The sequence below is a fragment of the Lemur catta genome, chromosome 8 (assembly GCF_020740605.2).
Source record: "Lemur catta isolate mLemCat1 chromosome 8, mLemCat1.pri, whole genome shotgun sequence".
Classification (NCBI taxonomy): domain Eukaryota; kingdom Metazoa; phylum Chordata; class Mammalia; order Primates; family Lemuridae; genus Lemur; species Lemur catta.
In genome coordinates this window covers 12619948-12692036 of record NC_059135.1, presented here as the reverse complement: position 1 = coordinate 12692036, position 72089 = coordinate 12619948, and the positions used below count along the sequence as shown (strand labels likewise).

The 72089-nt window shown below is 41.5% G+C and overlaps 2 protein-coding genes and 1 non-coding gene across 4 annotated transcripts; 1 reads left to right on the top strand and 2 right to left on the bottom strand.

The window, feature by feature from the left end:
• Positions 1 to 2662: 2662 nt before the first annotated feature.
• LOC123643534 (thymus-specific serine protease-like) lies at positions 2663 to 13987 on the bottom strand. 2 transcript variants are annotated; one of them, XM_045559100.1, is made up of 5 exons: positions 13898 to 13987; positions 10538 to 10739; positions 6519 to 6609; positions 3905 to 4113; positions 2663 to 2876 (listed from the first exon to the last, which is right to left on the bottom strand). In XM_045559100.1, the coding sequence occupies exons 2-5, from the start codon at positions 10698 to 10700 to the stop codon at positions 2758 to 2760; spliced, it is 582 nt and encodes a 193-aa protein (XP_045415056.1). In that variant the 5' UTR covers positions 10701 to 10739; positions 13898 to 13987; the 3' UTR covers positions 2663 to 2757. The 2 variants fall into 2 exon arrangements, with proteins under 2 accessions (XP_045415056.1, XP_045415057.1); XM_045559101.1 differs by lacking the exon at positions 13898 to 13987 and adding an exon at positions 11881 to 11951.
• Positions 13988 to 44597: 30610 nt separating this feature from the next.
• LOC123644229 lies at positions 44598 to 44659 on the top strand. Its single transcript, XR_006737048.1, has one exon. It is a non-coding gene; the product is annotated as a U7 small nuclear RNA (small nuclear RNA).
• A 2615-nt stretch (positions 44660 to 47274) lies between these two features.
• On the bottom strand, positions 47275 to 69218 carry FAM124B (family with sequence similarity 124 member B). The gene is made up of 2 exons (XM_045559099.1): positions 68111 to 69218; positions 47275 to 48419 (listed from the first exon to the last, which is right to left on the bottom strand). Exons 1-2 carry the CDS (start codon positions 68840 to 68842, stop codon positions 47766 to 47768), a joined length of 1386 nt encoding a protein of 461 aa, XP_045415055.1. The 5' UTR covers positions 68843 to 69218; the 3' UTR covers positions 47275 to 47765.
• Positions 69219 to 72089: the final 2871 nt, after the last annotated feature.

Sequence of the window (72089 nt, the reverse complement as noted above, 5' to 3'; positions counted from 1 at the left end):
ATCATGACCCAGGATATCGACGGAAGAAATGCTTCCTTCCTTTTGACCTTAAAGTGGCTACTATTTAATCCACTAAGTGACAGGCTGGTGGATACTATCATTTACTTTTGTCCATTGCAGAACATTGATGAGCTGTTGAACATTAGCGGTGACCTCCACTGACTACCATGAGTTGATACTAAGTGCCTCTTTATTACCTGCAACTTTCACTAAAATACCACTTAGAAAAAATGTGCTTATCCAACAAATCTTGCTTAAGCACCTCGTACATTCAAAGATTCTTCAGGAGAAACATTGAGGAATAAAAGCTCCAGGTTCTTTGGAATGGAGCAGTGGGCAAAAGGCACTTAACCTTGAGAACATGATGAGTCCTAAGAGAGGTAGGAAATCAGTGCCCTGGGAGTCCAGCTGGGGTAGCATCCCTGTTATCGGAGGTTTAGTGGAGAGAGGGCCTGTGAGCTAAGCCGAGCATAGGTAAATGTCAAAGACTGCATTAATATTAGCCCCCCCAAAATCTTATAGATACTAAAAAGCATCAGTATCTTGTGTATCACAAGTTTTCCAAGTTCTTTCTTAGCTCATTTGAAGTTTATCAAAGCATTTTTAAAAATGAGATTTCAACTGGGCTCATTTATTTTACCAAACTTCTCCATGAATCAATTTGCAGAAAGGGTGAGACCAAAACAGAAGTCACAGAGATGTTCCACAGTTTTAAGGTTCTAGCTCTCAGAAACAATGTAGTTTAAAACTCTCAAGGTGCCTCAATCACTACCTTTATAAAGTCTTATGGTTTGATATAGACTTCAACATATTTTATAGAATACCTAATTCCATCCTGACATTTTAGAAATAATAAAGCCTGTGTCCAAAGAGTCAATTAGCTTATGTAGAGTTACATCTGTCCCTCTCACTGTCCTTCTAAGATTTTTTTCTCAGAAGACATGTTGGTATATAATAAATGAGGCAGGTTTGTAAGCAGTCTGTTGTCAAGCATGGCAATAAAGTGAAATGGGGGTGACATCTATCTCTCCAGGAGTAGAAAAGACCCTGCTTAAGTTTCCTCTGAGGGCAGAAGCCCACACTTTCTAGGAACCTGTGGCAAAATAACCTTCTCCTTTGAAGATGTCCCCGTCCTAATCCATGGATCTGTGAATACTGAGGTCACATGGCAAAAGGGAATTAAGACTATACACGGAATTAAGGACCCTGGTTTATCTAAGTAAAGATTTTATCTAGTGAGATAAGTCAGGCAAGGCTTCCCTGAGCAGGAGATATTTGAGCTGACATCTCCAAGGTGAAGAGGAGATAATGAGGCCACAAAAGCCAGGAGAAACCGTCCATATGGTTAAAATAGCACAGTCAAGAGTTCTGAGGCCAGCGAAGCTTGAAGAGTATGAGGGATTGAAGAAGACAGTGTGTCTGGAAGGGAGAGACAGAGAGAAACCAGTTTGAAACAAGGTAGAGAAGCTGGTAGTGGGTTGACTACGCAAAACCCTGCAAAGAGAAGAACAAGTCCACTTTCACCTTGAAAGCAGCGGCAGGCTATTGAACGACTGCCTTAGCTCTAATGGAGGTTAAAAGTGATTCATTTTTAGGATACAAATTTACCTGAACAAAATGCATCTTTAAGGAATGCTGCAAAATGCTCCCATAATGTGTTTCAGCATATTGTTTTAGAAGGCTTGCTCTTGAATCTTGAATAAATATGGTTTAACAATAATAGTATTGCTCCCTGTAGAAAAAGATGTGCTATATACATCCAACTTTTTCAAAAAAATTTTAAAATTCATAGAATTTTAACTGAGTATATTTTCAGAACTGAAAATAAACTGATCTGGACAGAATTTTAATGAAATGTTCCCACTGGTATTATTGTGAGTAGATGACAGACATGCTATACCATTCTCCAAGCTCCAAGAGGACTGGGATCCAGTGTTTCCCAGGCATTCTATTTTGTTTTATGAATTCATTTTGATTAGCTGATGTGGTCACAAGAGATCTATCTCCAAATTCCCTGGAGTAAGAAAGGTACAAAGGGGCACTTAGGCCCAAATTGTTTTCCTAACCAAACACACATATACACACACAAATACACACACACAGATGGCTAACCAAATGACAACCAAATCACATATGTACATTTTATGAATGGACTTTATTAAAAACATGAAACTGACATTGTCTTAGGAAATCCAGTCTACATGCTGTCTACTTCTGTAGCAACCAATAATTCTCCAATATAATTAACTGCTATGTTGGAATGGTTCAATGCTTCTAAACATCACAAAGAAAGAACTTGATGAAGTCTCTTTAAAATACAATGCACACATACAATTTAAATCTAAAAGTACTGTCCTGGGCTGGGTGCAGGGTCTTATGCCTGTAATCCTAGCACTTTGTGAGGCTGGAGTGGGAGGATTGCTTGAGGCCAGGAGTTTGAGACCAGCCTGAGCAACAGCAAGGCCCTGTCTCTACAAAAAAATAGAAAAATTAGCCAGGGGTGTGGTACACACCTGTAGTCCTGGCTACTTGGGAGGCTGAGACAGGAGAATTGCTGGAGTCCAGGAGATTGAGGTTGCTGTGAGCTATGATGACGGCACTGTACTCTAGCCTGGGAGACAGAGCAAGACCCTGTTTCAAAAAAAAAAGAAAAAGGACTGTCCTTTCATTTGCTCTAATTTCATTCTTTCAGTGGTTTTGTATTTTAGTAAGAAAATGGAGGGCAGATTTTGAATTCCATTGAGCTCTTCTTTCTCATCAATTACTCGTGTTAGTTAGCCACTTTTGCAGAAACTCAAAGACTTTTTCTCGTGCATGAGTTAGTTCAGCTGAATCATTATTTTGGGCTGGATAGATATTTGCACAGTGGGCTTCACCTAAAATGTGAAAAGGAAAGATCAGAATACCTCTTCAGCAAGTATTCTTAACCCTGGCTGTACATTAATACATCTAGGAGGTTTTAAAAATATCTATGTCCTGGACAATTCTCAGAAATCTTATTTAATTGGTCTAATATTTATTAAAAACACTTATTGCTTGTTATTAATCACCAAATGGTACAAATAAATGCAAGCGATAGGAAAATGCCTAATCTTATCAATTTAGAGATTAATGTTTTTAATAGTCTCATTCTTCAACTCAGGCTATGAGTTTATTCCCTGGAAGTTACAAATACAAAGTTATTAGCTACTGGAAATAGGAGTAAAAGCTGATTTATAGTTTTGTTGAATTTTAAGATACATTTAATTAAATATGTTTACTTCCTTTATTTTATTTGTTTTACAGGTTAAACAAAACAAAACTGAGGCTCAGGTAGTTCACATGACTTCTAGAGATGATTGTTGATGAAGCCAGTTCACCAGGGCATGTATTTTATTTGCTTTGATCTAATAGTGTTCTAGAAATATATGGGAGCCTCTCCCACACACACACACCTGACTTTTATTTTGATTTGCAAAGATTTGGCGGGACTTTAGGCTTAAACTTAAGGTGATAGCTTTGCAAATACCATGTTAACATAATAAACAGAAGGTTTTTATTTTGCAAAGGGATAACACTTGAACATCTCAAATACTAAAAATGGATTATTCAGATCCTTTTAAAGCTTACTTTAGCAATTTCCAACAAACAAAAGTTAATTTTTAGTCCAGGGAATCTTTGCATTCACCATAAATTTATTGTGCTAAGAACTAGGCAGATAGATCATGGACACATCTTTTGCTTAGAATTCAAACTTATCTAGACAAAATAGCTCATTTTAATGAGTAACAAGAGTCCTGAAATAATGTGACCTCATGTCACATTATCTGAAACTTTCTAAACTGCTTGTAGGAAAATCTCTAAGTCCAACAGTTAACAAAGTGATTCATTTTGAATCCCTATGAATATTAACAACTATGTTTACCTTCAATGTAAACAGCAGGCAAATCTTTGCTGATATCTTTTATTACTCCCAGAGCATGCCAAGGGTCAATAGAACCATTGGCAAAGACAATTTTGCTTCCTGTCACATTCAGGCCACTATAGAACTCATTGGTGACCTGAACAGCCTGAGCCACTGAAAGGGCATTGATCTCAGGGCCCAAGATATCTGAACACTGCTGAAGAAAAAACCTGCAAAAATAAATAAATAAATAATAATAATAATCAATTGCACTTCTGATCCTGAGAAGCAAGAAAGAGGAGTTCAAGAGAGGTATAAAAAGGAAGATTGTGGAGATCAATTTTTGTGCTTTGTTTTCTCCTAATAATCTGGATTTGTTGAAATGGCTAAAGAAACATCTGCAATTTAAAAAAGGAATCATTTAAAACCCAATTATCTCAGATTGGTTATTTCTCATGGAGACATTTCTTCAATGTGCTAAATTATCAGTTCCTTGCCAAACACGTAAAGATGCTATAATACAGCAAAATAGCTTCTCATTTGACCTGTGTATTATATTTACATGATAATGTTTACATACACAATATTATTTCTTACTCAGATGAAAGCATGTGCTGAGACCCTAATTCTCTAGACTCCAACTTCCTATGTACATAACAACTATTGGATTCAGACTAAGTAGAGAAAGTTATGCATTCTTCATCAAAGAAGTCATATTCAAGTCAAGATAAATACTGAATATTGAACGAGCTAGCATTTGAGAAATGTAGTACTACTTTCTAAATGAAGTTGTGTTAGTAACGCTCCTGTTAAAAAAAAAAAAAAACAAAGGAAGGAGGGGGCTATTCTTATACAGTATACCTCTCAGTTGAAAGTGAACTTTTGGCTTCTTGGACTTGTTTTATAAAGATATATGTAGCCAGAGTTTGCATATTTCAGCTAAGTTGTATTCCCAAAAAGTCGCAAGAAATGGAAAAGAGCTAAAAGAAAATAAGGTCTAAAAGCAAGATAGCAATCGTGAGTTGCAAGAATATGTCATAATAATGAGAAATTGAAGGAGGAAACAAAGGAGGAGAGAAGCTTCGTCTCCTGAATCCCGGGGTGGGGCTGGGTGGGCAGTAAATCCAAAGGAAACAAAGGAGAAACAGGTGCCTGGGCTTTCTGACATCCAGCAGGTCAGAACGAAGAGACACATGAAGGGTGTCTGCCCCAACACAGGTTGTGCTGTCTGTGCCTCCTTGAAGGCACCACTCTAAAACATGTGACCTGGACTGTGTCTTTGACTTTGCTAACCCAGGGCTACATTCCTCCTCACTGGAGAGCTGAGAGGTTTCAATGTAGGGAAAAGGCAGAAAAGGAAGGTCGAGAGAGCCTGAGAGCAGCCATTTTGACCTATACCAGACCCTAACCACCCTGAGCAAGGAAGTCACTAGCAAGTTGCTAGCCAGGGACCACCTGAATTACTAACCTGGATGCCTTACAAAGTGTTGGCACTTACCTTTCTGTGACAGCAGTTTATGATTAACCTTTACGGCCTGACCACAAGACAATGCTGGCCATGTACAGCTGTTTCCTAATGGGGTTGTTGAGCATTTAAAAACATTACCATTGCCCCATAAGGGGAGCCCCTCCTGCCCGGGAGAGGACCCCTACTCTGTGGAGTAGGACCTGTGGTGTGTATCTCTCAATAAACTTTCCTGTTGCTAGTTGGCTCACTCTTGAATTCTTTCCTGCACGAAGCCAAGAACCCACTCGGTGAGTTCAGGGGGCTTTTCTTCCTTCCCTGCAACACCCCCTGCATCTGTCTGGGGAGCTGGAGAGGAGAAACTACGAGCTTCACCTGGACAACATTTGGTAATTTTGTGTTGTTTCTACCCTCAAAATTAGACAGGGTAGGTAGGTAGATAGAGATACATACATACAATGTACCCCCTCCCACATACATACCCCCAATATCCCTCTGCTCCTCGTACCAAAAAAAAAGGTAATAGGAAATGGTTCCAAATGGCTCTAAACTCCTCCATATCCAACAACTTCAGTTTCTAATGGGAACTTCCTTGAAGGCAGGGACTACACTTGGCTGAACCAAACCAATAAATAAGAACAAAAGAACACTAATAGACCAGGTTAAAGTTAGAGGCCTGGTGTCATCTCTCCAGCAAATCTTGCCTAATCTAAAAGGTAAAATATATGGACATCTTGCATTCCTTGATAAGAATGTGTATTTTATTTGCATCTTTGATATAGCTTATGTTTCTGAACTCTTATGTTTCTGTGTTTTTTAATTGATACCTCAAGAACAATTTTAGTAAACCAATATTAAGGGAAGTATTTCAGCAATGCTAGCAATTGGGAGAGGGAATGCTAGTGTATACCCTGGCTTAGATCACACAGAACCATTAATGTTTCTGACCCTCTGAAGTTTGACATCAAAATAGAGAAAGTTTAAGAAACTGAGTTTTAATTTTGTATATCTTATTGTCACTTGTCAAACTTCCATCTGGAAGATTTCTCCCTTAAGTTTTCACTGACTTAGGCTTGGCTGATCTGGTCAATATAATCCTTCCTGGAAACATAGACATGACCTGCAGTCACGGATTCTAGCAGCAAACAGAACTTCAGGCAGATCCTTTACCTCACAGGGAATCCAGAGAAGGGCTGGTTCTTCGAAGTCGAGCTCGGATAGAAGCCAAATTCAGTGCACGTCTGATACAACCACTGCCTGGCTACAAAGCAAAGCATCAATTATCTCAAGAGTAACGACATTTCACTAGTGACCTGAAAAAGACCCGAAATCTTTAAAGGATTCTATTTTACAACATTCTCACACCTTAGGAGAACAATTTGGAGCTCACATTTTTGTAGATGTTTTTTCAGTCGTGTCCAAACATGACCACACCAACAAGCTGCAGTTGAGTCCAATGGCCAGGCACGCTGCCAAGGCCCCACACTCTTGAAGGGGCCCCCTCCCCTTGCTCTCAGCACCTGGGGTCTGTCCACTCTCCTCGCTCTACTCCCAGCCTCTGCCGGAGCGTGTTCCATGCTCTCTGCCTCCCTCCCCAGTTGACTTCTCCCCAGGATCTCTGTTTCTTCACCGCCAACTTTCTTGAGTGAGTGATGTGCACTTGATACATTCGTTTGTCACCTTCTCTGTACCCTCAGGTCTCCAATGGATACCTTTATATCCTCCTGCTTCTGCGGCATTTGACGCTGTGCGCCAAGACCTCCTCCTGAGCTTCCCCCTGGCTTGTGACATGCCTCTCTCAGATCTCCTCCTGCCTCGCTCAGGCTCAGCCCCTTTCTCGGTCCCTCTGTCACATGTTGGTGTTCTCTCGGGCCTCTTCTCCCCAAGACCCAAATCCTAGCTGCTAACTCCCAAATCTCTCCTCTAGCCCAACCTTTCTCTTGCCTGCAAACCATACCCTCTAGACATCTTCATTGGAACCTCAAAAATTACACATTGAAAATAGAATGATAGATCACCCTGACTAGACTCCTTACTCGTAGACGTCTTTTCCACTGTGTACCCCTTTTCACCCGTCTACCTAGGCCAGAAAGAAATGAGATGCAGCCGGGGTCCTCGTTACCTCTCACCCTCTTACAGCCACCGAGTCCTGCCAAGATCATGTCCCAGCTCTCTGGTCTCCACAGGCATCGCCCTTGCTGAATGCGACGCTGTCATCATTTCATGCATGAACCGTCACAACAGCCTCTAAACTGGGTTCCTTGCCTCGTTATCTCCTGTTGTCTCTAGCCTCTCAAGGCCTTTGGAAAAATATTCTAAACCTCATGCATGAACTTCCCTTCCCCAGTCACTGATCTCCACAGACTGTATGATCAAGTCCAGACTTCCTACGGGCATATGAAGGCTCTTCAGGACGTGGCCCTGCCCACTGGTCTAACCTTGTCTCCTGCCATCGCAAGGTGCCACCCCCTACACTAGGCTCTGCAGCTATACCACACCCCATGGTCTAGCCCCAGGGCGGCTCCACATCTCTGTGCCTTTTCTACATCTGCTTTATCAGCCTAGAACAACATGCGTCTCCTTGTCTGATTTGCAAACTTCTGCACACCCTGCCACCTGAACTCAAAGATTGCTTCTTCTGAAGTCTTCTTCCCTTACTATTTCCCCTTACTATCTTTCTGTTTCATTTTCAGAGCTGCTCCGACCTTCTTACACATGTTCCTATGAAAGCCCCCCTCTCTGGCAGCTATCACGGTGCCTGGCTGGAAACTAAACCAAAGAATCGGAGTCATGAACAACAGTTTGGAAACGTGATTCATCTAAAGGCTAGCCACTATATCAAGAACCTAGGCATCTGCATAATAGTTTACAGCTCTTAGCAAGCAGGTGAAAAATGTAGTAAAAAGTGATCCAGAATGCCTGGAAGTGGGGAGAAGGACAGATTACAATTTGAGATGGGAAGGACAGGGTGAGCATCATTCAGAAGGGAGTGTAAGCAAAGATGTGAAGGAGGTGAGGGAGTAAGGAAGACCACGTCCTGGAACATCACTGGACCAGGATGCCTGCCCCAGAGCGAGTGGGAAGGAGGTCAGACTGGATGGGACTTTGTCTACATTATAAAGACAGTGGCTTTTCCTCTGAGGGGAAAAGTCATTGTTGCACTGTTTTGAGCAGAGGCAGGAGGGATCTGCTTGGTTCATTAGGAATCACTACAGGTGCTGAGTTAGAGTAAGTGCAAGGGTCAGTGCAGAGGCAGAGGGGTCAGGCAGCCATTCTAATAATCCCACCAAGAGCAGGTAGCAACCATGGAAGAGGAGCAGAGAAGGAGTTAGATTCTGGGAAAATCCAGGTCCCAAAAATTAAAAACATGTCTTGGGAATCAATTTGGGATTTTCCAAGTCCATACATTCTGGAGCCATAATCTGAGGAAACTTTCTAGCTCTGACCTATGCAAGACATTTATTTGGAAGGTTTGTTGGGCATCAAATATAATAGGAAGGCTAAAGTGTCTCTTCTTTTCCTGTCAATTTCATTCTCCATAATTATCTTTTTATATTTACATTTGTACATTTGATAAGGATGTGCAATCAAACTACTCCATGATGCAAGTTTAAAAAAAGACTATTGCTCATCCCACGAGCTGGGTTTTGTGTATATATATACACATACACCTATAAAATATGTATATGTGTACACAAAACCCTAACCATGCATGTATTACTCATAATTATATTCTTGCAGGTGTATCTAACTCCATAAAAATATGAGTTATGTTCTAATGGTGTCTACCACATTTGAATTATTAAATTGCCCTTCACTATGAGAAACTAGTGCTAAACACCAATGGACAAATAAAGGAAAGAGTAATCAGATATTGAAGCTTATTTTTAATAGGCAATGAAATCTATCAATCCTTCAATATCTCCACCAACGTTTGTGAGCCCCTATTTGCACCAGGCATTATCTCAAACACTAGAGATATAAAAATGAACAGGCCACAGTCTTTGGCTTCAGATTGCTGACAGTCTAACAGGAGAGGCAAACAGACTTTACAGCTTAAACTTCACCTTCGGTAAGACTTCTCTTACTTGAGCCTATTCCTTCCGCACACTGGCAGCAGCCGTAGCCTTCACACTCTTTCCTGGCTGAACACCCTCTCAGGTCCCGCCTCACATAGTTCCTGGGAGTGAATTAAAAATTTGTAGCCGGAGGCCAGGTGTGGTGGCTCACACCTGTAATTCCAGCACTCTGGGAGGCCGAGGTGAGTGGATCATTTGAGCTCAGGAGTTTGAGACCAGCCTGAGCAAGAGCGAGACCTCGTCTCTACTAAAAAAAAAAAAAAAAAGAAAGAAAGAAATTATATAGACAACTAAAAATATATATAGAAAAAATTAGCCGGGCATGGTGGCACATGCCTATAGTCCCAGCTACTCAGGAGGCTGAGGCAGGAGGAATGCTTGAGCCCAGGAGTTTGAGGTTGCTGTGAGCTAGGCTGTTGCCACACCACTCTAGCTTGGGCAACAGAGTGAGACTCTGTCTCAAAAAAAAAAAGAAAAAAGAAAAAGAAAAGAAAAATTCGTAGCAGGAGTCCTTACCTACACTTTTGCTACAGGGCTTCCTTCACTTTCAGGAAAGGCACGGAATTCTTGCAGCCTGTCTTGGCTCTAATTCACCCCACGGAGTATTGGGTAAAAAAAAATAACATAGGAGAAAACATAAATAACTCCTTCTAGGGGGATTTTAAATTCTGATAAATACTAACCCTCTGGCGTGGTGCAAGGCATTGGTGGTGTTAAAAAGCTCTCTGGGCGATTACCAGGTCTACCCAAGAATGAGAAACCCTACAAGGAACTGCAGCTAGAGTACTTTCTTGCTTTTGATAGCTCTTGTTTTAGTATGTCGTTTCAGTGTTTTGTTAAAAGATAACAGCACACTTCTGAGAAGCACTGTGAGGCATCTTTCTTGACCCTGCAGAGTTTCTGTCATTTCTGTGTGAGGAGAGTTACTAGTGATGTCCTGCACCCCTTTGCCACTTGTTAAAGGGCATTTACCTCCTCCTTGCTAATTCCTCCCCGTGCGGAATTCCGTGTTCGGAATCTGTGTTCCAAGAATGTTTAAGGCTGGTGGCCTATGCTCACATTTTTCAACCCTCAAATCCAAATTCCAAATGTCACCAGGCAACACTTTACCTCCTTCTGCAGCGGGGCCCTCCCAGGAGGGGTCAGCCAGGACCTCCACGTATTTCTGGTAACTAGAGTCCTGGCACGGCACGCTGTGCTGGTCAGCCACTAGCTGCACAGCCACTGCGTATCTGTTGTAGGGCGAACCCAGGGAGGCATCGGTCATGATCATACACAGGTCATCAATAGTGACCCTAGATCCCGGCAGATCCTGTAAAACCAAGACTCCAATCACCCTTTAAAGAATATGCATTCTGAGCAATAAAAAAGAATAAACTTCCAATGCATGCAACAACATGGATGAATCTAAATGCAACATGCTAAGCGAACGGAGACAGACTCAAAAAGCTACATGCTGCACGATTCCATTTAGAACATTCTGGAAAAGGCAAAACTATAGGGGCAGAACTCTGATTACTGGTTGCTTCGGGGTGGGAGAAGGGATTGACTGTAAAAGGCTGGGAGAAGTTGGTGGGGTGGTGATGGAAATGTTCTATATCTCAGTTGCGGTGGTGTTACGTGACTGCCTCTGTCTGTCAAACTCAAAACTATACACTAAATTCACTGTATGTAAATTATACCTCAATTAAAAAAAATTTTAAAGAATATGCATGGATAAAAAATACTAAAATTTTAAAAAATAATAGACATAGAACTAGCTTTCAAATCTAAATGAAATTTAAATTTGAAACTTATTTTAAATGTCTAAAGTGGTTGCTTTTATTTAAAGAAGATACAAATAAAACAAATACAAATTTCCACAGTACGGGACTCCAGGTTACTTAGCCTGGAAGAGGATTATACAAGGCTATTTCGTGTTTGATTTTTCCCTTGAAAAAGATGGGGGAAAAAAAAAAAACTCAACTCACCTAACTGGGTTTCAGGGATATTTAAAAAAAAAAAGGAAGATAATCTCCCTGTGTGAGATACATTTCTTACAACTACTAATTTGTTTTAGCAAAGGCACAGGATCTCTGGGATTCTTGGCCTATGAGTGAATACTATATTTTTGCAACTTTCTAAAGTTATAAAACTTTGTACATTTGCCATATTCTCAGGACTGTGGTACATAGAAGTATAAGGCGGCATGCCTGTCTCTGGGAAAGCCAATCTAGATGAAAAGGCAAGACATAAGGCAAAAAATAATGCATGAAAATTAGCTGCTGGTGGCACTTTGTGAGTAGGAGAGCCACGTGGGGTTAAGGAATTACAGGAGGCTTCTGGAGGAGCTAAACCACAAGGTTGTGCAGATACAATAAAAAAGTGCATTCTGGTGGCAGAAATGATCAGCCGCTAAGAACAGCCCAAAGAGGGAAACAGAGAAATGACCTGGCGCCAAAATCATCCTTCACCTTAAAAGCAGGGTAGTGGCTTTTCAGCTAAGCAGTAAGTCTGGGCTTTGCTGGGTCTGGCAAACCCTGAAGCCTGAAGCTCAGCATCCCTGTCGTCAGGAGGATTCAGCTGCCAAACCCAACCTGAGCCAGGTCAACGTTCGCCATATATATCAAGGGGCCTCCAGAGAGTTTGTTGACAACGTATGGCTGAAGCTCCATTATCCCAAGGCATGGATTAGATGTTTTTGATTGAACCAGGGGAAGAAGCCTTCAATAACGCATTTGCTGAGTGCACAGTGTATGAGTGGCACTGTATTAGGTGTCATGGAATAAATGGTTTTTCCTCACTTCTCTGAGGCTCTCCAGAAACAAACATCAGTCTTCACAGTAGATCTGTACATTCAGGTCAGGATTTTAAAAAGCCACAAGATTTTCAAGCCACTGACTACTCCTTAATGTGAAAGGAACCTCTACGTTGAATTTTAGTGTGTTCTCAAAATGTAAGATTGATTTTCTTTTAAAATGGCAAGACAGAAGATTTGAAATTTGCAGTTAGCAACCCACACATGTCCAAAACTATTCTGAGATTCTCTGACCTAAAAGAACAGTACAGTCCCTTAAAAAAACACACACAACGACAATAACAACAAAACACAAGTATACTTAGCAAACTTTAAATGAAGGATCAAAGAGAAAAGTCAAGTCTTTCCATGTATGTCTTTTAGTCACTTCCCATGAAACTCCACCCAGAATTATTGGGTGTGGTTTGTTTTTTAAAAAAACTAAGCCAACATGTGCTGAAGGAAGGAATCTGGTTGGCTGTTCAAGAGCAAAGTGTGAGTGTGAATTAGGACACTGGTTTTCATCAAATAACACCATTGGCTCCACGGAGACCTTGCTGTGGCATCAGCAGGGTGGGCTGACTTAGTTATTATGTAGCTGTCCAGTTAGCCAGGTGATTGCCTCCTGTACATCAGTGTTCTTAACTAGGTCATGGAGATTAAAATGCTCGCCTCCAGAGCTATTATTTCAAATAAATGAGATAAAGTTTATGAAACTGACCAGCAGAGTGGCTGGCACAGAATCAGTATTTGGTAAATTGATGCTGTACTCATGACAGTGTAAACATTTAATGTAGGAAAAAAACAGGAGAATGGAATCATTGGATTGATAGAGTCTTGGGAATTAGACTCTTTGCTCTAATTTGATTACATGTGGAATTGATCAACAGGCCACATGTTCAGGTGTGAACAGGGACTACAATGGCAGGGCAAGTAAGCCAGAGCCTTGGGAGTCAGAAAGGTTCTCAATGAACCTGGCCCATTGTTCATGTCACTTTGGACAAGCCACTGAAACTGCTCAAGTCTCAGTTCCTCACCTGTAAGATGAAACTAACATGGGGATGTTGTGAGGATTACAGAAGACAAAGAGCAGAGACTACTTAGCATAGGGCTGAGGCCAGCTAAGTCCTTGGTTTATGGAAGGTGTTATCGGGATTGTGCATTACTAACTAAATGGAATGATTCAGAGAGCTTCAGTGTTCATTTCTGGGCAAATTTACTATTTTTACAAGTCCAATTAATTGGCCAAAGATCAAAATGCATGCTTTTGGCCTTCTGGTAGAACAATTCTATCTGCATTGGAAATTAATCTCTGAAAATTTTCCAAATCACTGGAGGCCAGCCAGCAAGTTCTGGACTGATTGTCACCTTTGCAGAGAGTTCCTCCCCAAGAAACAGGACACCTAATGCCCCCGCGATAAAGCAAGCAACCACCTTCCTTTTAGTCAGAGGCGAGATTGGCAGGCATAAAATTAGTGATACACGGATAAAAGAAGCCAAGAACCCCTCCGTGTATAAATTACAGGGGAGGGCATTGGTGCTAAAATGTGGATCTTGTATATCCATAAAAACATAAAAATGCATATTCAGTCAACTCAGTTATTTAAAGTGATAGAAAGACTTATGCCAAGCATGCAAACTAAATGAAGAATATGCGAATTACACAGCAGATGCCAAATCTATCTTTGAATTACCCTGGGGGAAAATATGAAGGCTACTTCCAAAAGGAAGAAAAGGGAAATTGTGACCTTCGTCACTTAAACAAAATTATCCAGGTGTATTTTGTTGGGAAGGAAAGTAGTAGTAGATGACTTCAGACATTTCAGATCACTTGAAACTGTGTTTTTGGAGTGAAGTTGTTGAGGGGTTCTGCTACACAGTGCTAGCCTCAGGATGGCAACTCTTGTCCTCTGGCTAGGTCTAATTATTCCTATAAACGTCCTTCTGAAAAGAACCATGCACAGGAGTTATTAAAAGTACAGCATAAGAGAGAGGCTTATAGGGCTAAACATATATGTTATATATATATAGTTATATGTACATATTTACATATATTATATATATTTATATATACATATTTAAACACATATATGTGTGTGTGTGTTAAGTTTGTGGTTTTACATTTAGTAGGGACCACTGTCTAAGTTTAGACCACTGCCTAAAGTTTTTTCTTTAAAGTGAGATTTTATTTTGTCTCATAAATGTTTTCCACATAATCATTCTTTGTAGAAAATTTTAAGATTACAACCCAGCAAAAAGAAGGAAATAAATTATACCATATTAGTTTAAATCAAAGATTACAAGAAGTGGCTACGTTTTGGCACACAGTAATCATTATTTTAGTTTTGAAATAGCTGCTAAATATTTTAATACCAAAGATGAGTAAAATGTAGAATTTTGAAATAATGTAGTAAAAGGTGTGCTCATCACTGAACCTGTGCCAACTCCATACTAAATGATTCATGGTCCTGAAGACTGGAGATGTATGTTTATTTGTTCATGTCTAAAGAGAAGCTCATAGCCTATGTATCTGGAAAAGCAGACTCTTCAGTCTAATTTCTCTAACCTATGCCTGACTTTGACAGCTCTCAGTACGAGAACACCCACTTATTTTCTGTCCTTTCTCCCTCTCTCAGCCCTTTTCTTCCTTTCGCCATTTTGCTTACCCCAAAAGATGTGTCCTGTCTGTTAAACTGAACAGCCTCCATAAAAGGGCTCGTCAGACGTTCCAGGAAATAGGCTGAATCCATTTCCGAGTTAATTTGCAGAGTTTCACACACTCTGAGGGAAAGAAAAGCGTGAATATAATTTTGATTTCCATTCCACTGAAGTTGCACATCCCAAATGTAGAAACATAAGGAACCAATGCTAGAATCAACCCTAGACTTTAAATAGTTTACATTGTTTCTAGCAGGTTTATATTGGTCAGGTTACCAGTTCTAGCCAACATTTTTATTTTTCAAAGAGAATGGTTTGTAAAAATAATTCCAGTTTACTTTATGTACCATGGAAGTTTTTAAAGTAATTTTATGTAAAGTATTTTAAACTAAGATTAAACTTTTAAAGTTTTATAACAAAGTTTGTAAAAGCGTTTTTATATCATTGTGCATGAAACACCACACTAAGAATGAGTTGATAAAAACATAAATTTGTTTTGTTATAATCAATATGAATGAAATGACATCTGTAAGCTATTATCACTGATTTAGTTATATATTTATTACTGAACAGACCATGTTTACACAATTCATGACAACTGGCCTTAAAATGCTCTGCACATGCCAATCATCATGGTCTCTTTCTTGGACTCTTTGACACTGTTAACTACTTACTCTGTCAATACTCTCAAATTGCTATAAATGCCTATTAACTCTCTAGATTTCCTGATCACTAATTAAATTAACTATTTCCTGCCGGGCACAGTGGCATACACCTGTGGTCCCAGCCATGAGGTCGGCTGGGGTAGGAGGATTGCTTGAGCCCAGGTGTTTGAGGAGGATGCAGTGAGCTGTGATCGTGCCACAGCACTCCAGCCTCGGCAATAGAGACCCTGTCTCAAAAAAAAAAAAAAAAAATTAACTAATTCTTATAAATTGCTCAAAATGGGGTCTAACACAAAATAAAAGTAAAATAAACTTACTGTTATCATTTATTATTAATGAAACCCATTTGCCCTCCTCCTGAAGGTTTTGTAAAAATGTGATTTTTTTTTACTAGGCTTATTCGAGAGTTAGAACTTTAATTTTCATTTTTAACCACCTTTAATATTTTACTTTGTTTCCATTAAAAGAAATGTGAAAAGAAAACATACCAAAGAAAATAAACTCCTGTTTTTATTTTAGGTATTCAGGCCTATTGTTTGGAAATTATGGAGCAATATTATATCCTTGTCTAATTCCTACATAAAATGATAAGTGCATTTGTGTGCATATACATTCATTTTATATTAGCAGATATAGTGGAAAAATATTCTGGAAAAAAGAATAGACACCAGATTGTTAACAATGATTACCTCTGGGAATGGGATTAGAGTAGATCTATCTTTATTTCTCAAGCAATATAGTTCTGTTAAAATTTTAATGTTTCAGCAGTTTAGACTTTCTTATAACCATGAAAACAATGAAAACGTTAAAAGATAATTATCTTTCCAGTTATATTGGTCAATACAATCCAAATTTTCTGTAGACACCAGCACTACTGTGTGCATGTGTATGTGTACACACTTGTGTACAAATATTAAAAAGCCCAAATACCATGTAATAATGATGCAGAATTTTTTAAGAAGAAGTAAAAGTTCTATCTCTTTTGCCCATAGCCCTTTATATCTTTCTGACCCTGTGCCCCTTAAGGCTTATTCTACATCTGCTTCCATAAGATTCCCACCCAGCCTGGCCTAGAACACTTGGTTTCACCATTTTGACCCAGATCCTACCTTTACGCCAATGGACTTTGGGTTTGGAAGTGAACTGTGGTGTTGGATCCTTGATGCTTTCCCACAGGTCAAAATGTGAACTGCCTGACGCTGCCCCACCCTCCCTGAGCTGGAATCTGATTCAGTGTTTAAATGTATTTCACACTAGGAGATTCCAGATTTCCCCAGAATAGAATTTATTCCTAGAAATCAGAAGTACTTTTCAAAAGCTATATTCCCTACCATGTGTTTCTAAATTCACTATGGATTTGCCATAGGCAGGTTTGGTCATGGTACATACGACATAGTCACAGCTGCTTTGACACTGTGTCTTTCATATGGTGGAACAAACTGTTTCTTGGGGCCAAGAGCAGCAGGTCATGCCTGTAATCCCAGCAGTTTGGGAGGCTGAGGCAGTAGGATCACATGAGCCCAGGAATTCAAGCCTGCACCACTGCACTCCAGCCTGGGCAACAGAGTGAGACCCTGTCTCTAAAAAAGGAAGGAAGGAAGGAAAGAAGGAAGGAAGGAAAGAAGGAAGGGAGGGAGGGAGGGGAAACTGTCTCCTGGTTGCAGATTGCATTCTTAACCTCAATTAGTCATCTTGAAACCTGATGGCCAAATATCTCTGGGCTCCAGTTTTCTTAGCTTTGAACCAGACAATATGTTCTCTAAGATCCCTGTGAGGTCCGGCTTCTAGGATCCCATGGGGCATACCCAGCCCACTAGCTAGTCCAGAAGAGACAAGGAGGGTAGAGGGTTTGTTATAACCTTCAGGGCTCAACAATCAGGACTCAAGATAGTGCCTGAAAGATGTGGTGCAGCTTCTACAAAAAGCCTTCATCCCCACATCGTTTACTAGAGGTATGCCACTGACTCACCATTGGCTGTCTGTGTATTTAAGCTAGTTTCCATTAGAGGTGCTAGATTTACATCAGTGCCTTCATAGTTGATGGGACTAGATGTTCTTTCATGGCACAAAACAGAGCATATGGGGATAAAACCTATATTCTGGATCTCATTAGAATGAGCCTCTAAGGAAAGGATCAATAAGACCCTGGTTGGCAATACGTCAAGGTGTTAAGGAATTTCAAAAGAAGTAGCCAAAAACTACGGTTTTTTTTTTTTTTTTTTTTTTTTTTTTTTTTTTTTTTGAGACAGAGTCTCACTTTGTTACCCGGGCTAGAGTGAGTGCCGTGGCATCAGCCTAGCTCACAGCAACCTCAAACTCCTGGGTTTAAGCGATCCTACTGCCTCAGCCTCCCCAGTAGCTGGGACTACAGGCATGAGCCACCATGCCCGGCTAATTTTTTTGTATATATATTTTCAGTTGGCCAGATAATTTCTTTCTATTTTTAGTAGAGACGAGGTCTCACTCTTGCTCAGGCTGGTCTCGAACTCCTGACCTCGAGCGATCCACTCGCCTCGGCCTCCCAGAGCTAGGATTACAGGCGTGAGCCACCGCGCCCGGCCTAAAACTACGGTTTAAATGTTAGCATAAATTAAAAACTGCTTTCACCTGGAGAGGTTCAATTGGTCATGATACTATTTTAAAAGATTGCAAAACTTTCATTTCATCTGACTAAAAGAAAAGGCTGCTCATAATGATTCTGCTGTGTTAGGTGCTAGAGTGATTCCTGAGAACAGCCGTGATGTGCTTTGGAAATGATCAAATGCACTGGAATTTTTTCTTTTTCCTGCTGTAGAGTTTCTTTACCTAAATGTTGTGAGTTTTTAAGTGACCTTTAAGTTGATGTACAATCCAAGTGATCACAACAACCAGGGTATTTGATGAGCCTCCCCCAAAATAACAACTCCCTTTCCTGCCACGATATAGAACCTTTGATTTGACCTTTGGTAACTATCAGGGGACCTTTGGCATCTAGAAAGGGTAATTTAAGGACATGACCTCCCCTGGTCCCTCCTCCTGTCTTCCACCACACTGATGAATTTTATTATGAAAATTAATTTTTGGGAAACCAAGGAGGGACAAAATGTGAGCAATGGTTGACAAAGTCTGAACATGAGCTTTCTGTCTTAGGTCGCTTCATAGCTAGCAAAATTCTCCCTTTACAAAGCATATCCTCAGACAGTTTCAGAAGTGTCCCCTTGACCTTTCTGTAGCCTTTGGCCTACAAGGAAACTGTTTCTTAAGCCCTCCTTTTTTTCTTGATCTAAGACCCATTAAAGTATTCAACTGTGACTGGCCTTTGAGGGACTACCTTCCAAGACAACAGTATGTGATCACTCTTCAAGCAGACAGTGAGAACCATTCCTATATATCCTTTAATGATATCTTACTTTCCTCTACATTCTTCTCTTCAACAGAACTCTCCTATTTTCTGATAACAGCCCCTTTTACTGTCATTTAAACTACACTCAAAGCAATCAGCCGAACACAAGACCTTCACGTACAAGAGTAAAAACAAATCTCCGGTGTAAAACATACTTGTGTTTGGTGTAAAAGAGACTCCTTGACCCATCTCATGGTTTTGAGAGCCCAAAGTCCTCAAATCAGTAGGTTTTAACTTAAGGGGGTGTTAGTAATGGTCAAAAATCCAGAGTCCAAGTCAGGTTTTCAGGGCCTGCGATCCCATCCGCATTCCCACGCGGAAACCTTCACTCACCTGAAATCTCTTTTCAGCTTATCGTAGTTTTCTGGGCTTTTCAGCATCTCCACCAGCACGTCAGAAGCCTGTCTCACCATTTCTGGGCATTCACGGTTATGTGCAGCCAGAGAATTTTGAATGACTTCAAGGTATTCTAGAACATAGAAAAAAAAATTAAACAAGGTCATTTAACATGATTTGATTTTGATAATTCAAGCACCAGAACAATTTAATTCTTTTAAAGTTCTCTTTGACCTCCTTTTTAATATAGAGATCTAGAAATCGAAAAATTAAATGATTTTGTCACGATGAAACAAAAAGTCAGTAAGAGAGCAAAGAAGTACAGCCATATTCCACAAGTCCTGGTGGATTAATGAACCGGGACACAGTTCTGCTTTCTAAAAGAGGTAGGAGAAGAAAGATCCAATCTGGGGCCTTTAGAGACTTAGACAAGAATGAGCTTATAGTGAGGCCACAGAAACTGGAAATAGTATGCTATTTAATACTTGTTCACACTGAAACGTTTAAATATTAAAGCAAATTCTACCTAAAGTGCATCTGAAATGACTTGTTTCAGAAGTATCTATCTGATCAGAAATTTTACGCCTTTCCCAGTTTAACGTGAACCATGAGTGTCTAATCACATACACCCCAAATCCCAAGATATTAATTGTATGTAATTTGCCATAAAATAGTTAATTATGACAGGTTATAGAAAGGAGAAGAATTAAAAGACAACTCTGAAATTAGAAATCTGTATCAAATATAAGAGCTTTTCTTTCATTTCATTAGAAATTCTAGATTATGATGTCCTTCACTCTTCAAGTCACAACAGAGATAACCCATTTTAAAGCCAACCCAATCTGTTACCTTTAGAAATAAACAACTGTCAACTGTGTGTGGCCTGTGTACCTCTCGTGGAGCTATTATCACACAGTTCGGATTGGAGGTAGACACAGGTCAAGTTGGATGACCCTGAGGGTGATCAGTCAACTTATTACATGATTCACCTGCTTACAGAAATCTGTTTCTACAGTAAATGTAAACTCACCATAAAAATCAACTTTTGCTAGGAGCGGCGCGCTGCTGCCCACAGCCGCAGCAAACAGGTTGGGGTATTTCATTCTCAACCACACTGCGAGGGCTCCTGCATAAGAGCCACCAAATGTGACCCACATGTTGTTGGTCAGCCCCGTCTTCCTGGCCATGACGTTTCGGAAGTTGGCAAGATCGGCCAAGGCTTGCCTGCTGCTGAGGTAGCGAAGGCTGGAGGTGCTCAGGTCTCTGCAATGAAAACGTAAACATGCTTACGACGATGGTCAGAGGGGACTGACAGGCTACTTAGCACATGCTTGACTACGAGGCCAAAATGCCAAGGTGGAAAGCATATTGAGGTTTTCCTCCCCTTACACTTCGAACATTTTCACACAGACGTGAACAACAGTCTGGTTAACAGTGACACGTAAATACAGGCAGCAGAAAGCAAAAGGAGCTGCCATTTCTCAAGTCTCATTTCGAGTACGATTCCCATCCTCAGCCCCGGGTAGGAATTCCAGAGGTTCTCCAATCACAAGACACTCTTTCCTCCTGCCCTGTGCAGGAGGAAACAGGGCAATCAACTTGTCAGCCTCCTTCCAAGGGTAGCTCATATTGGAAAGAGATAAGCTGGCATTGCTTCGCTGTTTTCCAAGAATTTAGAGAATCCATGGGTAATTGTGTGGAGGGTGTTTCCTGGTCTTTCTGGTTTGCCTGCTAACATCCAGACAAAGCCAATGGGTTTCCTAAGGAATAACAATTTACCACTGAGCTGTTGTTCAGCGGGGTTTCCTATAAGCCCAAGGAAGTCTGTTGTTTTTAATCCTCAGCACCAAAAGAAAGGATTCACCTCCCCTCTCCTTGCTACTCATTCCAAGCAGCATAGTTCTCCAAGGGGCTGAATGCATATCTCAAAAAATGGGCTAAGGACATAAAAACACAATTCACAAAGAAGAAATACAGACAGCCAGTGAACATAGGAAAAAATGGTAGTCCTACTAACAATCATAAATATGCAAATGTAATGATGATGTATTTTTTCTCCTATTAATCTGTCAAATATTTTGCTTTGATGATAATATTAAATGTTGGCCAGTACTGGATGACACAGACAATCTTGTGCACTACTGGAGAGAGAATAAAGTGGGAAAACATTTCTGGGGAACACTTTGGTCCCCTACATCAAGGGCCTTGCAGAAGGTAAGGGAGCATTTGACCCAGTAATTTCACTACTGGAACTCTGTGCCAGAGACTGCGAGGTGGACCCAAATATTCATTCTCCCCTTCTTTTCTTACGGGAAAAATAAATTCAGCTAGGCGCATAGAATCAGTACCACATTTCTCAGCCCCTACGTGGTCCATGTGACCAAGTTCTGGGCCCTAGAGTATAAGTGACCTCTTTTTCAGCAGCTTCCAGGAAATCTCCTGAAATACATCTGGCATGTGCCCTTCTCCCTTCCTTCTACATCTTCCTCACCAAGCTGATTGCAGCATAGACATGATGGCTGCTCCTTCTCAGACCACGAGAACAGGAAGCTATCAAGGGATGGTGTAGCAGATGGAACCAGCCTGGGGTCTGTACGTGCCTGAATTGCCTATTTCTGGACTTTTATATGAGAAGGAGAAAAATTCTATCTGCTATTTAGGGTCTTGTGAGTGCCAGACTTTATCCTAAAGAAAACAAATTATACCCTTTAAAAAAACAAACAAACAGAAATGCACAAAAAGATGTATGTGCTAGGACGTTCTCTGCAGGGTTATTCATGATTGTGAAAAGAAGAAAGAACACAAATAATAAGAATGGTTATATGAATTTAACTTATTCATCAAATAGAATATAATTTCTCTGCTGTCTTTGTAAACCATTTTGAAAACCATTTAATGTTATGGGAAAATGCTTACAACGATGTTATGAGGAAAAAAAGGATATAAAACCTTACACAGTTTGACTCTGTTTTGGAAAAACAATTCTATATATTTAACCACAGAAAAAGAGCAAACAAATATGTATCAAGATTTTAGCAACAATTATCTCTAATAGGTCAGATTATGAGTAACATCTTTCTTTTTTTATAATCTACATGTTCCCCCCAAATGCATATTTTTCAATCAGAAAAAGAAATTATGGAAAAATACCACCAAAAAAGGGACCGTATTATATGATTGACAAATTTTATTCAAGGGTTAATATAGTAAGAGTCCCTATCATATTACACGACAATCACCTAGCATGACAAATAGCAGTCTGGGCAGAGTAGTGCATGCTAAAGAGTTTGATTTTTTTTAAAATTATATAACAACTTATTATTTGAAAAATAAACAGTGATTTTTCTAACCACAGACAACTCACAATTTCCATTATAGAGAGAGCCCCTGAATAAATTGGTGATGAGGGGTGTCACATTGCTTAGCGTTCAGTCTATGAAGTCATATTCAAAGAAGCACAATTCAACAACTGATAGTATTTAAAAGGGAAGTGTATTCCTAGCAGGTGCACCTCAAAGAATATCCAAGAGGATAAAAGCCATAACCCACCCTAAAACTTCTCAAAACCTCCTTCTTCTATTCCTAATTCTATTTAGGAAAATCTCACAAGCCAAATTCTTAGCCTCAACTGTAGGATTTTTTTTTTCCACTCTCTCTAGAATTTTTTCTTTATGTGGATCAACCTAGTATCTTTCCCAGGTAGCATAAAGTTCTGCTCTTTGGGGACTAGGGGGCAGGGTGGGCATGAGAGAGAAACGGACCTGGCACATAAATCATTGTCTATAGCAAATGACGAAGGGAGGACAGCTGTAAACACTCAGGGGCTCATAAGCTTTGCCCCATCAAATAAAGACCAACTCCACCCCAAAACAATCAATTGGATCTCTTTCATATTTTATAGATTAATTAAATTAAGAGTTTGAGTTGGTTATTGTTTCCAACCTCTTCGACACAAATTGCAAATTTGGTCAATTCAAGTTTGTTCCAGAACAATACAGAACGCCTACTCTTGAAACATCTTATAGAATATCAAAATTCCAATAACACCCACACACAAATCAAAGTTTCTAAGGAAAAAAGTAGAACTAGTGAAATTGCTGAACTGTTACCACATCATAAAGAAATTAGTGACTTAGAATTCCAAAATCATATTCTTTTTGAAGCTAGAAAAAGACCTATGCTATTAACCTAAAATTATTAATAGTTTTTCACTGCAATGGTACCAAGAATTGTGACTCATATAATAAAGATGTCATTTTGCTGACATTAATAGCATTCTCAGGATTGTAAAAAGTAATGCATGCTTCTTGTTAAAATGAGATTTAAAGACCAAATTTTGATATTTTTACAACTTTCAGAAGCACTTTATAATTCATTTTGTTTGTTTGATTTTACACAATGATATTAATTATAAGTTGAAAAAATCATACTTTTCCACTACACGATACACAATGGTATCAGGCAGGAAGAATAAAATCTTGAAGAACAACTGAGTCTCCATATCCTGCCTCGATGTTGCCACTGTAAGTCAAAACTTGACATTACGCTTAACAATGACAAACTGTTTTTAATAAAATGGTCACTACTGCCTCTGAGTGGTGGGTTATTTTCAGAGTTTGAATTTTATTAATTTCAAGTCCTCTCAGCTTAGTAGGAGAGAATTTTGAGACTGACAGGGTATATATCATTTCAAGTTTCTGTTTTGAACATAAGATTATAGTTTAAGAACATGAAGAGTGCTATTTTATTTAGAGAAAGAGTACAGAAAACTCATAAACATATGCAGTTGGCCGGCTTTGTCCGTAAAATCTGTGTTCCACAAAGAAGCAGAGGGCTCCCAGTCTCTCGGCATATTTCATCCAAGGAACACTCCTGGACAGCCATACGGTATCAGCAGCCCCCTCACCTCCAACAATCAGAAACACTGGGCCACCTGGCTTATATAACTCATCAGTCATGAAATACCTCTGTGGAAAGAAAAGCATTATTTTAAATCATTAAAGCATTGCAATTAGGATTTGTTGTTTGCTTATCTAATTATTATTTCTAATAATAGAGTGGTAGCACGATTTAGTTAGTCAAAAAAAAAAAAACCGATTTGGATGACGGCCTGATATTTGATCTAAGCAAGTAACATTGTAAGTCACTGTTCCTGCAAATTGCACATACTTATTGAAAATTATCAACCAATACGATAGGTGGATCAACACAATTAGTATGTTGGATTCTGCACTATATGACAGATTACTACTCTCTTCCACATTCTGAAATGAACCACGCACAAAGAAAATTAACATAAATGGCAACTCAATTTTTGAGTAAAATAGGAAACATCGAAAACCCAAATCATGGAGAGCCTGGGGGGGGGGGGGAGGGCAACTTGGGAAGAGCTGAAAAGGCACAGACTTCTCCGAAGTGATGAAACACCCATGGTACGAGTCGATGACCTCTTGTGTGGTACAAAAAGACCTGCACGCATGAGCTGGGTGGGGAGGGGGGCTGGGTTGCAGAAGCCCCCTTGATCCCACGTGACACCACAGGGGGCAGTAAAGAACAGTAATAAATCAACAAGACATCCAACCCAAGTATTCAGACAAACACAAACAAAATGGCCCCAAAGAAAGCCTGAAATAAATAATGAAGATAAAAGAAGAAATAAATAAATCAGGAGAATGAAAAATAATGGAACTAAAAGTAAATCCAAGAATTTGTTCTTTAAACACAAAATGAAATTAAACACACACACACACACACAAAATAAACCATTACTTAATCTATTGGTTCTTAACACGGGTGGTTTTGCTTCACTCCCCTCCCCAGGAGACACTGGGCAATGTCTGGAGATACTGTTGGTTGTCACAACTGGGGTGAAGAGGTTGCCACTGGCAACTGCTGGGTAGAGGTAAGGGATGATGCTAAACACACACGACGGCCAGGACAGCCCCCGACAACAAAGAATCATTTGGCCCCAGATGTCAGTAGTGCCAAGGTTGAGAAACCCTGATCTATCCAATCAAGAAAAAAGGTAGAAAGTACACATAAATAAAATAAGAATGAGGATGGAGAAAAAAATCTAACTCAAGGAGGACATTTTAAAAAATTAAAGAACACTTTACTCAAATCTAAGCAAATAACTTTGAGAATCTGTATGTAAGTAATGATCTTCTCAGAAAATAAGAATTAGCAAAAGAGGTTGCAGAAAAGATCAGGCTTCTAAACAAATTATCATAGAAGAAATAGAGAACACTGAAAGAAAAGACAAGACACAGAGAGGGAATCAGAAAGAGAAATAATTCTAATCAACTTTTTAAGGAACAGATTGTTCCAAAATTATTTAAATTGTTTCAGAGAATAAAGAGGAAACCTTCCTGTTTTTAAAAATTGGAGTTTTATGTAATACCAAAACATGACAAAGAGAGCCCATGGAAAAGGAAATTACAGAGTGATTTTAATTATAAATATCAATGTAATAAAATATTGGCCGGATGATTCTATCAGCACTTTAAAGCAATAATGCATGATGCTCTAGTGAGATTCATGTTAGGAAGGGAAGTTTCACTATTAGGAAATCTAATATAATTTACCACTTTAATAAATTACAAAAAATGAATATGATCATCTTTATTATTTCTGAAAGGCATTTAATAAAATTCAATATATGTCCTTTAAATAAGGAATAGACACATTATTTTTGTGTCATGATTTTATGCACCTTGATAACTATCCATAAGATATACATACATATATTTTTATATAGTTATGTTTAGTTAATTATAAATGTGTGTGTGTTAAATATATGTTTTTTTCCTTAATGTCACCAGGAAGAAGAGAAAGTCTTTTTCTCAGGATAGGCTATTCCAAATGTTTCATAGCCAAGGATGCAGAGATTATTCCAGAAACAAACACATGACACAAACAGAACCAAGTGAGTTCTCTCACCTAGAATTGTGAGTTACACTTGGAAAGGCTTTCTGTGCTGTGGGTGTCGTCAGTCTGACTTTGAATTTCTGATTGCAGACTCTACCCAAGCCTTTGAATAGAGAATCCAGTGGAATGTATTTACAAAATCATGAGAGTTCTGATCCTACTAGATAAGGAAAGACATGAAAAGAATTCAGAATAGAATCAAAGAATTAATCATTGAATCCAACTGAGTGTTGAGAATGTAGGGGTTACATTCTCAAATCTGACTGCAGAATTAAATGATGTTTAATTTGAGAGGCCTGTACGACCATCTCATTTGACAGGCATGAACTGGAAGTCTCTCTTGGCTTAATGGCCGTTGAAAAGGGCTCTACTCTCCCTCTGGGCAGTGAGAAAAACACCCTCCTGCTGTGGCCCCAGATCTTATGTCCCCACCAAGATTTCTGGTTGCATGCAGCCTTGTTAAGAATAGAAATAAAAACAATCTGTGCACATTCAGTAGTATAAACAATGGTAATACTATTAATGCCTAAGAGAATTTGCTTACTTAAGAGGTTAGTCATTCCAATATAAAAGGGCATTTGGGTAATTGATTTAGACTTGAATTTTTAAGACGAAAGGAATAAGAGAAGCTGACTAAGGTCACAAAGAGTATGAGAACATTTAAGAGAAGTTAAGATTCTCCATAGGTACAGCTTTAATGTATCTGATTTATCAGAAAATCTAAGATTTGAGAAGGTTTGTGTGTTAATCAGACATTTGAAATACTTCAAAGAAAATAGAATATATTAAACTTATAAGTGAAGTTTAAATGTTTAAGGGAATTTTATTAGGTTATAAAAGCCCCCTTAAAAGCGATTGTTGGAATTTGCTAGATTTATAAAACAGGTGACAAGATTTGTAATCTAATTTTTAAAGCTTAAGAATTCGGTTTCTAAAATTTGTAATTTATTAAAGTTATGAATTTTAATAAAGTCAAACTTTGACTTACTAAGGTCAAATTTTACTTTTGTGTATGCAGATAAGATCTGAGTAATCTTGTTTGAGCACAAATTCCCCCCTCAATGACACTTAAACACTTGCTCTGACATGGAAATCACATGCACCCAAGACCCTTTAGCTGGGAGAGCCCAGAGGCCATCTCCAGTTCTACAGAGAGCAGCCTGCCCAGGAGCAAGGGCAGTGCAGAAGGTGGAACCAAGAGATGGAGAAAGATGACCTTTTTTAAACCTCCGTGTTCTGCCACGCCTGAAGTCTGACCTATCCTGAACTTTTGTGAGCCAATACTGTCCTCCTTTTTGTTTGAACTGAGTTTCTCTCACTCGCAAATAAAAGCCCCTGCCTCAGCACCTCCCTCCTGCCATCTTCTCTTCTTTTCTCCCAGCATGTAAATTGACAGATGATGTTAGGGCAACGAATATTTAAACTTATGTTTCGGTCTAATCAGATATAAATTGTTCCCAGTCCATTTTAGATGTGATTACAAAGGAGTCGGGCAAGTTATAGCACTTCCTATCAACGGAACTCCTGCAAACCAGAGAGGAAAATAGACAGGACACCCAATAGGAAAATGGGCAAACAATATTAACATGTAATTCACGGAAGGAAACTGACTCCTCACTATGGTCAGAGGAATGCAAATTAAAATAACCCTGAGATACTATTTTCACCCATCACATTGTCAAAAATTTGGAATTTTGATAAACTCATTTGTTGGCGATGATGTGAAAGTACAAGGATCCTTATGCACTTGTAGTAGGACCACAGCTTGTGTGTTCTTTCGGACGGCAATCCAGCAGGATTTTGTGAAACTGAGCACGCCAGTACCTTCATACACAGCTTTTCTACTCGTGAGTCTATATGCCAGAAAAATTCTCTCACAGATGCCCAAGGGACCACGTACTAACAGGATGAATACGGCATCGGGGTTTCCAGGAGTCAGAGACAATGAAGACGCTCATCACGCTGGGAACAGATGCGTGAAATGTGCACCACACATGCAGCAGGATTCTGCACAGGAGGAAGGAGACAGGAAGGAAGGAACTAGCTGCACATGGAGCAACATGGACAGATCTCACAACCATGATACTGACTGAAAAGAAGGTAATGAATTGATCCAGGGCACCATACCATTTCAGCACATTTTTTAAAACAGAAAGCAATACTGTGTGTTTTTCATAGACACTCATGTAAAGAAACTTACTGAAAGTCACTTGGAAGGGCACACATAGTAAATACATAAGACATGAGGAGGGGAATGAGATTGGGAACCAGAAGTGAAAAGAGAAGAAAATAAAATAAAATTTAAAAAGAAGGACTAAGCATAGAATGTTGGTGATAACATGCCCTGAAATTAGGAGTATGATCAGCTCAATTCTATGCCTCTTAGCGATCTTTGGGATCATACTGTGGAATTGAAAGACAAAAAGAAAAACCCAAGAGAAATAACTAATATTTCCCCCAAAGGAAATGTGGGCATATTAGCTCAATGGAATGGCCGGTAACCACTACAATTTACCATGGATGCTAAACGGAAGTTATGAAATAATATTTTGCAGCCTTTGCAGAGGGAAAGTAGAACACAGAATTACATGGTTGCAACTACAATAAAAAGGACAAAAATGAAAAGGGAAATAGAAACGCTTGTATAAGGAGGGGGGTTTATGTGTAAAATTTCCTTTAATAAAAAAATCATTAAAATGCTTTTGAAAATAAAGCATTAACAGAATATACGAATTGATACAAGAACCACATCACAATTGGCCTTCTTAGCAGCCAAGTACTGGCTTACACTTCCTTGCTTATTTGTTTTTAAAATTACAGCAGCCAGGCTTCTCTCACACGCCCCCAAAGCAGCCCCTTCAAGGTCGGAAGGCCCAGAAGCTGATCAAGACCCCCGAAGAGATGGGACGGAATCTGACAAAATGTTTACACTGGCTCTAGGCAGGCCCCATTGCATAAGCCCATGATGTTATCTCCTGGACTCCTTTGCATATCTGAAAGATTTCCTAATTGAAAGTAAAAATAAATCAGCGTGGCAAGATGTAGAGTGGCCAGCTCAGAGCCTGGCCCGGAGGAGGCCCGCAGAAAGCTCTGGCCCCTTCCCCGGCCCTCCCGCAGCTCCCCCCGCGCGACCTCAGGCTTAGCCGCCCCTCACCTGTCCGCACCTGCCCCGCGCTCATCGCTCTTTACCTGTTGCCAGACTCGCCCGCTACCTTCGCTAAAATGGTCAAGCTTTTGTGGGAACCACTGGTCATTTTCGTCCTTCTGGGTAGACGGCGGCGCAGACCGTTTCCACCTGGGGATGAAGCCGTGGGCGGAGGAGCACAGCAGCAGCAGGAGCGGCAGGAGCAGCAGCCCCCGGGGCGCGCGGGCCATGGTCGTCCCGCTGCAGCGGGCCCGCTGCTGTTTCTCCTGCAACCGACGCACCCCACCCAGGTGGCCCAGCAGGTCCCCCAGGCATCGGCACGCTGTTCTGGGCCCCTGGGCTTCTTGATGTCAGCAATTTAAGATGCACGTGGCCATCACTGGCTGGAGACATTCTTGTTAAAAAAAAAGAAAAAAAAAAGCCTGAAAGTGGAGTTGAGAATCGAGAACTTTCCCACTAGCAAGGGCAAAAGATGCCTGCCAGTGGCTGCTCACCCGGTTCTGCTGGACGGCCGCCCCGGGCTGTCGGTTCCCCGGGGCGAGGTGCTGAGATACCCAGGACCGCCCTCTGCTGAACAGTTCCCTGACTCTTCTCCTAGTCTGTGAACCACCCTGCCTCACTTTTTGTTGTCGGCTGATGGATACCCCAAGATCCCAAACCTGAGATGACAAGATCACAATGAGGGCAACCGTTTTGCTTAAATCCAGGGCCTTTGAACCACGGGTCTCTGTTTTGGCCTTCTGATTTCGGTGGTCTTACTGAGATCTACCCCTAGGTCACTCTTCCTCCTCCTTTTTCCTCCTCCTCCTCCACTTTGTCCTCCTCCTCTTCTACCAGCTCCTTCTTTCTCCTCGTTCTTCATTCTCTGATTACCAACTGCAGCCTTGTGCTGGGTCCCCACACATTTCCAGGGCTTCCCTGAAGGCTAAGGAGACTCCAAGTGCCCTGCCCCTGAAAGAGCATCCAACGTAGTTGGGAGAGTAAGAAACCACATGAAAAGCTGAAGAGCAAGAGTGTAGCCTGTGCTGAGTATGAAGTGGGAGCTGTGTACTAACTAACCCTAAGTCTTAGGCCATTCAGAGCCACCTTCAATAACCTAACAGGCAGGAACTCGGCCCAGGGCTGAGGGTGAAAGGTTAAATGGTCAGAGATCGAGCTCAAAAGTCAAGGTGTTACCAAGGCTTTTTAATAGTAGGAGGTAGGAGGATTCTGCCACCTTTTGCATGCTCAATCGCTAGTATTTTTTCAGAGCTAGAACCCTAAAGAAATGCTATAATTAGAAAGCATAAGAGGACAGGATTCTAAGGAAGGCCCCGGGACACGCTGTCTTGGCACTGACTTGAGATTTCAACCTGGCTCTGGCCCAGGGACGCACACGGTGAGCAGGGCTGTGGACGTCATGCCCTCGGGAAATCCTAAGGACTCTGTCAGCCAGGCAGCTCCCTGGGGCAGCTGAGTCCTTTTTCCATTAGTAATATTTCACTTATTTTAATTTCCAATGATTAGAAACATTCCCCCTCAGTTTCCAACGAGCCATATTAGTACAAAAAGTATTAACAGTAGTTTCAACACTAGCCTCAGGATATGATTTCTTAATGGAATCCACTAATGTTTTTCTCCAGGAGATTAAGACTATAACGCTGTTTAAGATGTTTCAAACAAACAGTTCCGATACCCTCACTTGCCAGCTAACTCTTCCTTTGAAATACCAGATACCTTCTATCTTTTAAGATCCTGATTAATGCTTTCTAAATTTATCTAAGTTATTGCTGAGACTATCTGAATAAGGCGTACGTTCTTATTTTTAACCAATCAAAACAAAAAGATCCATATTTTCCCCATACACACACGCAGTTCCTTTCATGTTTGGCAAAGAATATTTCCTGTTCGATATTGAATAACACCGTTAGAAGTTATATGTGCAGCAACGATGGGGTAAGAGAGTGATGAGAAAAGTCAAATTAGGAATAATAAAAGACCAGGAAAAAATACTGTAAGAACAACAACCTCTCACCAAAATAGTGTCACAGCCACGCACAGACAGCCTTCAGAAGGCAGACAAATTACAAAGATGATGTAGCAACTGATGAGAAAGAAATGAGTGACTATGGCATAGCAGATGATTAGCATTTAAAATCTAAGATCCTCCTAATTTGGGAGGAAAAGCTAGTTTCTGACACACAGAAAAAGGTTTGTGTTACTTTAGAACCAATGTGAAGTTTTCCATTAGAAATATTTCACTTATTTTAATTTTCAATGGTTGGAAATGTTCTCTCTAGATAAGGTTTACAAAATATCTAGTCTGATTTTGTAATACATAATCCTCTCGTCCATAAAAATTGTGCTAACTCAAAATAGGAGGTAGCATCAATCGTCTTTGACAATTAAGCACAAAGAAACTTGTAATATTTACCTATGAAGGAATGTTTAAAACAATTGGGAGTCCCCAGGAATCAGTCTAACAGGTGTCTGTGTATTTTTTGTATTTGGCCCCAAATCTACTAGATTGGGCCCATCTGAGAAGAATAAGCGTGGGCTGCAGGCACTTAGAGTGAGTGGTCTAAGGTTTAGGGGTGTTTTTGCCCACTTTAGGTTAATGCAGATTTTTTTAAGTTTAATGAAAATTATTTCAAATACATGTAAAGCAACAAAACAAGAAAATGAAAGGACTGATCAAAAGCAAATGACAGAAACCAACCAATCCATATTTAAATGAATCATTGCATAATCAACTCAGAATAAAAACACTTCCATTTATGATCACAAGGTGGCAACAGCACCCTGCTCATTTAATACAGATGAACCCAGCACCCAGGAAGTTTGTGAAAACATGTTAAACCCATGAAAGTGTATATTGCCGATATGTAGTATCTTTTTCCTGTGTAGGTCAAGATTTTTCCAATGAAATTAAATTAATTGAATGGATATTTACTGAATGCTACTCTATGGGAAGCTGAAGGGTTCTTGGTTTCAATATAGACCTTCTAGGCTTATCGGGACACATAGTTTAGGCTTCCAGAATGACTCTTGAGTGGGTCTCTGGCATAGTCTCAGGTTGTATTGGCTTGAAGGGCTCCAATAAGGTATGGTCTTGGAATTTTCCCAGATGCGGATAGTCTAAAATTGGCTTCTTCGTGACAAATTACCACAAATGGTAGGGGGTTTTTAAGGCCAGCTGGAGTGGCCTGGGTGCCAGCCTTGCTCTCTCCTCCTCTGTGCCTACGATGACAGGACTGCAGGTGACCTGGCTGAAACCCCTTAACGTGACCTGGCTTTGAACCGGACCTCCCACCGTCATATCACCTCCACCCAGTCCCTGACCCCTCAGAAAGGGTATCATTTTCCCTCTGATATGCAAGGACCCACGACACTCTGAGACTCACTTTGGGACTGCCAGCCCCTGATCCCCTCTGGGTGTTAGCTGCAGACCTATCCACCTTATGTTGTCCATGCTCTGGGCTTGCTCTTTCTGCTCCCAGCATGCCTGTTGGCTGGGGACACTGGCATAGCCCACCTGCTGCTGAAGCCAGGCCTTACTGCCATTGTTCTTTAAAATGTTCGTTTTAATGTAAGGCAATTAATTTGAGTCCACTTGAAAATAAATACCAGAATGGAGTATCATTATGAGTACGTATTTCTTTTAGCTCAAAGAAATCTTGTGTGTACGTGATTTTCCATTCATTTAAAACATATTCTTACATTCTTCTCTCCACTTAGAAGAATATATAGTCTACTCTGCACCCACATTCTCACCAAGCTTGCTTTCTCTACTGACACTACGTTCTTTTAACTGCCCCATGCTACCTCCATTCACAGTCATCGTGCCCCTTTGCGTTTCTCGGGAACCAGACTGTCTAGGTTGTTCATTCTAACTGAGACATTTACCAGCACAGTATGTTAGGACAAATTACCTATAACATAGCTAAAACAGCACCTGCTCAGAGGGCTGTGTGGGATGCAGAGTTCACAGATGCACAGCACGTGGCACATTTCCAGACACAAAGCTAGTGCTCTGTGAGTGTTCACCATTCGCATTCTTACTGATCTGTATGTCGGGCAGTAGTTTCCCCGTTTGTATTAAGCATGTCTTTTTATTGTGATGCTTTGACATTGAGGGCCTTGCTGACACTGGAGAGACTGCCCGTCTCAGGGCCAGCCAGTTTCTAGAGATAGTAAAGGACTCACCTGCAGTTGTACCTTCCATAGGCAAAGCAACCAACCCAGAAGCCACCCCCCAGTCACCTTCTTTATGCATCTCTTACAGGACCCGCATACTCTGGCCACTATTCCTCTGCCCTAGTCACCCCAGGGCCAGGTACCAGACAACTAGATACAGTCCCTACACCACGGAGTCTACCGAAATTTTTCAAACTAGTCAATTCTTGCCTACTTACCCTGCCTTGCCTGTTAATTCCCGTGGAAACCACAATACAGGCTCTCGCTCACAATGTTCCCTCGCTCCCTCTGCTGTCTGACGAGCCTGGTGCAGCCCAGTGTGGCCCTGAATGGTGTGCGATGCCCCTCTGCTGGGAACTGTGAGCAGCAAATGATCTTTCCAAGTGGCAGCTGGCAGTCTTCTCCTGATCTAGTGGCCACACCATCCCCGAATAATAATAAAACCTACATTTTAAAACACCATTTTAACAATGTTCAAGACAACTTTGAAACACTGATATTTTCAGTGTTACTAGAATTAAATTCTACCCATAGACATTCTACCCATTGGCCATACCCATATGCCAATTATAATGCACAGAATTATTATTTAACCTCTGTTATGAGCTAAACACTCTATTGTGTGGTTTGAGGAACATAATAATTTTAAAAAGTGATCTGTAGTCTTCATGATCTCACCCCTCCTTAGAGAAATCAAGCATGTGCACAACACAAATAACATGGATTACAGGAGAAACTCTGATCATTGCAATTATAGGAACACTAGAAAATCATGTGAGGGTGGGAAAAGGAGAGATTAATCCTAGGAAAAGATTTCCATTATTGATGGAATCCAACATTTTTATTTTCTCTCATGTGTTCTACATTTCTTTATTCTACACAACTAAGCCTTTTCAATGTTAATTTGGAGATTTATAAAGAAATTTAAATCACCTTTAAAAAAAAGTATTTCTTGATTAATTCAAGTAAACCATTGCCACCTGACAAGCTTTTTATGCTCCAACAGAACAAATTATGAGTCTTTACAGCACACAATTCCTTCTAAGAGAGAAATGAAGCATCAGAACGTATTTACACTTGGAAAACTCAATCATATATGTGGGCAACTTGTATTTGGTTGCCAACTAACTTGGCCTAGTGACAATTGAGTAGGCTGCATGTTTTCTTGGCATAAAGTTTAACCAGGAATAAAAATTAGTAAAAGAATCTAGAAATTTTTTAAACCTTCTAATATATATATGACTGCCTCTAGGATTATCATTTTTTTCACTTATGGGTGATTTTTATGATACATAAAGGAATACACAAACAAGAATTTAGGCATAGCCTGTCCCTGTGACATAAGGGAGTCATCTTACATAAAATTACTGCAGTGATTTTTAATATAGAATTTCTAGGTAGTCCCACTAAGACTTCTCCATAAGGCTGTCTTTCCTGTCATTTCACAGTTGCCTCTTCATCTCTTCCTTGATAAGGCCATTGTTTTCTGTCACTGGCCCCTTCCTGCCATGCTCTCATGGGCCCCTGTATATGGCAGCCTTGTGTAAATTAGAAAAGGGGCACATTCCTCACAACTCTCAGTTGCTGCCTTTGGAAAATGACAAACATGAATGCAAAAATGTTCAAACAACGATGGCAGCTCCTCAAGTGTGCACACCCAACCTGTACAACCGTATGATGAGGAGCCTGGGTATAAGGTACCTTCCTTGTCTATCTCAGTCACCGTTGGGTGTCTGTATCCATGGCTGTTTGACAAAAATGCTAGTGTTTTGCAATTAATGATATAGAACTGAAATTTATATTTTTTAGTAATTAAGATTCCACATTATTCTGATTATAACCCCACTTCCTATCACTTGCATTCTGGTAATCTTTCTGAAGCAGAGCAAAAAGGATGAAGTTTATGCTGGCAGAACAAAAACATCCCTAGACCTCAAGCCCTAATGGTAGCCTGGGATTGGTGTGCTGAATTGTGAATTTTGTTTCCCTATGCCTTTTCCTTGTCCTAATTATGGATACATTTTTATTAAGAAAAGGGCAAGAAAGGCAAAAATGTAGAGTATACCTATATTTTTTTGGAGTACAGAATAATGTGAGGACACTTCTGTGAGCGTGAGTGGAAGTTAAATCACCAAATCAAACTAATGAGGCAAATAATAATGTCTATTATCACAAAAAATCAAATAAAGTTTACATAAGTTTATTCTTCAATACTACTTTGTCTTAGTCCATTTTGTGTTTCTGTAACAGAATACTTGATTCTGAATAATTTACAAAGAAAAGAAATTTATTTAGCTCACAGTTCTGCAGGCTGGGAAGTTCAAGGTTTGGCAGCAACATCTGGCAGCTTCTAGTGAGGGCCTCGTGCTGCTTCTAAATGTGATGAAGAAATAGAAGGGGAATGAGAACCAAATAAGTGCAAAAAAGGCAAAACACGAGAGGCAACCTCACTTACAACAACCTCCCAGGAACAACGCTTTCCCAGGAACTAATCCATTTCCTCAGGAACTAACCTGGTCTCAGGAGAACAACACCAATCCATCTTGGCGACCTAATCCCCCCTTAAGGCACCACTTCACCACCTCCCAATGCGGCCACATTGGGACCAAGCCTCAACGTAAGTTTTGGGGGAGACAAACCATATTCAAACTATAATATTCTTTGCAGAGTCAAAGTAATTAGATTTAAAATAGTACATTCAATTAATATTCATATTTTCTCAAAAAATGAATTTTGAGATCTTTCATATTATTGAATCCCATACTTACAACATGTGTTTATTATGCCTTGCCCTCACCAAATACAAGCACACATGCACATACACATACATAAATACATACTACTTAATTTGGTGGGAGTGGAGGGTGTCAAAATGTGGGTATGTCCATGGACATATGTTTGCCTTGGGGACATCAGCTCTACGTGTTTCTGTGAAAAGAGTTGAGAATTATGGTTTATGTGTTTTCTGTGGCTGCTATAACAAAGTGCCACAAACTTAGTGACTTAAGACAACATCAATTTATTATCTTATAGTTCTGGAGGCTAGAAGTCCAAAATGGGTCTGGCAGGGCCCAAATTGAGACATAGGCAAGGCCAGCTCCCCAGGGGCTCTAAGGAAGAATGTGTTTACTTGCCTTTTCTGCCTTCTGGAAGTCGCTTCCATTCCTTGGTTCCTGACTCCATTCTCACATCGCATCATTTTCTTCCTCCTCTGTAGTCAAATCTCCCTCTGCCGCCATCTAAAAGTTCACTTGCGTTAGGCCCCACAGGATCATCGCAAATAATCTTCCCATCTCAAGACCCTTAACTTAATCACATCTGCAAAATCCCTTTTGCCACATAAAGTGAAACTCACAGATTCCAGGGGGTAGGGCCTGGATATTTCACGGTGCCCTTACTCAGCCACTGCATATGGTGAGGTCATGAAGAGTCCGGAATCCATGAGTAGGACGGCCTGGGCTGTCCTTACTAGCTGTGCAAGTGACTTCCACTCTTTTTGCCTCAGTTTCCTCATTTGTTAATGAGGGTAACAATAATACCTCCCTTGTAGGGTTGTTGTCAGAATAAAATGATTAATATTTGTACAAATCTTAGAATGTGAATTGTACACTTCAAAAAAATCTTAGGTCCTCAGACATTTTGAGAGCTCATCCTGATTATTATCTTACCAAAGAACAGTGCATCCCGTAAACAGAGTGCCCCAGACTCACACAGCCTAGTCTCGCTTCGTCTTTTCTTCACTTGCTTTTTTCTTACCTTGGTTCCAGGCCCACAGCCAATGGGCTCTGGCCCTGCTCTGTGATTTCCAAGGCCCATGTTTAAGATGCTCAAGACCCTACACTTCTTCCCATAGCAACACCTCCACTGAGGGTCAGGGACCATGATTCAGTTCCTGTCACACTACACAAAAGGTCCTGTTGCCGTGGCCGTTGTCAACTGACAGCAGGATCTTGGACCGATTCATTTTCCCCATCTCGCCATGTCATGCTGCTCCCCTTCCCCTTCCACCGTGAGTGGAAGCTCCCTGAAGCCCCCACCAGAAGCATGTGCTGACACCATGCTTCCTGTACAGCCTGCAGAACTGTGAGCCCAGTAAACTTCTTTTCTCCATAAATTACTCAGCCTCGAGCATTCCTCTATAGCGACACAAAACAGACTAAGACATCCCGGGAGGCTCATGCCTTCCTTCTCCCCGGGGCTTCCCCTCCTCTGTGTAACAAAATCACCGTCCAGAGACACACGCCTCTTTCTTCCTTTAGTGTCTCTCCCAGGACAGGCCTGTGCCACCCAGTCACTCCCAGCTCCCGAGTTGTCCATCCTGCAGCAGGTGACCTCACGGGATCTTCGTGCTACTGTGACCCAGAGGTTACTAAACAGAAACTACAGAGCTGTTGACTGAAGGAGGCAATGCTCTTGCCTTTGTGTAAAAACTAAGGTTCTGGCACCTGTTTCTTAATAAATTTTAAAATATCACTCATCGTTGCCTCTTCCTGGGCCCCCTCATCCTAACGCCACTGTGGGGGACGAGAAAACTTGTCACAGCCTCATGCAACAGCTGAGAGAATAGAGGATATTCATTTATTTCCTTATGTACCTTTCTATTTTCATCCAGTTCTGTAGGCTTGCTGCAGAAGTAACCCTACAAAGCCTAACATAGGCATAGACACTTACAATCTTAATTTTAGTACAATATAAGACAGAGATGTCAGTCTGCAGCATCAGTGAATGGTGCCCTACACACGAAATTCCAGTAGTGATGAAGGGCACATTTTCCAACTTAATCAAGACCACCCAGGATGCAGTGATACTTTCGCCTCTGTCCTAAATAATACAACAAAAGAGAAAAATTTTCCTTATGAGGCAGACTTCAATTGCCTCACCGGACTATCTCTCTTTTAAATGCAAACTGCAAATATTCACAAAATCAAATTATGCATAAAATCCCTTCAGGCTAGCCCAGACTTTCATGGGTGTGGCTGAAAGCAAACTCTGGCCCACGTGGTGTGGTAGAAACTGATGAGTAACCCTCTACGGAGGTGATGCGCTAATTTTGTATCTCATGGACCTGATCCCAACCTGGTGCTCATTCCTCAGGTTTTCATTTCTATGGCAGGTTTTTGTAGGCAACACGTATAAAGCCATGCTTACGTTTTCATGCTTTTGCACCCAGGGAACATTTTTGTGGTGTGTGCAGGGAGGGCCCTTTTAAAGCTTGCTCATTTAGCACAGCAATCTGCAATGTAATTGAAACCTGGTTCTCTGGTTTACAACGACTACTTCCTTCAAAAATGGGAGAACTGTTTTCTCCTGAGAAATCTCCAAGAATCAGTTTATATCTCTTTGGTTGCAAACCAGGCCAATATTTCCTAATTGTCTAGCATTTTGCTGCTTGGTAGGAGGGGCTCGAGACATTGTCGAGAGACTGTGTGGAAACCCTCCACACACACACACGGTGAACACACACAAATTCTCAAAGCTGTGGGGCATCACTATTGTCATTTCATTATCTTTGTGGCTGCAAAGTGTCTCAATAGAAATTACTCCATTGATACTTCTTCCCAGCAGGTGTTTCAGAATGATGAGGCAGCTGCTCAGGTGGCAGAGCATGTTAATTATGATTTTTTTTTAATATTAGATTGGAGGCAGTCAAAAACAAGTTTTAGCCTCCAACTTGTCAATTTATGGGAACCAGTTTAGGATCCCTGTGAAGACTCCCTTTCAAGCCTCAGTTGTTCAGGGCCAATTTAAGAAAATAAAAATTGGGGAAGGCAATTGGCTTGAAAAAGGAGAGTTAGAGTGAAAAAAAAATACTTAAAGGCTCTGGCCACATGTGGTTCAATGATTGGTAGCTTAACCTGTAATCTGATATGAGAAAAATATTGGGAGGAGGGAAGAAAGGCCAAAATTATTTACAGCTGAATGGGCAATTCCAATGAAACCAAACCTATGCAATATGTGGGCTGTATTTATACTTGCCTTTATTGGTTATTAATTCCCAGGGCAGCATTTAGTATAATATTTGGCACATAAATTTTATTGCTCTGAATTATAGGGCAGAAATGATTACCTAGAGTTATGAAAAACAGGCCTCAGGGAGCGTGTATTGAAACCAGGGACAGAGATACGTAAATACCCAGTGCTGATACAATAGGTCAAGAGCAGCACCAAATGCATGGATAAAGCGCTCACGGGCCACAATCCAAGGAGATTGAATCTTTCATTCTTTCCTTCAGTCAGTTAATGCTCCTGAGTGTCTACTCTGGTTCAGGCGCAGTCGTAGGTCTTAGGGATGCAGTTATGGAGATGACAGACAGGTCCTAACTCCGATGCAGTGAAACAAGGACGTGGGGGGGCAGCATAGTGGATGGGCAAAGAGAGGGTGACAGATGATGCAAATAACTAAACCGGAAAAGACTGTATAAGTGCTCTGTAGTGGGTTGACTGACGGCCCCCCAAAAAGTTATACCCATATTCTAGCCCCCAGAACCTGTGAATGCGATCTTATTTGGAAAAAGGGTCTTCGCAGATATAATTCAATTAAGGATCTTGAGATGAGGTCATCCTGGACTATCCGTGTGAGCCTTCAATCCAATGACAAGTGTCCTTACAAGAGACAGAGAGAAGACATGAAGAAGAGAAGGTGATGTGAAGACAGAGGCAGAGAGCGGAGCTACCAAAAGCGGCAAAAGGCCAGGAAGGATTTTCTCCTTGGGCCTCCAAAGGAAGACTGGCCCTGACAACGCCTTGATTTTGCACTTCTGGCCTCCAGATGGTGAGAGAATAACTTTCTGTTGTTTTAAGCCATGAAGTTGGTGGTCATTGGTTACAACAGCCCTAGCGAATTAATGTCAGCTCTAAAGGAAATAAGATGGACCGAGGGACACAGTATGCTGGCAGGTCTCACACTTTTAAAGGCTTGTTCTTGGTAAGAAAGAGACGACTGGAAGCCCACATGCAGGGCCCCCCCCACAGGGAGCATGGAAGGGTTATCTGCTCTTGTTAGCAGCTGCAGTTTGGGACAGGAGTGGATGCCTTTTTTTGTGGTCTGTGGCATCTCTTCTCACTTCTGACCAACAGAAGTCTCTTTCCTGCCCGGGACTCCGCCCTGCAGTTGTGGTGGGGCCGCTCCCGCCCTGGCATCCTCCCGCCCTGCGGTCCTCCCGGCCCTGCCGTCCTCCCAGGCCTCATTCACACAGACCGACGCAGAGCCACGGCCTCGCCAATCGCAGAACCTCGTCGCCCAGAAGAAGCGATTGGTCCAGGGATGGGAACTTGACCTGGGCCAGGCCAATCGCAGTCCTCGCTGAGAATTTTCTTCTGGAACTCTCAGGAAAGACTCCCTGGTCCCCTTAGCGGGCTAAGCTGGTGGGGATGCAGTTCCCTGGCAGTCTTTTTAGCTACACGACCCAATAACTTTCCTCTTATCCCTGTTTGTTTAAATCAGTTCTCAGTGTCTCTTGCTTGGAAATAGGAAAGGGCTCTAGCAAATTCGAGGCCCTGTCCTGTAACCTAGCCCAGACCACATGAAGCCCATAGGATTTGGGACTTTTTTGTTTAGCCTGGACAGAAGTCAACAGGCAGACCTGCTTCTCCGAGGGGACTTCCCGCCCTCTCCACGGGTCCCCTCCTGCTTCCTTCCTGGCGCGCTAAAGCAGCAGGGGCTGGCCCTGCTGACCGTCACAGCCGTGAGGGAGAAGGAAGAAGCGATCCTAAAGGAAAAGAGTAAACGAACCAAAGCCAAGAGAACTTCAAAGAGACACAGAACCCCCAAAGAATGGTTTTTGACATCTTTGTTTATCTCCTTGAAGATGCAATTCCTCATCACGTGCCCCAATTTTGCAGTTGGCCTTAACTGCTGTCAGTGCTGCGCCTGTATCACCCTCAGTTATTTGGTGCGAGGGCAAGACTGATTCTGGCTGACTGAAGCTGAGGATGTTCTATCAGAGGCTGAGAACTGGGCTCAGAAAACGCACAAGAACTAAGAAAGGATGAACTCGTGGATCTCAACCACAATCGGGCCACAGAAACAATTGGGTCTAAAGGCTCCACGGCCACCGGGCCGCAGACTGGACATGGCCTCTCCCTGGGACCCGAGCAACGCTGCCCACCCCTGCCCCACCCTAAAGAAGTCTGCTCTCCTGCGTGTGAGCATCAAAACTCCAGGGGAAAACACCTGATTGGCCACGTCTCATTTGTGAACCCAAGCCAGGGGAGATGGGGATGGGACATCTTCCAGGTGAGCTCTGCCTCCCACTGAGATTCCTATGGGGAAATTTCCTAAACGTAAATTAATTTGTAATTATCTACTGTGTCTTCTCTCGGGGTAAAGCAGAGAAAACAAAAGGGCTTGGTGATTCCCCCACAGTAATTCATATTGTGTTACAACAGTGCCCTCTAGTGACAGGCTTATGACAGGGTAAAAAACAAGGTAAATATTGACACGCCCAGTAAAAAGTCCTACTGAAATTGAGTCTTGCTTAATTTTGTGAATTAGACCTCTGCACAAAGCAAGAGAAAATTCTAAAATGCAACTGCAATCCTGTGAGAGGGATATAAAAAGGACCATGACTTATAATGGATGTTTGCTTGAATCAATCACAGTCAGTGCCTGCAGGAATTCAAACAGGAAGAAGGTGGCTGTCTACGAGGCAGGAAGGGTCATCACCAGAACCCAACCATACTGGTACCTTGATCTCAGACTTCCAGCCTGCAGAACTGCGAGACATAAATGTCTGCTGTTTAAGCCACCCACTCTGTAGTACTCTGTTAACAGCTGCCCAAAGTGACTAAGACAATTTCTTACCCTCTAGTGTCCAGAGAATGGAAGCCTCTTCCATGCTCTTGTCCCTTGCTGTGCATTTGTTGAACGAACTATTTGTAAAAGCACCTACTCTAGGTGTTGGGTGCTGGGGCTGCTTTAATAAGGCCTCAGCTGGTCAGGTCCCTTGCAGCAGGGATTTTAACCTGAAACCTAAATGACAGCAAGGAGTCGGGCAGAGCGTGCCCCAGGGAGATTGAACAAGTGGGGCATGCTTGGGGAGCAGAAGGGAAACAAGGTGGCATCCCAGTGGTTCGGGCACATAGCATGGAGGCAGTTCGGGACAATGCTGAAGTTTGGATCACCCCTTCTTGCACCCGATTTCCAGGGCCAGGATGCTGGAGTGGTTAGAAGCACAGACTCCAGGTTCACACTCAGGATTCTAATCCTGACTGTGCCAGTTACTTATTGTGCAATCCAGGATGAGGCTCCAGACCTCTCTGTGCCTCAACTTCCTCTTCTGTAAAATGGGATAATCGCAGCACCTACCTCACAGCATTGTTGTGAAGATCAAATGCTTAGGAGAGTGCCTCACATACAGGAATTGCCAGACAGGTTCACCACCATTAACAGCTCAGATTTGGTATCATTGTCCCTCCTTAGAATTATTGTCCTTAAAAGACCCAGCTTGGAAACATCTCTGGCAGAACTGGGATCTGTGAAAACTATACTTTTCTTCTCACACTAACCAGAGACCTTGTTGTGTCTTCAATGGCTTAGGTACGTTCTCTGAAATAATAAGGCTTTTCAAATGATTATATTTGAAAATAAAATTTAGTGGAATCAAGTTTTTAATAACATAAATCCTAATTATGTCCCCTGGGGGCCATAAGCACCTCTCACCCTCCCTCTTCCCTGAGACACAACAATATTGGAATTAGGCCAATTAACAGCCCTAGAATGGCCTCTAAATGTTCAAGTGAAAGGAAGAATCACATGTCTGTCACTTTAAGTCAAAAGCTAGAAATGATTAAGCTTAATGAGAAAGGTATTTCAAAAGTGGAGATAGGCCAAAAGTTAGCCAAGTTGCGAATGCAAAGGAAAAGTTTTTGAAGGGAATTAAAAGTGTTACTCCAGCAAACACACAAATGATATGAAAGCAAAACAGCCTTGTTGCTGATGTGGAAAAAGTGTGCATGGTCTGGATACAAGATCAAACCAGCTGTAACATTCCCTTAAACCAAAGCCTAATCCAGAGCAAGCCCCTAACTCCTGAATTTTGTAAAGGCTGAGAGAGAGGAGGAAGCTGCAGAAGAAAAGTTTGAAGCTAGCAGAGGTTGGTTCTGGAGGTTTAAGAAAAGAAGCCATTTCCTTAACATAAAAGTGCAAGGTGAAGCAGCAAGTGTTGGTGTAGAAGCTGCAGCAAGTTATTCAGAAGATAACTTGTTAGAATAACTAGTTAAGATCATTGATGAAGGCAGATACACTAAACAATAAATTTTACATGTAGACAAAACAGCCTTCTATTGGAAGGAGATGCCATCTGGGACTTTTCATAGCTAGAGAGAAGTCAATGCCTGGCTTCAAAACTTTCAAGGACAGGCTGACTCTCCTGTTAGGGGCTACCGCAGCTGGTGACTTTGAGTGGTACCCAGTGCTCATTTACCATTCTGAAAATCCTGGAGCCCTTCAGATTGCTGCTAAATCTACTCTGCCTGTGCTCTGTAGATGGAACAACAAAGTCTGGATGACAGCACATCTGTTTACAGCATGGTTTACTGAATATTTTAAGCCCACTGTTGAGACTTACTCTCAGGAAAAGAAAAAATTCCTTTCAGAATGTGAATGCTCATTGACAATGTTCCTGATCACCGAAGAGCTCTGGTGAAGATGTATAAGGAGATGAATGTTGTTTTCATGCCTGCTAATTCAACATCCATTCTGCAGCCCATACCAAGGAGTGATTTCAACTTTCAAGTCTTATTATTTAAGAAATACATTTTGTAAGGCTACAGCTGCCACGGACAGTGATTCCTCTGATAGATCTGAGTAAAGTAAATTGAAAATCTCCTGGAAAGGATTCTTTATTCTAGATGCCATTAAGAACATTCCTGATTCATGGAAGAGGTCAAAATACCAACATTAACAGGAGTTTGGAAGATGTTGATTCCAACCCTCATGGATGACTTTGATGGGTTTAAGACTTAAGTGGAGGAAGTAACTGCAGATGTAGTGTAAATAGCAAGAGAACTAGATTTAGAAGTGGAGCCCGAAGATGTGATTGGGTTGCTGTGATGTCATGATCAAACTTGAACAGATGAGGAGTTGCTTCCTATAGATGAGCAAGTAGCATTACAGCTCTTTTAGAATTTGTCTAGCAGGTTTTCCGGTCCTTACCAGAAGACTCCCGCCACCACGAAAAAAAGAAAAAAAAAAGATGAACAAATAAAGTGGTTCCTTGGGATGAAATCTACTCTTGGTGAAGATGTTGTGAACATTGTAGAAATAACAATAAAGGATTTAAAGTATTACATAAGCTCAGTTGATAAAGCAGCAGCAGAGTTTGAGAGAATTGACTCCAATTTTGAAAGAAGTTCTACTGTAGGTAAAATGCTATCTAACACTATTGCATGCTAGAGAGAAATCTGTTGTCAAAGGAAGGATCAATCAATGCAGGAAACTTCACTGTTGTCTTATTTTTTAAAATTGCAACAGGCACCCCACCCTTCAGCAACCACCACCCCGGTCAGTCTGCAGCCATCAACATAGAGGCACAGCCTTCTCCAGCAAAAAGATTACAATTTAGTTAAGCCTCAGATGATTATTAGTTAGCATTTTTTAGCAATAAAATATTTTTAATTAAGGTTCATACATATTTTTAGACATAATGCTATTGCACAGGTAATAGAACTCAGTAGAGTGTAAACGTAAGTTTTATATGCACTGAAAAACCAAAAAATTCATGTGACTTTATTTTTTGAGATATCGACTTTTTTGTAGTGGTCTGGGACCAAACCCACAATATCTCCAAGGTATGTTTGTATATAAAAAAATAAAATGTTTTGATCATCAGGAAATGCATATTTGAAAAGTGATACATTATGCATCTTAGGAAATATGGTATAATTATAATTAAGTCTGATTAACTTGATAAATCGGGTTAAGCTAATTCATAGTTTCTCCTTGTCCCATACAATCTCTATTGAACTTTAAGATTTATTTGATTACTTGTTACACATAATTTTCCTCTTACCTATAGAAATATAAACAAATGGCACACATAATAAAAATGTTAGAAAGGTGGATTTTTAATTGTCTCATTGATTTTACTAAAAATTGTTTCAACAAAAATCCTTTGTTCTCTTGATATTTTTAAGCTGTGGGTTTGAAGGACCAATTGCATTAACAATACAATATAATATAAAATATAATACAATAATAAAATATCTCACACATTTATAGTGCTTAATAATATTCAAATGCTTTCATGTACATAATCTTGATTCTCCTGAGGACTTTTTGTGCAGTAGATAAGGCAACAGAGGATCAAAGAGCCTGACATGTTCAAGGTCTCATAAATAGTAAATCTAAAAGCTGCAATCAAAATATGGGCCTCCCCCACCCAGTCCACTGGATTTCCATCCCATCATGTTGTAAATTGAATTCCTATGTTGAGTAGGAGAGAGTAGGTGACATTTTAAGAGTATATTATTTTACATGTCAATTTTGTAAAGGCACTCATTCAAATTTCTCAATATTCTTCATAATTTTCATTCACTTATATTCTTACCCATGTATTATGTTAAGGAAATTTAGATGATAAGTGGAGTGGAAATTTCAAAACTTCTCCCTGCTGTGCTTTTTCAAGGTAGCTCAACAGTTTAATTTATATAAGACTTTCCTTTTTTTAACTCATTATAGAAAGCCATACCAAAATTATATTCCTTATTCCATTTTCTAAGACCAAATTTTAATCTAGGGGAGAGAGAGGAAATGGGAATGACAATATATTGATGTTTTAAGGACCAAAAAAGAAATCAATTTATAAGTCTTGTCTTTGTTCATTTGCAATTCTCCTTGATTTCTGTCCCTTCACTTCCACAAGATTTGTCTTTTGGCTTGAACTCACCTTTCTTTCTCTCCAGTTGTGTGTACAAAGTATTCAGGTCTCCAAGAGATCCACCTAAATCAGCATTTATATTCTTATGTAACATCTGTCCTGAAGAATGAGTTTCATTGAGTGAAATAACCTTATATAAATTAACTGAAACACACACACCTCAGATTTTTAAAAAATGTTTGTATAGATCTAACCCAAAAATTCAGCATATGGACAACTGAGAATTTGTACATTACAATTATAATTGCAATTTATAATATGCCCAGTCTCCATCTGCAGGTCATGAATGCTTACTACATCATTACGGGCAACCGTGGGCCTCAACTATAGAAGTTGTTCTTAGAACAATCTTTGGACTTCAGTGTCTTTTTAAGAGTTGATAGAATGGATTTATCATAGTGGTGAAGCCAGAAATACTTTTCGGGTTTGATGCCACAGAATGTATATATACCATATATACAATGCCTTATTCAAACATGGGCATTCAATAAATATTTATTGAGTGAATACATAATGAATGAATGAATGAATGAGTGAGTGTTGCAAAGGAAATTGGGGATTCAAATATGGCCAGAAGAATCCAAGTCCTGCTCCAGTGACCTGGTCAACCAATCCAATCTTCCTGCCATGCTCAGTGGCGATCTCAAATCATCCAATCATCCTATGTTCCTCCTTGATTTGTAACAAGAGCCACTGTCATCTTTGGAGTAGAGAAGAAACAAACAAGAAAAAGAGGAGCAGGAAAACCCTAGAGCCTAGCATTCATTTTTACTGATTTTCTGGTTTCCAGTGTGTGGGCTCATTAAACAGGAAAAAAATAAATTGTTTTTAATTTTCAAAACACTTTGCATTTTTACTTATTCCAGATGCAAACAACTTTAAAGGCAAAACCATGAGAGGGTATGTGATGAACAGTGCCTGGTTACCAAAGGAGGTCACATAAAAATTAAAAAGCACTAAAGAATAAATAGTAGTCCATCCTGTCCAGGGGGATGAGCTATGCAACCCAAGTAAAAATTAAAACCAAATTACATACACTAATCAGCATTGCATAACACATCCAATTCATTTGCATACAATGCAATTATCCTGATAGGTGCTGAATTCAACACCTCCAGTGGGGTTAGTGCACCTCCAGGGAACACAAGCACTGGGCTTTGTTCTTGTGCATTGGTTGTGTTCTCTTATGACTTTGATGGTAAATAAACAATCACTCCCAGCACCTTTAGATTTTGAACATCTGAAAAAAAACAATACAGATCTGTGCATGGGTAGCACTAGCACAGCATTTGGGCCCCCTCAGAAGAGCAAAAAACAGGTTGATTCTGGGTCAGTGTTCCATTTCTAGAACATTCTATCTGATCTTGTGTTTTAGAAAACCACATTTGTTTTATACTATATAAAGAATTCTTCTTCTTCTTCTTTTTCTTTACCCTGGACTTGCAGAGGAAGGGGACATTTTGAGGTTATCTTTGTTGTATCAATGACCCTTTGTCCAGCCAGTGATAAGGGATAGACTCTTTCCTGAAGGACTCTGCTGGTTTTGGAGGTAGCCACCCCTACGGAAGAGGTTGGCAAGCAGGGTGCTGGCTGGCTGGTCTGCAAATCTCTTGGAAACCTGCTCAAAAAAGATTGCCCAGGTTCAGAATTGATGGCAGTGAACCCAGTGTCAACATTAGTCTCTTCCTCAAGCTTCTGAAAGCTGTTTTCCCAGCTGAGCACCTTCATTCTAGCCCCGGGTTCAAGGTGGGGAGAAGGCAGATGCAGCTGGGCACTTGTGGGGGGGCTGCTAGCCTGGAATGACCAGCCGGGGTGTTTCCACAAAGTGCCACTAGAGCTAACTGCTACTGGGCTCCCACTGGGCTCAGGAAGCTCCAAAGAATGCACCTGGAACCTCCTGGCCCGGCTCCTCCGGCCCCTTGGTTCTAGGGTCCTCTTTGCAGAGATAGGAGTCTGCCTGGAGCCCTGGAGAAGCATGTCAGCTCCTGCGGTACCATTCGGGAAAGAAAGCTCTCCGTTCCTAACACCAACTCCTGGATTCAACTGGACCTATGGGACAAGGAAAGGAAGAACAAATTAAACATGTTTTCCATTAACTAAGTGCCAAGAGCAGACCATGCCTCATTCACCCTTTTCCATGCCATGCCCATAGCAGACATTCAGTAAAAGTTGGTTAAAATGAATAGAAGTGACAATTCTATCTAATTATGAGGTGTATAATCAGCATCAGCTCTAAATATCTCTCTCAGGCTCCCTAAATTAAGACTTCAGGGAATCAAATGGCCGCTTGGTAACACCACACTTCTGGTAGATCAAGTCGTTAAACAATGCAAAGATGTTCACAGATGTTATTCAATGACCTCACTCGATGTTATAAACAATATAGTACCAACTATGCAAAAAGAAAACCAAAGAATCACAAAACAGTATAGTCAAGATAAGGATTGGAATAAGAATTCAATCTTCCAAAGCTGGTGGTCCTCCTTTTAGATCATGCTAATAACGATATATATCTTGAGCCATTCTAAGACATACAGGCACTCCAGGCATGATAATAATTTGGCACCTTTTGAAAAGCAATAGTCTTGAAGTTCTTGGGGCACCATTTATTTAGAGTAGAGGTCTGGTATTGTGCGGGAAAACAAAGAAGCAGACCAGCAGAACACTTATATGGAAGCTCTGGTGTTTTGATCCCTGGCAGGTCCACTTTGGTTCCAAATTTACAGCAAGTGAAGCAAAACTCCCAAGCTGCAGTTGACTATACTCTCCCTCCACAGATTGGAGTTCACCAACCCATCTTCCAGACATGGACTCTTGGAAGCCTCACATCCTATCCCATACACAACACTCTCCCCAAAAGTATTTCTGGAAAAGACAATTTTCTCCATCTTGTTAACAGCCCTTTGAAATTGGTATTCAGGATCCATCCCTGCCTGGCCCAGGGATTTTGTTTAATCAAATATCAAAAGGATGGTACAGAAGAACTTTAAATGCATATTACTAATTGAAAGAAGCCAATCTGAGAAGGTGACATACTGTATATGATTCCAACTCTATGACATTCTGGAAATGGCAAAACTATGGAAACAGTAAAAAGATCAGTAGTTGCCAGGGGTTGGCAGGGGAGGGAGGGATGAATAGGCAGAGCACAGAATTTTTAGGGACGTAAAGTTATTCTGCATGTAACTATAATGGTGGATACATGTTCTTATGCGTTTGTCAAAACCCATGGAATGTACACCACCAAGAGTAAACCCTAATGTAAACTACTGACCTTGGGTGATAACGATGTGTCAGTGTGGGTTCATCAGTTGTAGCAAATGTACCACTCTGGTGGAGTATGCTGATAGTTGGGGGGGCTGTGTGTGTGTGGGGTCAGGGGGGTACATGGGAACTCTCTGCACTTTCTGCTTAATTTTGCTATAAACCTAACACCGCTCTGAAAACTAAAGTCTATTTAAGAGGAGGGGGGAAACAGTATGTATTTATCTCACAAGGCAAGAAGATATAAATCAGGACACTGAGAAAGCAGGTCTAGAAATGAGTAAATTACCATACGTATTAACACAGTATTTGTGTATATGATACACATGTATGTTCTTCCAATTTTCTCTCTGATGGAAATGGTGAAGTGACTAATTACCAAACCACAAAAACAAAAAACAAAAAAAACCAAAGACGTCCATTGATTCTTTAGAATAGAATTTGACAAATATTTTCTGTGTAGCAGCATATAGTAAATATCCGAGGCTTGGCCGGCCACGTGGTCTTTATCCCGACTACGCCACTCTGCCGCAAAGCAGCCACAGACTATACAAAAATGAATGGCCTGGCTGTGTTTCAATAACACTCTATTTATGAACACTGAAATTTGAATCTCATATAATTTTCATGAGTCGTACATTTTTTTCCCAACCACTTAAAAATGGAAAACTATTCTTAGCTCCCCAGCCAGAGCTGGCCAACCTCTGCTCTATCAATGATTCTCATTCTCTCTCCTCTGTCCCCACCACCGTCCCTACTCCCCTCCACCTCCCCCTCCTCTTCCCCCTCTTCCTCTCCTCCCCTCCCTCTCTTCCTCTCTCTCCTCCCCTCTTAAGAATAAGAAGGTTTTATCCAAACAATATCCTACCTGGAAGCCCAAAATATGAAACAGTTCAACTGGAGCAGCCCTGGTTGAAGGTCAGGGGTAGCCCCTGCCTTCTGGGTTGACCTTAGCCCCTCCTCCTCCTCCCAGGTCCCTAGGGCTTCTCAGAACCCAGTTTGAAAACCACTGCTCTAGAATCTCTAAATTCTATTCAAGCCAGCTCGCTAGAGAGCTACCCTGCCCGAACTCCCCACCCTGTCGCAGATGTGCTGCTGCTGAGCCACACCTCCACCTCGCGCTGGGAAGGCTCCTGCCGACCGGAAACTCTCTCTAGGGGGCGCTGTTGAATGGATGCCGCTGTACCACAAGACAGGCCCTTTTGCAAACCCACAGAGAAACGTCTGTTCTAAACCTTGCTGCACAGAGGAACGACTTGGGGACCATTAAAATACTGTGATGCCTGGCTCCTGTAGAGAATATTAGAAAAGGCCTAAAGGCCTGGGTCAAGGGACAGTGACAAAGGTGGAAGTCTGGCCGGGCGTGGTGGCTCACGCCTGTAATCCTAGCACTCTGGGAGGCCAAGGCGCGTGGATCACTTGAGGTCAGGAGTTCGAGAACAGCCTGAGCAAGAGCGAGACCCTGTCTCTACTAAAAATACAAAGAAATTATATGGACAACTAAAAATATATATAGAAAAATTTGCCTGGCATGGTGGCACATGCCTGTAGTCCCAGCTACTCGGGAGGCTGAGGCAGGAGGATTGCTTGAGCCCAGGAGTTTGAGGTTGCTGTGAGCTAGGCTGATGCCACAGCACTCACTCTAGCTTGGGCAACAGAGTGAAACTCTGTCTCAAAAAAAAAAAAAAAAAAAAAAAGTGGAAATCTGGCAGTCCTGCAAACGGGACTTGGGATGTGATTGTTATCAGCCAGCTGCATACAGCAGCCTTTGGACTGCACGGGAGTGTCACTGATGTTGGGTCCCTGCCCTTTCTTGATAGCCTTGAGGAACAACAAGGAATTAAAAGATAATTATAAGTTTAATGTGTATCTCCAAACAGATTGGTTTAGAACAATGTGCATGCTGTATGACGCCAAAGATTTTAGCTATATGATCTTTGCTGTAAACACGTATGCCTTTCCCTGCAATAAATACGGAGATTTGGAGAGGTTCGGGAGCTCTTTGAAAGGAAGTCTCTCCTCCTCCTTCAGCCCGAGAGTGTGGCCTGGGGCATTCTTCATTGCACCGTGACACTCATAGAGATCCTGGACAATCTCTACAATTGGTGACCCCGACATGATTCGGCCAATTCACACGTGGAGAATTTTCGACGGACTAACGGAATCGCGGTAAGGGACAGTCCCGACTCCATAATAGAGGACGGGGCCGACATGTGTAATACTAGAAGGGGATATTATCATTTAATTTTGAGTCATGGGTCAGGAACTCACTAAAGAACAGAAATTGTACTTTAAGCCTTTACAACAATAATTAAAAGCAATTGAGTGTAAGTGGAACCGAAAGCATTACAACACCATTACTTTCGGTTCGTGAACATTGCCCTTGGTTTCCAGGTGCCGGCACTCTTGATCTTGAACTCTGGGAACAGGTAGGACGAGTTTTAAAGAGACAATCTGAGCAGGGTTTTATGACTAATGTCACTCTGCTGACAACCCGGAGCTTAGTACGCAGTGCTCTTTATCCATTATACATGACAGATCGCAACGATCCGGATCGCCCCCTCTCTGCGAAAGTGGAGGGGGCGCCTCATGAAGAAGCAGGGGACCCTACTGACAAGCCTGAGCCTCTAATGTCTTTTGATTCCGATGAGTCAGATGAAAAGGAACTGCCATTTCCACCGCCATTAAAAGAGCAGGATGAATCACAGCCATCTGCCCCTGCAGCCTGCTCTCACCCACCGCCCCCTGTGCCACTGTCAGGAGGAACTTACTATGAACCGCCTCCTTGGACCTCACCCCCCCTAAAGTTTTTTCAGAAACTAATTTGGGGCCACGACCCTCCTTGATCGAGGGTTGTCTGATAGAAGGGTTCAAATCAGGAGACCCTGACGCCTTTATGGCTGCCTTCCCTGTTGAGGTGAGAAATAACAGGAGACAACATGAAACTCTCCCTTTTACTGTGTTTAAGGAACTAAAAAAGAGTATCCGAGAAAATGGCCTCAATCTCCATTTACCACCGGCGTGGTTGAGGCACTGGGAAATACTTATGAAATGACTCCTTTTGACCGGAAAACATTAGTTGGTGTCCTAGTTTCATCAGCAGAATATACAGTATGGCTTATGGACTATAATGACTTAGCTCTTCAACAATCCTTACAAAATTTAGATCATGGAATACCAGTTACTGTCGAAATGTTACAAGACAGTGGCGCCTATGCTACAGTTCAAGCTCAGGCTCAGGCTGATGCTAGACGATGTGTTCAGTGTTCAGCCTTAGCCATTCAAGCATGGAAACGTATCCCTATTAGTCAAACACAGGGATCATTTGTTACTATAAGACAAGGCGCTACTGAACCTTACACTGATTTTATCAATAGACTGCAAACAGCAGTGGAAAGACAAGTGCCTAAACAAGACACCACTAAGCTTCTCATCCTACAATTGGCTCAATTGTCTTATGAAAATGCTAATAAGGATTGTCAAACAGCATTAGCTCCCATCTGTACCTCCTCCTCAGATGTAGGAGCTTTTATTAAGGCCTTTCAACACCTCAGCACTACTACTCATCTAGCTCAAACCTTTGCCACCATGATGCAAGGAGGTGCTTGCTATAATTGTGGGAAATCTGGCCATTTAGCAAAAAATTGCAAACAATCATGGAACAATAGTAAAAGGAATGATTTTGGGAAAGAAAAACAGCCTTCTAAAACCTGCCCAAAATATGGAAAGGGCAAACGTTGGGCTAATCAGTGCCGATCTAAATTTGAGAAGGATGGTAATCCTATACAGGGAAACTTGAAAGGGGGGCGCTCCCTCCAGTGCCCTGAATAATGTCTGGGGGGCATTGGCCAGTCAGGCTCCTCCAGCCCTGGCCAACGAAATACCATTGCTGATCTCTCTGCAGCAACCACCGGTAGTGCCAGGCTAGACCTCTCAACAATAGAGGAGATAGTTCTTAAGGAAGAAGACAAGGTGTACCTTATCACCACAGGAACCTTTGGGCCACTCCGGAAAGGATTTTTTGGGTTATTATTAGGAAGATCTAGTTGGTCTTTAAAACGAGTACAAGTTTTACCCGTAGTAATTGACTCTAATTACCATGGAGAAATCAAAGTAATGGTAAAAGCTGTAGGCCTTCATGTTTTACCAGCAGGAATACGAATAGCTCAGCTCCTTTTAATTCCTTACTTACAGGGCAATACACAAAATAAACAAAGAAACAGTGAGGGATTGGGTCATTCGGATTCCACTGCATTCTGGTCTGCTCCAGGAACTACACAAAGGCCTCAATTAATAGTCACTATTAAAAGAAAACAACTTCATGGAATTATAGACACAGGAACAGACAAATCTATCATAGCTTCTCAATATTGGCCTACAGACTGGCCTGTGATTAATGCCCCTGTTATGGTTCAAGGTGTCAGGGGTTATCAAACACCCAATTTAAGTGCCTTTCATCTTACCTGTGAAGGGCCAGGAAGTGAATGGGCCAATATCCAACCTTTTGTTATGAATATTCCCTTCTCATTATGGAGAAGAGATTGTCTTCAACAGTGGGGACTACAGCTTTCTATTTCCCCTTTCTAAGAGGGGCCACTGCTCTAATCCAGCCTTTAAAACTATAGTGGAAAACAAATAAACCAGTATGGGTTCAGCAGTGGCCCATTGCAGCTGAAAAACTTTTACATCTCAAGGAACTGGTCCAAGAACAATTAAAAACTGATCATATAGAAGAATCCAATAGTCCTTGGAATATTCCTATCTTTGTTATACCTAAAGAGTCTGGAAAATGGAGGTTAATACATGATCTTAGAGCTATTAATGCTGTTATGAAACCTATGGGCCCTTTACAACCTGGACTGCCCTCCCCAGTTATGATCCCAGAACATTGGCCATTAATAGTCATAGATCTTAAAGACTGTTTCTTTAATATTTCCCTACATCTTGACAATAAAGAAAAATTTGCCTGTATGGTACCTATAATCAACCATCAAGAGTCAGTAGCCAGACATCAGTGGAAAGTTCTGTCTCAGGGAATGATGAATAGCCCCACTATCCATCAATATTTTGTTCATAAGGTCCTATAGCATGTCAGACAGATGTTTCCAAACACAAAAACATTCCATTATATGGACGATATCTTACTTGCTGCAGCTACCACATGGGAAGTTGAACAAGCCTATAAGAAAGTAACCCAAGTTACTCGTGAACAAGAGTTACATATTGCACTGGAAAAGGTGCAAACTTCTGGTCCATGGAAATACTTAGATTATATTGTAACACACAGGAGCATTCACCCATAATTTACAAAAATAAGTGTTCCTCAGCCTCTCACTTTAAACTCTTTACAATAACTGCTAGGACAAATAAATTGGGTATGTCCCATCTTGGGTATTTCTACAGGGGAATTAACACATTTATTTAACACCTTAAAAGGTAACTCAGACTTAAATTCCCCTCGTTCTCTCTCTGAACAAGCATTACAGGAATTATCATTGGTGGAGGAAAAATTACAAGATTGTTTCTTATCTAGAATTAACCCATCTTATCCCACTGATCTTTTTCTCTTTAATACCAAACATAGCCCATCTGGCCTGTTAGGACAGTTTATAACTGAGTACACTGTTTAGAATGGATATTTTTAGGCCACACTTATAAAAAAACGTTTAATAAAGTTACAGACATGTTAGCTCATATTATACAAAAGGGAAGGGCACGCTGCATTCAGCTTTCGGGTTATGACCCGGCACGCGTATATGTTCCTTTAAACCAACAAAATTTAGATACCTTATTATTGCAAGACTTAAATTGGCAATGTGCTCTTTCAGATTATCTTGGAAAATTGCTAATTCGTTATCCTTCATGCAAATTATTACAGTTTTCTCAAACTATTCTTATCACCTTGCCTAATATTTTACAATCTACTCCTGTCACAGGTGCTAAGACCATCTTCACAGATGGCTCTGGCAAAACAGGCAGAGCAGCCATAGCATGGAAAGATGCCAAATGGAATTACTTATATAAGAAAAGGTTTCCAATCCACTCAACAAGCTGAAATTGGAGCATTAATACTAGCATTAAATACCTTTCCTAACATCCCTATCAATATTATTAGTGATTCTCAGTACGCTGTACATGCTCTCCAAAACCTTGATACCTCCTTCATTAAGGACATACCTAATAAAACTTCATTACATTTATTTATTAATTTACATGCTCTATTTATGTCTCCTTGCCCAAGATACTACAGCCTTTCAGCAGGCATGCATAGATCATGACTTCTTTCACCAAAATGCTAAGGCATTGAAAAAACTTTATCCCATTACTTTAACTCAAGCAAAACTTAATCAATAAAACGTGCCCCGATTGTCAACAATTCTCTTTGTCCCCTATTACACTGGGTCCCGGAGTGAACCCACGAGGGCAGTTGCCGGATGATATTTGGCAAACTGACATTACACAGTTACCTTATTTTGGACGTCTCAAATACACACATGTTACTACTGATACACATTCAGGCTTCATTCATGCCACGCCCTTATCAGGGGAAACTAGCCATCATGCTGTCCAACATTGTTGGAAACGCTCACAGTTTTAGGATTACCTAAAATTATCAAAATGGGTAATGGCCCTTGCTACTTATCGAGAAAATATAATTCTATCCTTGAAAATTGGAAAAGTAAACATATCATAGGAATACCCTACAATTCTTCCTGGAAAGCTTTAGTAGAATGTGCACACCGTACTTTAAAAACTTATCTACTAAAACAAAAAAGGGGGGAGCAAGGGACTGTCACCTAGAGAACAGATAGCTAAAGCCTTGTTTACTTTGAATTTTCTTAATATTGGAGATGATGGCTATACTGCTATGGATCATAGATTGGGAAAACATAATTTTAATCAATTAGATCAAAAGAAAGTGTTGGTTAAAGACTGAGTTAATAATTTATGGCAAAGATCTTTTCCGATATTAACATGGAGTTGAGGTGCAGTTTGTGTCTCTCGAGAAACAGGTCCAGAGTGGGTCCCTACAAAGAGGGTGAAGCTATACCATGAGCTGGAAAACACAAGACAACCCATCCTGCAAATGATGAATCTGACCCTGGAACAACAAAGGACAACGTTGACCAGGACGAGACAAGCTTCTGACGTGACCTGGGGACAACTGAAGAGGCTTGATCAAAAGGTGGTAACAATAATTAGAAAGGCTGGGGCTGCTCCGACAGCAGAAAATCGATTTGGGGTATATTTGGCCATCATAGGTGAGGCTTCTGAACAGGTAGGACAATGGTTTCTACTCCTTTTAGGATGGTCATTGCTGTCTTCAGCAGGTACCACAGTTTATTAGAGTCACCTTTATTTCATGTGCTTACATGGTGGATGTAGATCCTCCTTTGTCTTCTAATGACACAGGGTGGGCTGGTGGCATTTGGCTACCACCATCAGTACCATTAACATCACATACTGAATGGTTACATAATAATGACTTCATACTATTTACTGCCAGCTACCCTCCTATTTGTTTTTCCACCTTACCAAATGTTCAGGGTTGTATACAAATTATTCCTCAGGAATATTTATATTACCAGCCTAAGAGTGGCAACCATACAGCTAATTTAACCTTTATCTCTGCTTTAACTGTAAGTACAACCACAAATATCAATGTTACAACTTTTACTCCTGACCTGCCCATTTGCAGACCAAAAAACAGATTGGAGATACAAGTTTTATTCAGTACAATGGGCCCCACGTAGAAGAGAATATCCCAGAGGATTAACTTTGTTTAATAATGGAACTTTATGGGATTGGGGACCCCACGGGAAATGACATTCTTTGGGTAGAGAATTGGAATTCGGCAGCCCATCTAACCATTCCATTACTTGGAGTGAACTTGGATTGTCAGGTCCAGTTCTTCAACTCACGGACAGTGTTCATATGAGTCATATCCACACCAAAATATGGAGAATGGGATTGCCATTTTTTAATCATGTGTCATCCCATGGCAATTATACTAATAGTACTGGCATCTATACACTGTCTTTAAACAATAATGTCAGTGATTCAGTGACAATTTATACCACTCACCCTTATGTTTTCTTTTTTGGACAAAAACCTCCTAATGTAACTCAACCTAATACCTATTATAATATCTCTTGTGAGAGTCCTTCTTGGTATAATTCTTGTATTATGTTGCAAAATGTTACTAATCTTAATATCACTTACATATTAATGTTAAAAAGAAGAGCACAAGCTTGGATTCCTGTTAGTTTAACAAGGACATGGCAAGGAGAATCTTCCTTACAGGTTTTGCAATCTGCCTTACCAAAAATTAGACCCAAACGCTTCCTGGCTACTCTTATTGCTTTCTTAGTTTCAGCTGTTATTATTCTTGCTACTGCGACAGTGGCTGCTGTGTCTCTTACTGAGTCAATACACATGGCAGCCGTAGTGGAAGCAGTCCTAGTAAACATTACACATCAAAAGCAAGAACAAACTGAAATTGATAAAGGGATATTGGCTAGACTACAAGCACTTGAAGCGGCTATAGAATGGGTCGGAGACCAGCAATAAGCATTTATTACTCAGCAAGGCCTGCAATGTGATGGGGAATATCCCACACAGTGCGTTACACCCTTACCATACAACAAATCCGCTTATCCTCTGAAAGTAGTAATATCTAATCTTCAGGGGGCCTTCAAATCTCATTCAGAATCTCAAGTACTACAATTGGAAAATTAACTACAAAATCAAATACAACAACTCCATTCAAATTTACAAACAGATACTTTACAAAAGCTACAAGATAGCTTTGCTTGGTTAGACCCCAGACAATCGTTTACAAGACTTAATATTAGAATTTGGGTCATGGCTGGAATTATCATACTCTTTTGTTTTCTGTTTCTAGCAATCTGCAAACAATTGATTTCTATGACTCGCCGCATGGCTGTACACAAGCAGAAACTGGATGCTTATGTGGCCTTCAATATCTACCATCAAAAACAATTTGATCATAATAAGAAAGGGGGAGATGTAGAGGGTTTTAGTAAAGGCCTAAAGGCCTGGGTCAAGGGACTGTGACAAAGGTGGAAATCTGGCAGTCCTGCAAACAGGACTTGGGATATGATTGTTATCAGCCAGCTGCATACAGCAGGCTTTGGACTGCATGAGAGTGTCACTGATGTTGGGTCCCTGCCCTTTTCTTGATAGCCTTAAGGAACAACAAGGAAATAACAAGATAATTATAAGTTTAATGTGTATCGCTAAATAGATTTGTTTAGAACAATATGCTTGCTGTATGACGCCAAAGATTTTAGCTATATGATCTTTGCTGTAAACACGCATGCCTTTCCCTAAAATAGATACAGAGATTTGGAAAGGTTCAGGAGCTCTTTGAAAGGAAAAGGGTCTCTCCTCCTCCTTCAGTCTGAGATTATGGTCTGGAGCCGTCTTCGTTGCGCCCTGACACTCATAGAGACGCTGAATGATCTCTACAGCTTCCACTGCCAGACATTCAGATTTCACTGGGCTGGGGTACAATCCAGGCATCAGCAATTTTTAAATGATTCTTAACAGAGGGGGATGTCAACTGTTTTTTTAAAGAGAAGTCTAAGATCCTTAGACCATATGGCAAAAGTGACTGCAGCATTGTTAACATGGAAATGCAGATGTGTGCTGTTGGAATGAAGAATTTCCAGGAGAAACATAATGTTGAGTGATTGAGATAAATCCCCTGGGGGGAATAAAGCTTGCCAAAAAACAAACTGAAATGCATTTGTAAGAGTGCTAATCATTTAAAGCTCATCTTTCTAAGAAATATTTGTAAAATGTTACAAATTGAGAGCTAGGTTTCTCAAGTTCAAAGGCCATTAGCAACTCTCACGATTAGCAGGAAGATTGACACTCATTATGACTCCAATCTCTCGAAAAGCAAGAGAAAACACATCATTGAAAAATGATTAAGCTACTACGGGGCAGACTCACATCATGAAGAGAAAAATAATATTGTTTCTTACTGAGAGTGATTCCAAGAGGATAGCAAAAGAGGATTTCTCCAACACTGGAAAAAAATGATTGCATGGAAACAAATTCTGTGGATCCTAAGAAACCCCCAAACAGTGCCAGACTCGCTCAGGGGTTGACACCAGTCTTTTCCAATTAACTGATCCTTTCAAAGGTACTTATTTTAATCAATTGGCCAAAACCACTGATGTCAACCTGCTATTCTACAGCAGCAGAAAAGAAACTTCCTGAGCAATGCCTCTTTCACAGCAATGTAAACCAGAGCATTAAGTGAGAGTGTAGAAGTGTGTGTGTGTGTGTGTGTGTGTGTGTGTGTGTGTGTGTGTGTTGGGGGGGTGTCTGGCTGTGTGGGGTATTTTGGGAGAGGTGACGGAGAATGAGAGGGAAATGAGCAGAGGAAGGAAGGAGAAGTTAATAGAATCCAAGGGAGTACATCTGAGAGACTCAGAAATGAGAAAAAAAGAGCCCTTAAGAAATGCTAGAGAAGATGAAAATAAATTACTTTCTTCCAGAAAGACTGTGTTCTCTTATTTTAAATGGCTAATAAAGAACATAAGAAGGAACATATTAACTATGTGTTGAGAAAATGAAATGAAATACATGCTTGCTTACGCCAAACTGGCTTCTGCAGTATATACCTTCTTTAAAGAGACAAATTTAGTTCCTGAAAACAAGTAGTCAACAAATATTTCAGAAGCAGCTGTTTGCCTAGTACTCAACCAGAAATAAACATTTACAATGAAATACTGAAAAGAGAGGGAGAGTCGTAAAGTCCCACATTATATGACACAAGAATGAGAAAATATATCATTATCAGTAGGTGTTACAAAGAGTTCGGTGTTAACTGTTCTAGTTAGGAATGGGAAGGAATGTGCACTTGGGCTTCCCAGGAGGTTTCAAAGAGAAAGGGCAATTTGATTGGAGCCTTACAGTTGGAGAATTGAACAGGAAATGAAAGAAATCTTGGATAAGGAATATCAGGCACTACGTGGCTGTAGATAAACATACAATGGAATATTACTCTGCCATAAAAAGGGATGAAATTCTAATAAATGCCACAACATGGATGAATTTTGAACACATCATGCTAGGTAGAAATAAGCCAGACATAAAAAGACAAATATCGTATGATTCCACTTATGTAAGGTACCAATAATAGGCAAATTCATAGAGACAGAAAGTAGAATAGAGGTTACCAAGGGCTGGAGGTAGGAGGAGAATAGTGAGTTTTGTTTAATGGGTACAGAGATTTTGTTTGGAGTGATGAAAAAGTTCTGGAAATCGATAATGGTGATGGTTGCACAACATTGTGAATGTGCTTACTGCCACTGAATTGTACACTAAAAAAATGTTCAAGATAATAAATTTAATGTTATATATATTTTACCACAATTTTAGAAAAGAAAGGTTTTCTGAAATTTAAAAAAAAAAGATTAAAATGGTAAAGTTTTGTCATATTATATATTTTACCACAATCAAAAATAAAAACCAAAGGTGCAGGAGTGAGCCTGGAGTTCTGGAAAGAAAGGGAGGGTACCAGGCTGGGATGGCCAAGGAATAAGGCAGCAAGGGAGACATTGGCGGGGGCTAGGGTTTAGTCCATTTTGCATTGCTTTAAAGGAAATCTCTGAGGCTGGGTAATTTATAAAGAAAACAGGTTTCTGTGGCTCACAATTCTGCAGGCTGTACAATGTACAGGAAGCACGGCGCCAGCATCTGCTTCTGGCAAGGGCCTCAGGGAACTTCCAATCAAGGTGGTGGCGGGGAGCGGGGTACAGGCATGTCACAGGTGAGAGGGAGCAAGAGAGAGGGGAGGGGATGCCCACGTTCTTTTAAATAACCAACTCCTGCATGAACTAATAGAGTGAAAACTCACTCGTCACTAGATACCGCCCAAGCCCTCCCTGAGGGATCCGCCCCCACGCCCCAAACGCCTCCCACCTCCAACACTGGGGATCGGATTTCAACGTGAGCTCTGGAGGGGACAAACATCCAAACTCCATCAGGCCTGCTTGTGAAGGGCCTTGAAGGCCAGGCAAGTGTGTTTGAATGTTACTTGCTTGCCTTTCGTTATTGACCTGAGAAGGAGCATACATTTGGCAGCCATTTAAAAATATATTCTGATAGCAACGCACAGGATGAAACAAAGGGCCTGGAGCCAGGGTGGAGGGTGCAAATGCTGGAACAATGATGGGCATTTGAAGTTATGTGGGCTTAAAAAGGAAGGTGGGAAGAAGAAATGACTCCAAAGGAAAATTAGAACAGCTGGGGACTGATTGGATATGGGGGTTCTGAAAATAGGGGGCTTTAAAAGTATCTGGTGTTTCAAGACCTGGGTAAGTGGGGGAAGAATGAACAGAGCCGCCAGAGAAGTTGGAGGTGGGGAGGGCTGTAAATGATGACTAAGGTTTTGCTTGGATTAAATTTAATATGAGGATGAGACATTATGTTTGAATGGTCTTATAGGGAACAGGAAATGGGCTAAAACCTCAAGAAATAGAGGAAGTGCAAATGCAGGATTAAGTTAAACAAAGTGATAACCAAATCTATAAAGTGATTTTTTTTATTCCTTAATCTTAGGGGGAAACTTTCAGTGTAGGGCAGTGGTTCTCCACAGGGGGTGATTCTGCCCCTCAGAGGGCATTTGGCAAAGTCTGGAAGCATTTTGGGTTGTCACAACTATGGGGGCAGAGCTGCTGGCATCCAATGTGTAGAGACCAGGGATGCCGCTAAACAGCCTACAGTGCACAGGACTGTCCCCACAACAAAGAATTATCTGGCCCCAAATGTCCATAGTGCCAAGGTTGAAAAGACCTGACTTAGGGATAGGAAGATACAGTGGAGTCTTTGAGGGAAAAAAAAAAAAACAGTAAAGGAATAGTTAGCAAGAGTGAACCCCTTAATTTAAAGAACTGGGTTCTGGAAGCCCACAGAGGAGGGAATTGCAAAAAGGCAGGACAGCCAACACGCACCACTACTGCCGGTGCCTTGTCCTCAAGCACCACTGGCCCTTGAGAGAGCAGTGTCACCTGTTGCTGGAGGAAGAAGTCAGAGTGCAGGAGAACAGAGGAAGGTTGGCAACTCAAGGTGCTAAGAATGCAGACGACTCAAATGAGAGACTCGGCATGGAAAGAAGGCAAGATACTCGAGCTCTCGAGTCAAGGAAAGTTTGCTTGTTTGAATCTGACGGAGAAGTTACTTCTGTTACCTCTGTCTGGTAACAGAGAGGAGACCAAAATGCCATGAGCTTATCAAGTAAGCAAACAAACAAATGGGAGAGCAAGATCCAGAGGAGGAGAAACCCACAGAGTGAAGAATCCGACAATGGGCTTGAATGTGCACATCCTACCAATTAAGTCGATTTGAGCAAAAATCCCCCAAATACTTGTCAACAAGCTTTTTAAAATTAGAAGCTTGAAAGTAACCTCTAGTTAAAAACAAATATTTGTTGGTAATACTGCAATTTAAAAAAAAAAATTCTGCTTGCAACCTTATCCAGTAAGTTATTCTTATTAAAAATATTTCTAAGATGTGGAGAACAAAGTAGCATCAGAGAAACTATTATTAAACTCGAAGAGAAGAAAAAGTGTCAAGTTTGGCTACAAAGTTAGAAATACAAAAATTATCTAAAGATGGGCTGAATTATCTTGTTTTGAAGGATTTGTCATAGGTACTATGTTTCTTAAAATTCTAATGGAATCAAAACACTATACATTAAAATCTTTTATAAAAAAAAACAAAAATTGTGTGCTCAGAGCTTGAACTTCGGAGCTAGAGAGACCTGAGTCTGAAACCCGACTCTGTCTTTTGCTTCCTGTGTGACCGTGGGCAAGTTATTTAAACTTTCTAAGCCTCGGTTTCCTGATGGGTAAAATGGAGCTATTTATAATGAAACCATGCAACATGGAACCTGACATCTAAGTGTGCATTAAATGTTATATCTAATATCATCTTGTTACATTAACTCTCTGCTTTCCATAAGTAGATTATGAAAAGCTATACACAATGACTTAAAAGATTGATAATTGTATCAAATATCTTTGGAACATTTTCGGCAATCTGACTTGCAAAGTTAGTATAGAAAAACCAGCCTCAGTACTAGAGAGGTACAAATCTCATGCTCTTGAAAAGTAATATTAAAATTGCTTCATCCATCTACTACCACCATCTACTGTCACTTTGCCCCGCAGGCTGCCCGGTGCCCATGGGATGTGCAGCTCCCCACCAGACTGTGGGGTCAGCGTGGTGCTGTGCAGAACACCTACCCCAAGGTCAACAAAGGCACAGTCGTCTCTTCTCCCGCAGGGTCATGAAATATAGACTTCGCTGGGACATTTCAAGTAGCTTCCAGGGAGGTTTTATCTTTTAATTTATGAAGTTTCCCCTGCTGAACATCAAACAGAATGATAATTCAGTTCAAACTCAGAGTTCTGCCAGAAGCCTGGCACCAAAGTCATGGATTCTACACACTTGGATTTGCCTAAGCCAGGGGCACCGAAGAGAGGGATGCATCAGCAGGCGAACCAAGGTAGAGGGATCATAAATGTGGCAAATTGAAAAAAAAAACCCTATAAAAAGTACAAAGACTGTAACTTCGGACAAACGTGCCCAGCCGTGGAAAGCTGAGAAGCCCCGGTAGCTGACTAGAGATACCGCATGCGGTTGATTTGACAAAATAGGTGATTTGATTTAGGGCAGGGTTTACATTGCAGGAGGTTTAAAGAGAAAAGGGCCCCATCGCCCGTGCTTCTTGCCCTCAGCACACACCTACACCATCACCACCACCCGCGGCAACACACAGGGGGAAGACAGAGGGACTCCTAAAGTGGAGAAAGGGAAGACTGAATCCAATATGATTTTGCACCCACTAAGAACTGAGACAGCAGGATTAAAACTGCCACGTGGAGAACAGGGCCTAGAACAGGGTCTGGCCCAGAGCAGGTGTTCAATTAATATTTGGGAAATGAATAAACATGGACTGACTTGATCATGCATTCACATATTCACTCATTTACTGAGCATCTAGTAGATACCTTCATATCATGCTCATCAAAAACGTACATTCTAGACTCTGAGAAGCATCAGATAGTCTGCAATGACAAGATGTAGTGCTGAAAAAGCACTGCTCCCTGTGTGCACTCAGGCAGACAGCTGGCAACCTTCTTACACACACAGATGATAATTTCATTGCTTCTGCGTGGTCTCCTGCAGTTTCCACTTCACAAAGCACCTCCACGTATATTCTCTCATTTGACCCTCATAACCCAAATTATACATGGCAGCACCCTTCACAGGATCCATCAGTAGCTGCTCATTACATAAGGATGGAGCAGAAGCCACTTAGCAAGACACTTATTCGTTCATTCATACAAGACTAGACGTGCCAGACACAGGAGTGAACCAAAAAGTCCCCACTGCCTTGGCTGCCATGTTCCTGATGGTCCAGCCTCTGGCCACCTGCCCATCCTCTTCCCCGACCCCCTCCCTTCACTCCAGCCACGTGGGACCTCAGGCCGTTTGCAGTTTGCTGGATGTGCCCTGCTAAGGAAGTGCCCCACCAACGCTGTCACCCACTGTCTCTTCTGTTTGGAACACCCTTGCTCCCGTCTCCAATTGACTAATTCCTGCTGGGCCGTCCAGCCCAGGCAGGCCCCGGCATCGCTCCTCAGGAGAGCTTTCTCCATCGCCCCCAAATGCTCAGGTCCCTGCACACATGCCTCTGTCCTGGCCCTGTGGAAGAATTGTCTGTGGAGAGGTTAATTTGTAGTTATGGTTCTTCCTTGAATAGGTATCATTTTATTTTTTTCTTTTCTTTTTTTTTTTTTGGTATCATTGTCTTACTTTTGGTGGACACCAGTCACTTGGGGCCACTTTGTGTTTGTCAGGGGAGACGCTCTGATCTTCCCCAGAGACCCTCAACCTCTGCTGAAAGTCCCACAGAACAGTCCAACTTCACACAGAATCTACTGTAGAGGGTAGAGACTTCACCACAGGACTAAATCAACCCGTATGGTCCTATCCCCCTGAATGTCATAATTGATTTAGAGACAAGAGTCTGATCCTAGCTAGTCCGGCTGAAGTGAAGTCCAGAAACGTTATTGGGCCATTGTGGGGTGAGGCACTCAGAGCCCACATGAAGGATGCATGTGGCCCTTGGAGTTGCTGGCAGCCAGCGGGGACTCCATGGGGGGGACTGAGGACAGGGCCAAGACGGAAGGGGCAGAGCTGCAAGTTGGGGCCTGAGCCCGCAGTTTAAGGCTTGGGCTACTTACTTACAAGGAAGTTTGGGCTGGGTTTTCTACCTGAAAAATTCACTGCATTCTAAGAGTGGAGTAGCTACAAGTTGTCTTTTATGGCTGCGGTCCCCAAGCCCTGGTCCTCAGCCTGTTAGAGACTGGGCCGCAGAACTCTGCCGCCCCCCAACCCCATCTCGTGGGAAAATTGTCTCCCATGAAATTTAGGAAGAGGGCGCTGCACAGCAGGAGTGAGCTGCTAGAGAAGGTTCATCTGTGTTTATAGCCACTCCCAGCCCTCCCATCACGCCTGAGCTCCGCCTCCAACCCCACCCAGCCACCCTCATCCGTGGCAAAACTGTCTTCCATGCAACCGGTGCCAAAAAGGTTGGGGACCGCCATTTTATGGCACATTATAGCCAAGCCTTTGTACACTTTCCTCAGGCACTTTTATGATATGAAGCCAGCACAAGTATTTTCCAGACGACAATCCCCCACTTTGTTTGCAAAAGCTCAGACTTATTGACAGGGAGGAGACTAAGGGGAGCGGACCCAAGTGCGTTTTGGAGGGAAGAAGCAGAACTCCATGAGGTTTGGAGCTCCCCAAGAGATCAGGAAGGGGGTGGCGTCTCCAAGGGGGACACTGAGAATGAGGTACTAACACTCTGCTCCCACCTGGGAGGTGGCCAGACTCCCAAAACAAACCGGAAAGAAGGCTATTTTCATACCGCTCATGGGTTTTCCCTTTATCCAAAAAACTCTTCTACACTCCCCAAATTTCAATCAACTTTCCAAAGTAACTGAGTTGTATAAGCTATGGTTCCAAAGTAAAAACGTCAGAATGATTAAGGAGTAGGAATGATTAAAACTGTGCCCCTGCTGCACACACATATTATAATTTTTGTTTGACACTGAGGTTGATTTTAAGTTCTGGAGATTCACTAAGACGGTAGAGAAACTTTAGATGCCTTGGGAATTGGGAAGTTATGTAATAGGCAACAGACCTATCTACTTATATGAGCAAGAAGGTAAATAATTTAGAAATAATTTAATATAGAATCAATATGATTTATATTTTATTAACCAAGAAGCCAAAGTGATGACAACAAAATTAACTGAAGGGAAAGACAACCCACCTCGCAGCCTGTTATTATTATACTTCATCCTACAGGCTCTAAAGGGTTTCTGATCATTTCTCAAGGACAGAAGCCACAGAATATTTTCCTGTGAATAACATGTGCCTTGGGCAAGTAACCGAACCCCTCTAAACCTCAGTTTTCTCATCTGCAAAATGGGGAAAATAGTGGATTACTAGGTTTTTACAAGTATTAAATAAAATTAACAATTTAATATTTTTATTATAGGGTATAATATGAACAATAATAGCTAAAATTGAGTTGTGGGTGTTCTCTTAACCATGGACTTTATAAGTGTTAAGGCATTTAGAGTGGATGGTAACTGTACTATGGGAAGATGCTCATACTGTACGAACTTCACTGTGCTGGTGAAGACACTGAGACCTGTGGTCCTACAGCTACTAAGTGCAAAGTTCCACTGCCACATCGTACATGCAAGAGACCACACATGGTAGCTGTCATGATCAAATACACTCATACTCTGTTAGGTTTCAATAGCATGGTTACCAAAGAAGGCTTTAATTTCAAGATTGTCTTTTGAAAGAGTTCTAAACAACATGATTTGTGATAAAATTTGACAGTGATACAAGGTATTTAAAAATTGAGTCAACAGGACTGCAAATTTAACATCCCCAAACATTACTGTGACCTTAACTTCCTTAGGCCAGACGGAAAGAGCTTATGATACTCCTGAGCCCAAAGAGTGGACAAAGGATTGGCATCTAGTTGATCAGCACAGGAAAAGGCAAGCTGAGAAAGGACACATTGGCTGATTCTACTACAAAGTGCTTGTGTCAGCTATAATTTCACTGAGTCTGAACTTTCTTATCGGTCAGATGAGATTTTATTAGATCAGTGACTCTCAACCCTGCCACGTACTGGAATCATCGAAGGAGCTTTGAAAAAGATACCTAGGCCTGGGTGCCCCCAGAGATTCAGCTCTGCCCGGCCAGGGGTGGGAACTTTTGAAAGCTTGGAGGGATTCTAATGCACAGTCAAGTTTGAGAACCCCTGGCTTAGGCGTATTCAGATGTCAAATTACACAGCTCCCTAGACACCCATGAGATCATACAGACAAAACACATACCTGAAGCAGAATCTTGTTGCCATCGTAGTCCTGAGTCTGCCACCGCGTGCTGCTGATGGGAACGCAGGGATTGGGTAGGAGAGGCACTAACTGGCCGATCTCCTGAACCTGGAACTGCAGCACCGAAGACTCTTTCGGGTCCACCGACATGCCGGGGGGCAGCTGCTTCAGGGCGAGCTGCAGGACAAAGCTCTCGGTGGCGTAGAGCACAAAGAAACAAAAATTACTCTTCTGCAAGGTGGCTTCTCTCTGCAGGATCATCGCGTAGAGCCTGATGGCGTCCTCATAGTTATCAAAACTGCAGTAGAGCGTCACCCTGAGGATCTCCGCGCCCCGGTGCACCTGCCTCACGCCCCAGACGGGCATCTGGCTGTCCAGGCTGTAGAACTCCTGATTGGCCAGCAGGTAGGGACACAGCCTGCCCTGGGCGTCCCGGGTGGGGTAGCACTGCCACGGCGAGCGCTGGAGGGAGTCCAGGGCGCGAAATAGCCGCTCCTCTCCGAGGCTTTCGTGCAGAAAGAGCAGGACAGACATCCCCGGGAAGCGGGATCGCCTGGGGTGGGCCTTTTCATAGGATTTCACCGGGCTGACCCGCTCAGACACCAGAAAGAGACGGACCTCTGGGCAAATGCAAGCCAGGAGCTGGTCCAGAGTCCGCTGCAGAAGCGAGCCGTGCCCCGAGTTGGCAAGGAGATGCACGGTCATGGCCAGAGGCCCCTGTGTCTCATCCATGGTGGAACCGCCTGAGGACTACAAAGAAAGCGGGCGTGGAGGGCCCGAGGTTCAGGCTGCTGGAATGAATGAAGGAGCCGGCGAAAACCCTCAGCAGGACAGAAACCCCTCGGCTGCAGCAGCTGCTGAGAGCCGGGCTCTGGCCTCCTCTCCGGACCAGCAGGAGCTCCTGGCCGGGCACTTGCAGGGAGAGCAGCTCAGTCAAGCCCAGGCTCAGCAGCCTCTGCTTCACACAACAGCCGCGGGGTCGCCCTCATGCAGCTTGTGCATAAAGTTAACTGTTGTGTTTGGCTTTTTCAGGCGTTTCCCAGGGTTTCTGTTTGACCTAAAAACCTATAATCCTGAGAAACACCCGAGTGGGTGGTTCTAACAGACACTCAGTATAAAGGAAATGACCAGGCGAAAGGGAACATGAGTCGTTAGGCTGATAGCAATCTGTTTAGTTGAAAAGACATCCATTTCGCTGACCCACAATGGGTTCTGATTTCCTACTTAGTTTCTTAGTGTTTACAGTAGCCTGCCAGGCCACCTGAATACAATGACTTCTTTAAAATAATTCTTAAAACTTGTCCGCCTGCCAGGTTTCTCTTACCCTTTGTCTTTTTATTTCATTTTGTTTTTGAACATTTTACGCTAGGGCATGAAAAGAAACTATTTTATCTAAATAATTTTGACTTCACTGAAAATTATGTGCTCTACTGAAAAGTCTGAGTGTGCTAAAAAGACATTGAGAGACTAAGTCTTCCTTTATTCATGCAAATTCTCTAGAAAAAGTGAGAGCTTTCCAATAATAACTCTTCATATAATTATAACTAGCAATTATAATAATTATAATTAATAATTATAGTAATAATTTTTCATATTTATTGAGGATCTACTATGTACAATTCATAAACTGTTCTAAAATTTAATATAAATTAATTTAATCCTGCAACCAACTTATGAAGAAGAGACTACTATCCCCAAATTGCTGATTAAAAAACTAGGGCATAGAAAAGCTAAATAACTTGCTCAAAGTCTCAGAGCTAAGAAGTGGCTGAAGGAAGATTTGAACCTAGGAACTTGCTGCACTGCCTCTCTTCTGCCTCAGAAGTCCCAGCCCGGATTTTCTTCCTATAAGTAAGGAAGAGATGGCAAAACAAGTTCTAGTTGAGGACACATTTTTAGCCAGAGACTCTTGTACTGTTGAGTCTTAAATGGAATAATCTTCGGTAAGAATGTTGTCAGGTTGTAAACATAACACTCACCCTAATGTGCCCTACACATTAATTTGAGAGTCATTTGCTATTCTGATAGCTGTGCTGCTAAATAGGTGTAGACAAGTACATTCTTCTAAATATAATTCTTCTTCAAAGAAGTAATTTACTAATGGTTATAATGGGACACAGTGTGACTTATATTTTGTAAATTAAAAAACTCTTTTGTGATGAAAAATATAACTTACCCTAACTTTTATTTTATATACGTGGATTCCTTTAATAGCATAGTAACCATAAATATGTTTATTCATCCCAAACATTGAGAGCCAGGCACTGTGCCAGGAACAGAGGCTGGATAATCACCATGTCCCCACCCTAAATGATGTGGTCAGTGCCAGGAGGAAGGTCACTGCAGGATGCCACGGGGGCCCCCAGCAGGAAAGCCAAATATTATTATCCAAGGAAAGGAATTATTTCTGTTCAGATTTACTTCCTAAATCTAACCTACATTTCTCATCATTTGAGTTCCATAATTCCTAAACTTTCTGCATTGGAAAAACATAAAAATACAATTTATAACAGATGAATTATTTTTTAATTACCATGAGCAGCTCAGCAATTAAATTCGTTTTGCTTTAACTTTCCAAAAAATCATTAGCTTTTTTTAAAAGGCATCACAGCTCTCAAGCTTTTTTTTTTTTTTTAATGTTTACCTTAATTCATGTCACACGTTGGCACTGGAAGGCAATAACCTTCCCATCCCTCCAGATGAGCACACACTCATTCCCATCCTTCCCCTTACAGCTGACTATACTTTGCTCTGGGCAAAACTCTGGGTTTTGAAACAGACTGTGAAATTCTGGAAATAGCTGTAAAAATTCAAGGAGAAAAATTATACCCCTGAGACAAAGGTATTAACTTGGAACGTTTTATACAAGGGAAATGTTTAAGCTCTTTTATAGGAAAAGGTTTTGCTTCTTGATGTTGTTTTAATCTTCTGTCTAATGCTGGAAACATATTCTTTTCCTCTCCAGGTTGTCATTTCTGACAGGATTGAAAAGATTTCTTTAATCCGTTGGCAGCCAAAGTGCCAAGAAATCGGGGCAGAGGCCAAGAGGCGGGGAACCCCCATCTCGTTTCTGACTGACGCCTCACAATGACTTCCCCAGGCACAGCGTGAGACACCCACTCCAGGTAACTGCCTGCAGTCTGCCCCCCCCTCCACCCACCACAAACGCCAGAGTCTCAGCGTTGCTCCATGACACTCTGTTTTTGCATGATGTGTCTGTTGAAGGCACAGACAAAAATACTAAGGGAAATCATTAGCTTTGACTCTCAGTACCTAGACAGCTGATGCTCCATCCTCTACCTTGTTTTTCTTAAACTTGGCAACCATGCCCAGGGTTCTGAAAACCATCAGCTCCTGGGGGCAGCCAGGTGGTCCATGCCTCACGGCAAAGTGGGATAGTGGTGACAGGTAGTACAAGGAAACCTAGGAAATCAGCTAGTAATGAGGATTTGTTGGAACCTGTGGGAGTCCTCAGGGACTGTCCCTTCTGCTAGTCTCATAAACCCTATGGGATACATTAAAACCCTGAGATTCCCACCACTGCCCCAGGAAAGCTTTGAGAAAGTTTCTTTCCATCTTTAATTCATACGATATGTTTATTTATCTCACACAGTGAGAGCCAGGCACTGTGCCAGGAACTGAGGGTAGATAATCACCACGTCCCCACCTTAAATGATGCTGCCAGGGCCGTGAGGATGTGCACTGTCGATGCCATGGGGACCCCCAGGAGGAGCCACTGACCTGGTTGAGAGGGGCCCGGAAGCCTGGAAGAAGAGATGGTACTAGAAGTCCTGAAAAGTGAGGAGAAATGACCCCAGCAGGTGAGGAGACGGGGTGGGGACTCCAGGGACAGGGGAGAGGCTGCACCCGGAGAAGAGCCTCAGGACGGTGTCCCCCTGGTCATCTGCAGCAGTTCAGGATGGCTGGAGGGTGGGGATGACAAAGGGGAGGGTGGAAGGCAGCCAGGGGCCTAACCAGG

What these genes read in the sequence shown, in the direction of transcription:
- LOC123643534 (XM_045559100.1), bottom strand. Translation starts at nt 10,700, where the DNA reads ATGATCATGACCGATGCCTCCCTGGGTTCGCCCTACAACAGATACGCA. An exon ending in TTCTCTGGATTCCCTGTGAG is followed by an intron (nt 4,114 to 6,518) that starts GTAAAGGATCTG and finishes TTATTTTTGCAG; the next exon opens with GTTTTTTCTTCAGCAGTGTT. An exon ending in GCCTGCTGTTTACATTGAAG is followed by an intron (nt 2,877 to 3,904) that starts GTAAACATAGTT and finishes TTCACATTTTAG; the next exon opens with GTGAAGCCCACTGTGCAAAT.
- FAM124B (XM_045559099.1), bottom strand. Translation starts at nt 68,842, where the DNA reads ATGGATGAGACACAGGGGCCTCTGGCCATGACCGTGCATCTCCTTGCC. An exon ending in GCAACAAGATTCTGCTTCAG is followed by an intron (nt 48,420 to 68,110) that starts GTATGTGTTTTG and finishes CTTGTCCCATAG; the next exon opens with GTCCAGTTGAATCCAGGAGT.